Source organism: Camellia sinensis, chromosome 6 (assembly GCF_055761805.1).
Source record: "Camellia sinensis isolate YWXY chromosome 6, ASM5576180v1, whole genome shotgun sequence".
In the NCBI taxonomy this organism is placed as follows: Eukaryota; Viridiplantae; Streptophyta; class Magnoliopsida; order Ericales; family Theaceae; genus Camellia; species Camellia sinensis.
Genome location: NC_138966.1, coordinates 180,990,747 through 181,062,835, shown reverse-complemented (window position 1 = coordinate 181,062,835; position 72,089 = coordinate 180,990,747). Strand labels below are relative to the sequence as shown.

Genomic DNA, 72,089 nt, shown 5'->3' with positions numbered 1-72,089 from the left:
CTTTGTGGCCCTCTGTTGTCTTGAATCCATTGACTTCTGTTTTGTGCGGAGCAAAGTGCTGTGCGGAGCTAAGTGCTACACTATTGTGGAAGCCACCTCTAGAATCCATACGAGCCACCTCTTGAATCTGTACCTCTGTTCTGTGCGGAACTAAGTGCTACATTATTGTGGGAGCCACCTCTAGAATCCGTACGAGTCACCTCTTGAATCCGTACCTTTGTTCCGATTGTCACTTCTGTGACCTCTGTTTTGCTCTATTCTGTTCTGTACCGTGGTTATGATTATATATTTACATAATATCTGTATTTCAGTTTCTGCTACTTAAATGATTTGGTTACTAATGATTTATTTACCAAACTGAGTTATGTAAATGTTTTGGCCTAATTAACTATCCATGGTTATTTTGTGTCCCTTATACTCTTGATATAATATTTCTCACTCTGCCATGTGCTTATAGTTGTTTACCAATTTTCAAGAAACATGCAATTCAGAAATAGCTTTTGGAAAGTCTTAGATGAGGGATTGCGGAATAGACACATATGTAAATATCGGCCTTTTTGGTCAATGATTATTTTGGTACCGTCATTTAAATTTTATTTCCGCTCGCGTTTATTGATTTGTTTAAGAATTGGCCGGAGGTAACCTCAGTTACTAGCCATCACGATACTTAACCCTTGGGTACGGGGAGCGGGTCGTGACAGTTTTCTTTTTCAATGACTTACTGTTTGATTGATTTTGAAGGGTAGCCAAAAAAAAAAATTATGGTTTTTTTTTTTTTTTTGGAATGTTTGAAGTGTTAGTGCTATGAAATGTTCAATTTCATGATTCTCTCTCTGGTTTTTTTTGGCTGTGTCTGTTTTTGGCTAATGGATGTGTCTGTTATCCATTTTACCAAAGCACCGCTAATACCCTTTTAGTGTATGACAATATAATGTTTGTTTGCTTTTATTTTTTTTATGTAGTTATTTTTTGATTGGCAGCAATAACATTAATTGGTGTATATTTTAATTTCAATTTTTTTATATTGCAGAGTATTGGCTGGTGTGCATTATTTGATATTTAATTTTTTTTTATATTTGATTTGTTTGGAATTGTAGAGTACAGGTTGGTATAAATTGGTTGATGTTTAATTTTCAATTTAATTTGTTGAGATCGCAAAGCACTTACTGATGTGCTTTATGTGCTATTTAGTAATTTTTTTTCTTTTTATTATACAACGTTAACAAGTATATAATATTTTTGATTTCTGTATTTTGTTCAGTGTTTACAATATTTTTTACTTGCTCTTATATTTTGATTTGCAATATTGATGAACATTATAAATCTTATATGTTTGTTTCTTAATTTGCATTAAGGCTAGGGGGAGTTGTTATTTTTTTTGAGTTTTGTAGAACATGTAATAAAAGTAAAATTGTTACAAGTTCTCTAAGAATAAAAATATTTCAATATATATATTTTTTAGTATCTTTATCAAAAAATGACAAACTTTATAAATTTCAACATGATATGTATAAATTACAATTATATTTTGATCCTAACATTATTTATACCGTGCCTTCAGGCACTAGCATACGCTAGTTAATATATAGATAGATATTTATATTTTTTGTATGGTTGTTGTTCCAAAGTATTCATTCTTATCAAAGACATAAAGCTCAATTAGAAGCTAAATTCCTTGCATCGTCATTGAAAAGGGTTCTTATGCGCATGGCCAATGATGGACTCATGGGGCGGGTGGGATGACTGTTGCTGGAGGTGTTCTCGGTGCGCATCAACCACATCGACGGAGAGAACCTCTATGGCACAATCACAGTCACCGACGAATTGGGTTCTCAATCTATCTACAACCGATCAAGAGATCATTATGAATCCATCAGCCCGGGCCAAACCGCTTTGTTGACTGGCCCAACATCTCAATCCATCTCAGCCTACGATAACGTCACCATCGCCGTGGTTCTTGGCTACATATTTTGTATAAGCCAATCACAACTTAACACGTGGCACAAGGAGGGTAATTTCGGGAGCTAATATAAGTTTCTAATCAAAGTCAGACACGTGGCAGTTTGTATTAGTAATAATGGATTTGCATAGAACTAGAACAGTCGAGAGACATAAGATGACGTAGCCTAACGGTTACTCATAAATTTAAATTCAAAATTATGAGGGAAGCCTAACTACAAGAGTAGCGTAGTGGGACTGACTATGAGAGAGCATGTTAAGCAATCATGGGAAGACGCTTCGACGGTTGGAACTCCACTTCGATAGTTACCCCTGTGAAGTATAAATAGCAAGGAAGGTCTCAAAATGAACCCCCCAGACTCAGATCCAGAAACCAGTCGTTTATTTCATATTTTTCTTTCCAATTTTATATTTCTAGTTCTTCACATTTCCAGCACTTCAATTCCTGTAATGCACTTCATTTCCTAAGAGTAGTTTTTTAGTAGTTTGTTGTTGTTAACCTCGTTGAGGCTAGGTCATTGTAACGTCATTGTAAGTTTTCATTTTCTTAATGAAATTCGATTTCTGAATTATATTTACTTGTTACTATTCACAATTTTTTTCTAAACAAGCCACCAGTGAAAGTCCTCTTCATTGAGGCGGAAAGAACTTCAACACAATCGCTTAATAATTGGTTTGGCAATTATAAATTATGTAAGGACTAATTGATCCTTTCTGGTATGCTTAAATTTACATTATTAACCTTTGAAAGCCAAAAAAGCCAACATATATTTTTGGCATGCCTGGTGGGACTCTAAAATGGCTAGACGTAGGAGACAAGGAGAAAATGAGAGCCAGGAAAAAGGTATGGAATGAGAGGTAGAAATACCTAATCCAAAGGATAATGTAATAACATATCCTATGGAAGCACCTATCTCATTAGAATCTATGGTCGAATAGACCAGCACCTTAGAATATGCACCACATGTTTAGCATATTGGATGAGGCCATGGAATTGGACCATCCACTGTTTCGTCTACCCAACTAATGAATCCATGGGGAGGCTTAGTAGATGCCATGGGACAGCAGTTAATGTATACAACGAAAATATGGGCAATATCCTTCATGGATCAAATGAATTCCCATCAACCAGCTATCACAAGGCATATGGAAAAAAATTCAAATGTTCTTCAACAAAAATTGGCTAGAGATAAACAGCCAATGCAAATTAATGGGCATTCTAATGGTTAAAGTAGTAATCAAAATTATGAAAGACCATCACTTGTACCTTAGTCATGATATGAGCCTCCTTCGAGGCCTTTAGTAAATTAAAATATGCCATTACCTAACAGCGAAGCCATACAAATTGGTGGATCTGGGCCAACACAAGAAAATGGCATGAGAATATTTCCAAATCCTATGTTCGAAACCATGCCTGGCACAAGGGGGTTCACTAACCCTCTGTTCGAATTCACATTCGGGGGGTTCGAAGGGTTTCCTATGGCTGGGAGAGAAACAACACCCGTTCCTCCTCTTGTAGCACCTTTCGTAGGTCCTTTTGCAGGACAGGCTCAGAGAGGTTAGCCATACCCTCAACAACAACCAATACCACAGGCACAGCCAGTCCTAAATATACCTCTCTATGGACCAAGAGGACCTCAAGCACATGGAGTTCCGCCAAACCCTCTGTTTGCTCCTCTAGTAGTAGTCCAGCAAGCACAGAATATGGTTCCTAGGGATCAAATTACTGATATTGTTAGGGAGGTATATGGACCCATGGCTTGGGGGGTCCAGACTCCTGTATATAGAAAGTCATACCTAGAATAGGTGGATAGGATACATGAATACCCAATGGGATTTAGAATATCAGATTTTGCTCTCTTTTATGAAAATGGAAACCAGCCAACAGTAGAACACATTACCAGGTTTACAGGCCAATGTGGTGAATTCACCAATAATGATTATATGAAATTGAGACTCTTTCCAAAATTTTAAACTGGGGCAGCCTTTACATGGTATATTAACCTTACACCTGGCTTATCCAAACTTGGCAGCAAATGGAAGAAGCATTTCATGCTCAATTCTTCCAAATAGAGCCTAAGGTTTCCATGGCAAATTTGGCAAGGCTGAGCTAAAGGCCTGATAAGAAGGCTGTTCAATTCATTGCCAGATTCAAAAGAGCATGAAACAAGTGTAGGGTCATTCTACCAAAGCTTGAATTTGTGAAATTGGCTCAAAATGGTTTGGAGTTTAGGCTTCGAAAGAAGTTCAGTTCAACTGAGTTTCTAGACTTAGTGGAATTAACCTATAAGGTGTCTAGATATGAATCTTTACTTGAGGAAGAATAGAATTGAAGTAATGCATCATATAAGACCTATTACAGAGACCCTAATTATGAAATCGATGCAACAGAAATCGTAGGAAAAGAACCTATGACTTGTGAGGCATTAATTCAGAAGGACAGTTCAATAGACTAGTAGTTTAAAAAGAAAGACCTTCATAGGAAGTATTTAATTTAACAAAAGCAGATGACATTTTTTATCATTTGCTTGCAGCAAATTTCCTAAAGTTACCAAAGGGAGTTAAGACCCCTACCCCAGAAGAACTTAAAGGAAAAATGTACTATAAATGACACAATTCTTGGTCTCATTTAACTAAAATCTGTATTGTTTTTTGCGATAGAATCCAAGAACAGATTCGAAAAAAGAGGCTAAAGTTTCCAGCCAAGGCAGAGAAAGTTATGGGAATTGACACCAATATGTTTCTAGAGATTGGGGAGACTGCAGCCAATATTGGTATGCCAGATTTCCAAAACCTATCCTTGAAAAAATTGGAGGAGGTTAATGTGCAGATGCATGTTGCCAACCAAATTGCTTTCAAGAAGGATACTAGAAGTGCACCAACAAATGGAGCTTTGTAGACCAAAATGATGACTTTAGTGAGGAAACACTAGATGATGACTCTCTTGAGGCAGCTGTCATGCAAATGATGTGTCCCAGGTGCAGGTTAAGTTACAAATGGCTGAGAGGGCTCCAAATTGATGGGAAACAGCATTATAAGGGCGTACAGAGGCACCCTAAGCCAACCAACACCTACAACAGAAGGCCATACCTAGCTGGTCCTAGACAGCAGCCATTTTTGGCTGGACCATCAGCCACTAGAATGCAATCCAAGAGTAAGAGACCTCTACATGAGTTCAGACCACCCAATTACTACAGGATGGAAAGTAATTATCCTGAGAGAAGGTCTAAATTAGGCTCAAGTCAGGAAAGTAGAGCCAGCTATTGGCCTTCAAAGTTAACTACGAACAAGATGCAAGGCAATTACCCTGAAAGAAGGCCTGAATTAGGCTTGAGATAGGGTGCTAGAGCAAGTGATTGATCTCAACAGTTAGCTTCCAAGGTGGTTTCAAAGGCTGGAAAAGCAAGTTCAGCAATTGAACTAGTGAGTTCATGGATAACTAGGGTTCCAAACTGGTTTGTCATGCAAAACAAGCCTAAGGAAATACCTGCCCAGAGAAATGTTTTTGGAGATAAGGGCAGAATGATTAAACCTCCCTTGAAGGCTCCAAATAATTGGGTATTACTCAAACACCCAAAGACAAAGGAACCAGATATGGTTCCAGTAATTTCTAGGTCTTAAATGAGGAAGATCCAGCAAAGGTACACCCAGTACCAAAGGGATTTGAAAGAAAGTGTAGAGAGTTCTTCATTGGCCCAGTCAAAAGGCCAGACAAAGAGAAAAGAAAGTCCAAAGCTGGCTCCTTGAATCAAAAAAAGTGTTAGCAGAGAGTAGTTGGCTAAGGTTCACACTGAACTGAAAGCCAAGGAAAGGTCCAACTTAGTAGGTCTTAAAAAGGCCTTGATGGAAAGCGACAGTGAGACAGAATGAGAAGTTGAATTAAGCCAAGGGAAAGATTTGGCTGAAAATAAAATGTTGAAGCCTTCATAGCTGAACAGACCTTTTTGGTCAAAAAGCCAATAGGAGCAGATCACAAATGAGTCGCTTCGAAGGAGATCACCAGCACTGAGGTACCAGAGTGTAGCATGGAGGATGCCTCCCAAGCTTTAGAAGAGGCCCAAATGGGAGAAGAGCAATTGCAGCCAATAGTACAGTTTGGCTCATTCTCTCAAGTACCAGTGAACATGGTATATGTGTTGCTACAGGAATTCCAAGCTGAAGAGAGAGACCAGGAAGGTCAGGAAAATGACCCTATTCCAATTTCTAGTGAAAATTTGCAAGTCAACATGATTCAAGATGAGTCAGAAGTGGCCAAGCCAATGGAAACTGACGAACAAAGTGATGAGGTGACCATTAACCTCTCATATCCGTTCGAGTACCCCACAATATCTATGACCCAGTATGTTAAGCCCTTGTATATCAGAGCTTATTTCGATGGAATAGAGATGAACGGGGTGTTAGTGGACAATGGTGCAACAATAAACCTACTTTCGAAGTCCTCTTTGAAGAAGCTGGGAAATAGAAATCCTAGGTTGATCCCCACTAATACAACCATTGCTGGTTTTGCTGGGGATAAGCAAATGGCTCAGAGTATTTTTCCCATCAACTTGTGTGTGGGAACCAGAGATTGATTGACAACATTCTTTGTTATAAACAGTAATGCCAAGTATAATGCTTTGCTTGGCAGGGACTGGATCCACACCAACAAGTGTGTGCCTTCCTTTTCATATCAGAAGATGATGATAGCTCTGTGCAATGGGGAAACAAAAGAAATCAATGTGGATCCGCAGCCTTTTATTACTTGTGCTGATTTTGCTGAGGCCAAGCTATACACTGAAGGGGTTATACCACTCAGTGTGCGGAGGAAGCTTGATGAAGCAGTCGAAGTGACGACTGATGTGGAAGTAGCACACCTGAAGCACTTAGTGCAGGAGAGTGCTAATGAAGAGTTTGTCAACAAGGATGATGATGATACCCGGTTGTAGGCAGAAAGATCAAGACCAACAAGCCAACCCATTGGCTTTAATCGAATTTTTAGCATTGGACATAAAGGCAACAGTCTAGAAAATACAGGAGAAAAAGCAAGAAGCCATAATAGTTATCTATAGTTAGATGCACCAAGTGGCCAGACCTTTGGCTCTTGGTAAATACTATGCATTGGACATTGAAAATAAAGTCCAAGAAATACAAGAAGATGCTTTATGGACAGATTTTGTATATGAAGAAGAAAGCAAAGATGTTGAACCAAAAAAGGTGGAAGTAGAACAAAATAAGGTAAAAAGAGGGCATTAGTGAGTGCTCAAGTACAAGACCCTTTAGAAGAAGTCAACCTGGGTGAAGATTCAGTACAGCAGCCCACTTACATCAGTGCTTGGTTAAGTCTTTGTGACAAGAACCAGTTATTGGTTGTCTTAAAACAATATAAGGATTGTTTTGCTTGGTCGTACAATGAACTGCCTGGATTGGACAGGTCATTAATGAAACATAGGCTCCCTATGAAGCCTAATTTCAAGCCCATACAAGCAGAAACCAAGACCGATGAGTCCTGAAGTGGTTCCGAAGGTGAAAGAAAAAATTCTTAGGCTCCTTAATGCAGACTTCATTAGAGCAACCAGATATGTTGAATGGTTGTCCAACATTGTGCCTGTGGTAAAAAAGAATAGTAAAATGATGGTATTCATTGATTTCAAAAATTTGAATTTAGCAACCCCATAAAATGAGTACCCCATGCCCATAGTAGATTTACTGGTGGACAGTTCAATAGGATACAAGATTTTGTCTATGATGGATGGACATTTTGGTTACAACCAAATCTGCATTGCAGAGGAAGATGTCTATAAGACAGCATTTAGGTGTCTTGGAAATAGTGGCACCTTTGAATGGGTTAAAATTCCATTTGGCTTAAAGAATGCTAGGCAACATATCAGAGGGCAATGAATTCTATCTTCCATGATCTCATTGGAGGATACTTAGAGTGTTACATTGATAATATTGTTGTGAAGTACTAGTCTAAGGAGGAGCACCTAGCTCACTAGACAACAGCTTTCGAGAGAATGAGAAAGTTTAAGTTGAAGCTTAATCCTCTCAAATGTGCTTTTGGTGTATCAGCTGGAAACTTCTTGGGATATGTAGTGCACCAGAAGGGAATACAGATTGATCGGAATAAAGCCAAAGCCATCATTGAGGCCAAACCTCCATCATGTAAGAAAGAATTACAAAAGTTCCTTGGTCAGGTTAATTTCCTTCGAAGATTTATTTCTAATACTACAGGGAAAACTAAAGTATTTTCTTCTTTGTTAAAATTGAGAAATGATGAAGAATTTGTGTGGACATCTGAGCATCAAATTGCTTTCGAAAGACTTAAAGCCTACTTGGCCAAACCTCCAGTGTTGATGCCACTAAGGAGAGATAAACCCTTGAAGTTATACATTACTGTAGCAGAAGATTCATTGGAGTTTTTTAGCCCAGGACAACAAAGAAGACAAAGAGCAAGCAGTTTATTACCTTAATAGGTTTTTAAATTCATATGAATGTAAATACTCAGTTGTAGAAAAGATGTGCCTCGCATTGTACTTTGTAGTAATGAAATTAAGATATTATTTTTTGCCTACTATCATCTTGGTAATTGTAACCACAGACTTGGTTAAATACCTATTATCTAGACCTATGCTAAGAGGAAGAATTGGCAAATGGATGTTGGCTCTTTTAGAGTTTCATCTAGAATATGTCCTCCAAAAGGCAGTAAAATAGCAAGTCATGGCTAACTTTTTGGCAAATCATCCGTGACAAACAGAAAGAGACAATGGATGGTCAATGTTGAGCCCTGAAAAATGTGGTTCGATGGATCAAAAGCCAATGGTCTGATTGGAATTGGTGTTGTAATTAAGTCACCACAGGGGGTAGAAACCACACATGGTTTCAGAGTTGATGAAATCACTTGTTCCAATAACCAAGCTCAATATGAAGCTTTAATAATGGGACTGGATTACAAGCTCATGCAATTGACATATTTGGAGATTCTTAATTGGTAGTCAACCAAGTGAAAGGAATTTTCAAATGTTAAAGTGGAAGCATGTTTCCATATTATGTTGCTGCATTACATTTGATTTCTCAGTTTCAGATAGCAAATGTGACTTATATCCCAAGGTTCATGAATAACAAAGCCAATGATGTAGCTCAGAAGGCTTCGAATTTTAGAAGAAGGGATGACACTCAATTGAACATAAGTCAAGTAATGTGTCAAAAATCAGTATCACCTTTAGTTAAAAGGGGCTTTATGTTGGAAGTCAATCATAATGACTTACAAGATCAAGATTGGAGCTATCCAATCATGCAGTACTTAACTGGCCCATCTTCAAAGGCCAATAGAAAGATTAAATTGTAGTCCATGCAGTATATAGTGTATGGTAATGCTCTGTATAAAGGAGAGCAGATGGGTTATTATTGGAATGTCTAGGGCCAAAGGAGGCATTGACAGCTATGGTTGAAGTACATGAAGGTATTTGTGGTGCCCATCAACCTGGTGTGAAGATGAGATGGTTGCTTCGAAGGCATTCCTATTATTGGCCAACCATCCTTGAAGATTGTATAAAGTACGTTAGAGGTTATCAAGCATGCCAAAAGCATGGCATGATAAGACATGTGCCAATAATTGATTTGCATACAGTTGTGAAGCCTTGGTCATTTAGAGGTTAGGCTATAGATGTAATAGGGAAAATACATCCACCCTCTTCAAAGCGCCATTGTTTCATCCTAGTGGCCATAGATTACTTCACTAAAAAGTAGGTCAAAGCTAAACCATATAAGGTTGTGGATCAAGCTGAAGTTATTGGATTTATTAAAGATCTGATTCACATATTTGGCATCCTACAGACCATAACTATAGATAATGGGACTATATTTGATGAAAGATGGTAAAATCTTTCATAGCAGAATTTGGAATTAACCTTACTAATTGCACCCCTTATTATGCACAAGCAAATGGTCAGGCAGAATCATCCAATAAGTCCTTGAAAAAAGGAATACAAAGAGTTGTGGAAGGCAATCCTAGGGATTGGCATAACTTGTTGTTAGATGTATTATGGGCTTATAGGACTTCTCCAAGGTCAAGTACAGGAGTCACTCCTTATGCCTTAGTGTATAGGCACGATGCAGTTTTGCCTGTGGAATTTAATATTAAGTCCTTAAGGGTGAAAGGCCAAGACCAGTTAACTTCTAAGCAATATCATCAAAGCATGTTCTTGGAAACAGAACATGTGGATGAGGCTGGAATCTTGGCATTAAACAATATCCTTTTCCAAAAGAAAAAGGCAGCCATAAGTTATAACAAGAAAGTCAAGCACATCAGCTTTGATGAAGGTGACTTGATATGGAAGACAATACTTCCAATAGGCATTAAGAACCATAAACTTGGCAAATGGTCACCTAAGTGGGAAGGACCATATCAAATTCATAGAGTCTTGCCTAGAGGAGCCTACCATCTAAGGAACCTGAATGGTTATGTGCATCCCAAGAAAATTAATGGCAGGTACGTGAAGCTTTATTATCCAACTGTGTGGGAGACATAAGGAGTGTAGAGAGTGCTAAATAAATTAATGAGAGAGCATGAGACACTCAGATAGATAACAAAAGGTTTTCATTTTATAGAAAATTAAGTACATGTAGCCATAAATTGGCCCAGAAATCAGTACAATACTTCAGTTGTTCCCTTATAATTGATTCTCTACTCCTAAGGGATGGGAACAACTGAATGGCTGTAGCTATGTCCTCCCTACAGTTAGTTAGCCCTTGATTGGTAATTTGCAACTTTTTAGCAGTACGATCCAAGGCTAGGTTAACTGCTGCTAACTCTTCCTCTAATTGGGCCTTTTTCTCCAAGAGTTAAGTTCGAAACTGAGAAGCAGAGGAATGTTGTCCCTTTAATTCAGATATCTCAGCATGTATATGGGAAACAAATTCCTTGTCCTTCAGTAGCTTCTCTTCTGTAGCTTTAGCAATATGGTACATATTGACATAGAAATCCATGATAGCTGCTGCCGGGGATAAGTGGTTTGAAATAGCCATGTTAGATTGCTCAATAACTTTGCAGCATTGGAGGAAACCATTCTTAATGATAGGTCTTTGTAAGGCTTCGAATGGAATCCTTGAGAATAATGTCAACAATTCCAAACAGGTGCCCAAGTACACTAGAGGTGAAGGAACTCTGATGATAGTATAGGAACTTTAAAAAATTTCCAAGAGGGAGTTAGCAAGGACCAATGGTTCAGCTTCACTGTTGGTTGATTGAACTGAGGAAGGCATGTCAAATAGGCTAGCTAGCCAGGCTTCAAAAATATACATCTCCACTTCTGACATTGAAAGTACAGAGGAATCACTAGTGGAAAGAAGGGATGGTTGCAAGGGGGTTGAAGAAGGAGTGTGAGTTTCCCCAACAGTGTTTATAGTCCTAGCCACCAACAGGTCAAGGGAAGAGGGACTAGAGCTAGATGGTGGACAAGAAATTGGTGAGCTACCAGTATCTTCTCTGGGAGTACCAACTATCACTGAGGATGAGGTGACAACTGGGGCCCTCTCAGGTAATGAAGGAGTAGCCAGGACTATAGGAAAAGTAAATTGGGCTAAGGTAAAAGTTAGATAAGATAGATATGGAGTTACGCCCGGACATAAAGAAAGAGGGATGCTTGGCCTCAAAGACGGTATGAAAAGTGTAAGGCAAGGAAGTGGAAGTACTGTCTGGATGGGCTCTACACTTAAAGGCATTTCGGTGTTGTTCTCTTTCTCCTTTTTGAGGTTGCCTCTAATGGCCTTTCATCTTCAAGCAAAACAGAAGAAGCCAGTGTCAAAGGATAGGGAGGTGGAATAACTATTGCTGCGAATCAGAAAATAAGAAGCAATGGTGAGCTTTTATGCTAAAATCTTAGGAAAGGAAATTATGTAACAATCTGAAAATTTAAGTTGTCCCTTAAATTTTATATTAATATTATTTAATTATAAATAGTTTCAAAAAATAATTTTAACTTTATATTATTATTCAAAATTATTTTCTGAATATTATGGTATTTTTATTATATTTTTCTCTATATTTTTCCTAGACTAAAACACACTAAAATATAACATTTTCTATACAACAAAATACTTGTGCCCCAAGTAGTCTTGCTCCGCATGCCTTCTTCACTATATATATAGCTATCCATCAACAATATCCTCATCAACACTCTTAGTCTCTCTCTCTTTGCCTCTAATTCTTTGGATTATATATAAAACTTTGAGTTTAGTTTGGAGTGTTTAGTGAGTCGCAGTAAACGAAAAGTAAAAGTTTGAATTAACATTAAGGTGAGCTATATTATACATTGAGTTACCATAATATATTTTGCGTATGTTTTGAATTTCCATAATTCATTTTATGCAATTTGAGTTATTTTTGGTAAAGTTTTTTTGAGATAATATTTTATATCAGATTAATCGTCAAATATATATTTATCAGAGTACGTAGCGGATGGCTTACACATATAACAAATTTCGAGGACGAAATTTTTAAAAGGAGGAAAGATTATAACAATCTAAAAATTTAAGTTGTCCCTTAAATTAATTTTATATTAATAGTATTTAATTATAAATGATTTCAAAAGAATAATTTTAAATTTATATTATTATTCGAAATTATTTTCTGAATATTATGATATTTTTATTATACTTTTCTCTATATTTTTCCTAGAGTAAAATACACTGAAATATAACATTTTCTATACAACAAAATACTTGCGCCCCAAGCAGTCTTGATCCGCACGCCTTCTTCACTATATATATAGCTATCCATCAATAGCATCCTCATCAACTCTCTCTCTCTCTCTCTCTCTCTCTCTCTCTCTCTCTGCCTCTAATTGTTTGGATTATATATAAAACTTTGAGTTTAGTTTGGAGTGTTTAGTGAGTCGCAATGAACAAAAAGTAAAAGTTTGAATTAACATTAAGGTGAGCTATATTTTACCTTGAGTAACCATAATATATTTGTGTATATTTTGAGTTACCATAATTCATTTTACGCAATTTGTGTTTTTATAAATTATATTAATATTTTCAATTACGTGGATTATTTTCTAACCCTTATTTGCTTAAATTGAAACCCATGGATATTTTGTTTAAATTTTAGAAAGTATTTGACGATGATCTTGTCAACAATTATTTTTTGTAAGTATCACCATGGGAGTCCCATGCCTTGGGAGACTTAAATAACCATTGGCCTTTTGATTAGTCACTTTGTGACCCTATGTCTGTCATGGATCCACTGACACTCTCTGATTTCTGGTGTAGAGCAAAGTACTATACAAAGCTAAGTGCTACACTATTGTGGGAGCCACCTCTAGTGTCACGACCCCAAACCGCCCCTAGTAGTTTGGTGCCGTGATGGCCAGTAATCCGAGATTACCGAAGGCCAACTTTCAAAATTCACACGCAATCAGAGTATAAATATATGGGGCTCACGAATGCGGAAGCAATAATTTAAAATACAAGTGGTCTATAAGAGCAGTGCATAAGTCAAACGGAATGGCATACATCTTTACATAGCTTTACAACTTGAATAAAAATAAAACGAAGTACAAAAATACATGTTACATCTTGATAAAAGGCTTCTCAAGTCGACATAAACAAAACACTTAAGCTAAAAAACATGAAACATAATCTTCAGGATTGCCGACATCCCCACTGCCGACATAGCATGCATACAACACACACACATCTCGGCGTAGCCGACTTCTTGCTTGTTACCTACATATATACATAGGGAGGGTGAGCTTGGATACTCAGTGAATGGTATAAGTAATAAAGGGGTTAAATGAATGATACCCGAGATCTTTTCAAAATAGTACATAGTATATCCTTGTCAAAACCATACATAACATAGCTTAGCTTGGCTTAAAACAAAACATCATTCGAACTTGGTCTTTCGAAACTTACATACTTACTTAACATACGTCAACTTAAAACAAAAGCATGACATTTCGGGCAAAACAAAAGCATGACCTCGGCATCGAGCACACCCATTCATAGTCCGTCGGTGGCCGATATCTAACAAGGGTGCTACTTAGGCTTAACGTCCCCTAGCACGAAAGGACGGTGCGACATAGGCTTAAAGTCCCCTAGCACGGAAGGACTTGTGCCACCAACGCTTAAAGTCCCCTGGCACATACGGACTAATGCCACAAATGCTTAAAGTCCCCTGGCTCGTACGGACTATGTTACATAGGCTTAACATCCCCTAACATGAAAGGACGGTGTGACTTAGGCTTAACGTCCCCTAACACGGAAGGACGGTGTTACTTAGGCTTAACGTCCCTTAACACGAAAGGACGGCTCCAAGAATGTCATCTAAAACAAAGCTTATACTTGATACATAAAATAGGGATATCATTCATGCTTAACAAATACTTTTATCAAAACGAGGCAAAGCTTTATCAAAACCTTATAACATAACTTTATTAGAAATACCACTCACCTAGTTCTTGGGACGTCGGGGTCAAGGCAAAGGTCCAGGTCCTACAAACACATGACAAAGCATACTGAATGCACTTCCCAAAACAAGTCTTACATGCATGCAATTGATCTCGGAAAACATGCTGGGAGTCAAAACACTGTTTTACATGTCAGGAAGACATGCTGGGTACCAACTAGGTCTTTGCCGAGGTCCCACACCTCCTGGCCGAGGTGTGACTACCTAGGCTTCGGCGTGCAACTGCATGCCGAGGTGCACACAAGACAACTAAAGGTGCAAGTGATCATGCAAGGTAGGCCAAGGTGAGATACGATGCTTGGCCTAAGTGTGAGGTGCAGGTAAGTATGATCTCGGTGACTACACTTCGAGAAGTGCGGTCTGGAGATCTGGGTTTCTACCCGTGAAGAACAGGAAGAACATGAACATGAAGATCATGAAGAACATGAATGCCAAAATCATAACTTCTTTATTACAACAATCTAGGATTTCATGCTATGAGCTCGAAAACATGGACTCGGGTACCCATACTTGAAAATCATGTGAAAACAAACACAAAAACATGAATCTTGGCGTGAACTTTCGAATCAAAACATGACTTTTCTTGAAGAACACATGAATACCATTTTCTCTCTCTAAACCCGGACTTCAAAGCAATGCATGGCTTACAAATCATACTCAATCATGCAATGCAATAACATAAACATAAAGAACAGCAAGAGCAGATTAAGAATCTAACCTTAGAACACGGATCTAACGGTTCGATCTCAAGGAATCAAGCTTGGAAGTCTACTCACCCTCAAGAACTCCTCTCCTTCTTCTAGAGCTTCTCTTTCTTCTTCAAAAGTAAGGATATAACAAATGATGGGTTTCTCTCTCTATCGGCTGACTTAACCCTCAGCTCGAACACGTGGCAGCGGATGGTTGGTTCTCCTAAAAAAGGTGATAGATTGACAAGACAAGGCTATGACAAAGCGTATCTAACAAGCTACTCGGTAAGGCACTCCAGCAAGTGATGACATCGGCTAACAACAAGGCCTCGGTGACTAAGGTGACAATGACCTCGGCTAGGAAGGACAACACTTGACTAAGCTGTGCCACACCTTGGCCTAGATGTGCCACACCTCGGTCTAGGTCATACCACTCCAGGACAAGATCACTTGGGTGCAAAGGTAACATCTCGGCCTAGATAATACACATCTCGGCCTTGGTGATGAACACCTCGGCCTAGATAATGACATCTCGACCAATATGTCAAGGCGAAGGTGGAGGTCAAACAAAGTGGCTCCAAGGTACCTCTAGGTTGAAGATGACCTCGGCTTGGAATGATCTAGGCTTAACATGACCTAGGCTTAGGGTCAGCAAAGAAGGGACAAAGCATGCAACACACTTAAGCGAATCAAGGCAAGATTGACAATGCAACTTAACATGGCAAAACATATAAACGCATGCAAGCATGACTAGGACATGAATGTGGATTGTTACATCTAGAGTTCGTACGAGCCACCTCTTGAGTCCATACATCTGTTCTGTTCTGTATTGTGGTTATGATTTCTAGTGTGGAACAAAGTGTTGTACGGAGCTAGGTGCTACACTATGGTGGGAGCCATCTCTAGAGTTCGTACAAGCCACCTCTTAAGTCTATACATCTGTTTTGTTCCGTTCTGTTTCGTGGTATGATTATTTTGTTAATATGATTTCTGTATTATATGTCAAATGATCTCTGTATTATATACTCTGTATTTTAATATCAAGCTTTGTTTAGCCAATAATTATCTACGGTGAATTTTATGCCCTTATGCTCTTAGTATAATATTTTCACTCTGCCATGTGCTTATAGCTGTTTACCAATTCTTAGGAACGATGCAATTTAGAAATAACTTTTGGAAAGTCTTAGAAGCGGGGATGTGGAATAGACACATAGAGCACTTTTATAGTATTTATAATTCTATTCTTCATATGTAAATATCGGCCTTTTGGTCAATAAATTTTTGTTATAAAAGCAAAAGCTCCAATGATTATTTTAGTACCCTTACTTAAATATTTTTCCAGTCGTGTTTAGTAATTTGTTTAAGAATTGGTCAGAGGTAACTTCAGTTACTGGTTATCACGATGCTTAATCCTTAGGTACGAGGAGCGGGTCGTGACAAATTACCACATGAATTAAGAGAAATTACCAGCCTTAGAAGTGGTGGTGGTGATTAGAGAACTACGAAGAGTGTAGTGCTCGGCAGTTTGTTGCCTTCTTACAGTTTCCCTTTGGAGTGCATCAGCAGCAGCAGTTTCATCCCCTAGTATCTATTGCTGTCTCCTCTTCTCAGACCTCTGGAAGACAATTATTTCCTTGGATTGTTTTCTCTCCACTGCCTTAGCAGCCACCTTGTGAGTAGGGTCCTCTGTAAAATCAGAATGAGAGACTGTCTTTTTTTTTTTCTTTTTAATGGCACTTCTTTCTCCTTCTCTGCCTCTTCCTTGTTTGTATGAGCTGTACATATTTTTTCTTCTTTAGGGTCAAGTAGGAGTTTTTTCTTCTTTTGTTGTTGTTGCTTGCTTCTGAGAATGGTTAAGGGTTGAGCCCTCTAAGGAGAGTCTTCCTGAGAAGTTCCCGCATCAAATAAAAGCCATAAGAAAACAAACAGAATATCATAAAAGGAAAGGAAAAAGGAAAGAAGAAATGAGTACCTTTCTTCGAAGCAGCCCTGGTGACTCTAGGAAGAGGGGCTGACATAACAAGAGTAGGAGCTGGGATAGCAGGAGAAATGGAAGCAGTAGCAGAAATCCTAATCTCCTTGGGTTTAGCCTGAGAGGGCACGTCTAACCCTACTAACAAATCCTCGAAGGAAATGGCCAAGAGCACCTCCATGTTGGCCGTCCACCAATTTTGGTACCTTATCAGTGCAATGCCTTGTAGGATGAAGGGAGTGAATTAAAATTCAATCAAGTCTTGAATCAATTTGGAGGTTGCTTCCTCCAACCTGGTTCTTTGCACTTTCAACTCTCTAGTGGCAAGATTTTGGTTAGTTTGGCTGCATAGAGGGATGGGGATCCCCTGTGTCATAACCCAAACCCGCCCCTATAGGTTTAGTATCGTAATCGGCCAGTAATCCTGGATTACCGAAGGCCTCTGAGACAGATTAACATAATATTAGGGGCTAGCGGAAGCAAATAACAATATACAACGTCCGTTGAGTTGTGCAGACTTATATGAGACAGAAAAATTTTAAACTATTTATATACATATACACACATCATCTTTAAGTCATTATATATATACAGATTAGACAAAAAGGGACTTAGCCCTATTTACAAAATACGCAAGACTTGTTCAACCAAACACGAAAACAAAACTTAAACTTTAAATCATATGGCCATAATCACTTGACATATTCGGAACCTCCACGGGAGGCACATAGGCTGGCTGACAAAAACAGATTCTAGGCAGATGCCTCCAAGCCTGGTCGCGCGCCTGATCACCTACATACATAAATAATATAGTGAGCTAGAGCCCAGCGAATAATAATTGAGTAAAGGGTTTTAGTGAATAACGTCCATCACAGAGTTAGAAATCAGATTCTTATGCATATTCAGATTCAAAATCAGAAACAGATTCATATACATATTCATAATCATTTTCATATTCAGATTTTGCATATAATCATATGTGGTACATCCATTAGCGTTAACAAATCCGATGACCCATGAAGGGACGACCTTGAAGGCATTCCGATGACTCATGTGCACAGAGATGTTTCCAATGACCCATAAAGGGACCTAATTACCCAAAAAGGGACCTGATGACCCATAAAGGGACCTGATGACCCATAAAGGGACCTGATGATGCATAAAGGGACGCATATCATATGATGCTAAGGATGCCACGAATGCATTTTAGAATCTTGGACAATCATTCATTCATTTCAAACATAGTGTAGCATTTCAGAAACTAATAATTTCATATCATAATGTTCATAAAGTATTTAACATTGAACATAACTTTACAAAGTTATTACTCACAAATAGCCGCAGAAGCAAATCAGACGGACTGGACATATCAGATAAATCAGGCAGACAATGGCGCGTGACCCACACAAGTACATAACATATACACATTGAAATACAATATTACTCCTTCGATCAAACTTGATTTTTCTTGTCTTTTTCCGTCTAAATAGTCCGAAGTTCTACTACGCTTATTCTTTCTCATTCAAATAAACCGGGTTCTTATTTCACATATTCTTTCATTACTAAGCCCTTCTTTTCCAAATAGATTGATCTTTTACTTGGCTTTTTAACAATTACCATTAGATCAATGATTCATTCTTCAACTAACTAATCTATGTTGATTGGTAGCTTATTAATCTTTATTGAGTCATAAATCATGTCTAGATGCCTTGGAAAGAGATGAGAATAAAAATGTGAACTAAATGCAATTTTCCAAAACATGCTGAAAATGGGTCTCCGCTCAAGCGCCACTTTGGCCGCTTGAGCGGATTGCAAAATTTGAAAAATTATTGGGAGCTCGATTTTCACGTTCGAGCGAGACTTTCCTCGCTCGAGCGGACAACATAAATTTTGAAATTTCCAAAATTGTAATTGAAGTTCATATTTGATATTCAAAGCCTCAAAACATGTATTTTTGGTACAAAAAAATGGAGAACCATTGTATAATTTAGTAAACACTCTCAATTAGAAATCATTTATTCAAAATCATGCTCCAGTTGACCAAATTTAAATTTAACTCATCTTCTCTATATCAAACCCAATTTCAAGCCCACAAATTTTAAAACATGAATTAAACTTTCAAAACTCTTGAAAAATTCATAATGTACGTACAATTGGAACTCAATTTTATGTTAGGACAAATAAATTCCACCAAAGTAATTAATTTCTAAATTAATTTTCATACATTTAATCATAGCTTCAATTTCTCATTTTCTCTTTAATTACATAAAATTGGCCTCCCGTTCTTTCTATTTTCCTTGAAATCATGAAATTGGAGTCATGAAACTTCTTATAAATTTTCCCACTAATTTCCATAATCTTAAACTCAACTTAATTTGTAACCTCAACTTAATTCATAATCAAAATATGTTTAATTCAAATAAAATCTTAAATTACATTACATACATGGATTAAAAATCTAATTATAAAATCAAAGCTTTATCTAGCATTAGGATTAATTCTAATTTTCCATAACTTGATGTTCATAAAACATTCCCTTTTTCTCTTCAAAATATGAACTTAAATGGCTCAATTTCTTCAAAATCCATGATGCATGTAAATATAAATTCAAATACTCATATAATTCCCTCATACGTGTGACAATGAAACTTAATCTCATGCAAGATTACAAAAATTAAACTCAAAATAATTAATTTCTAATTTATTTTCCATAATAACCCACATGCATGTAACCCATTTCATGTTTAGAATCCAATTCCAAATTAACTTCCATAATCTTACACCTAAATCAATCTTCTTCATTTTCTTGCTAATTCCTTTCAATTACATGATTTGAGTCTAATTTCATCTTTAATTGTAAGTGTAATGTAAGGGTTCTACACAAATTAGGCATAAATTCCATACCTTAAGTTTTCTAATTCTTCTTCTCTTTCAAACCTTGAGCTCCTCTTTCCATTTCTCATCTTTTCTAGCTTTTCTTTCCTTAGTTTTCCTTCTTCTTGAGCTGAAATTGCTTCCTTCCCTCTCTTGGTTCTCTCTCTCACTCATGGGTTGCCCAAAGCAATGTGAAGTTCCTCTCTCTTTTTTTTGTTCTCAAATCCCTCTAGCATAAGAATGCACCCAGTAAGATAAAATAATAAAACCAAGAGTTACCTACTCTCTCTCTCCTCATATATACACACTCCCTTCTTTACAATACACACGTGCACACTCCTTTGATTTCCAACACATCACATACACACACATACAGATTTCTCAATACACCCACACCCATTTACACTCCCAATACTAGTTTTGTCCATAATTCAATTTATGTCTAGGAATAATTTAATTAAGCATCACTTAATCTTAATTAATTTTAATTAACACAAAATTAGTTAATTATAACTAATCTCAAATCTCACATAATTTAATTAGTCTAACTGACTTCCATTAGAGCCTAATTAAATATATTTAAATTTAACAATCCGAATCAGATTTTTAATCAAACTCCTAAAAGGCCCTAAATATTAAATTAAACTCATTTCCATCCTCAATTTTGGTTTCTTAGATCAGTTAATCCTTCAATTTCTAATCAGACTCAAAATTTTGTCAATAAATTACATATTCAAATTAGGCACCACATAATGAATTTAATTTATAATAATCTTAATTCCTAATCCTCTCAACTTAATTAACTCCAATTCAGACCTAATTAATCGGGTCTCAATTTTATAAACCTGAATCGAATATTCAATTAAACTCCCATATGGCCCGATACTCAAAATTTAAATAATTCAAATCACTATTTGCACTTTCTTGAGCCATTTAGGCTTTCGATTCTAATTCCAAAATAAATCCTTGATAAAATCATATATGAATCAATCTCCATAATTTTCGTGAATCCCAGATTAAATTATAATAATTGGCGATAAAATTTCAAATATCCTTAATTAATTAAGTGCTAATCATTATACGCGATGGGGTTGTTACACCCTGGGTCAGCCTAAATTGCCTAGCAAATTGAGCAAGGCAGTAGGCTTCTGCTATGCATTTGTAAGCTCGAGAGTGTAAAGTGCCAATAAAAAGCTCCCTTGAAGTTAAGATAGAAACCCACATGTCCCTGTGTTGAGGTTGTGACCAGTTTCTGTCAGCCAAGAAGGTCCTCAACCATGCTGGGCCAACATTAGCTTCGAAGGGACAGAAAAAGGTGTCAAAAGGAGAGGAAGTTGGGAGTTGGTGGCAAAAAGTGAAGTAGTAAGCAAAGTTGGAAGGGTAAAGTGAAACTCTGGCATATTTTACTCCATAAGTAGTAGTGTTTGGTACCAAAAATCTCAGACATCTAGAGTGTAAATCAGTGAAGTAGGTAAAGAGCCAAAGTGGCAATATCTAGAGTGGGCCTCCTTGGTTGGCATCCAAAGGTTTTTCATAAAGCTGGGAGCAGGCTCTATATACCTGGCCTAAAACATATGGAGCTAGGGCTATCTTCTTTCCCAAAGAAAGAGCCTTGGCAAGAGAGGCAAACTCAGGCATAACCCTCTGAGAAGAAGTGCAAAATAAAATTTTGCAAAGCCAGTATAGAAGAAAAGAGAAAAACTCTCGATCTGTTACAAGGCCCTCCTTTTGGTTTTCAAAATTTGCGAAATCACTAAAGGAGGAGCTAAGAGGGGGAATGGAAAAAGGCACATTAAGGTCAGGGTAATCAGGGCTAAAAGGAATGCCAATGGGGAATAACCCTAAGAGATGGCATATATCAAGAACAGTAAGGGCCATCATACCACATCGAAATTGGAAAAAAATTGAAAGATGGATTCCAAAAACAAAGTGCAACAGGTATGAGGGAAGGGTCTTCAGAAATAGAAAACCTAGCTAATCGAAGGGCGTCGAGGAGACAGAGTTCTTGAAGGTTTAACATCCTAGCAGGAACAACTCGATCGTACCATTCCTTTCATTCAAGCCTCAAGGTGAGCCAACAGCGATGGGGTCGGTTCAACCTCAAGCTCCTCTAATCAAGGCCACCCTCGTAAATGAGGCAATGATCTTTTAGACGCGGGTATAAGGTAGGGAGTTGAGCAAGGGCTTCCTTGAAAATGGGTCCAACTACGTATTTTTCTTGAGCATGGTAACAGGGAATGAGGATGCGGCTATTGACAGCACACCGTTCACCAACTTTGTATTTGTTAGATTCTTCATTAATAAGTCTCCTCAAAGCCATAGATGGGCTCACACGCTCAACGACTGGTACTTTTAGAGGAGAAGAAGTCATTATTGAGGAGTTGAAAAAAGAAGGTGGATGAGGAGTGACAAGTTGCAGATAAGAGTAGTAGAGGTGAGAAGGGAAATTTTGGGCAAGTGAATAGGTAAAGCGCGAAGAAAAAGGGTTTAAACCTTTCTGCCCAAAAAATTACCAAGTCAGCCCAATTGGTTAAGTAGACCTGAAATAAATTATTTGATGGTTTTGACTCATGTGGAATTAAAACTCTAGTTTTAAAACACAAGGGATCTCAAAACCACATTATAGAGAGTCTCTTTCAAGAGTAAGTTTTGGGAGGGAAGTATATTTTAAACGTTCAGCTTGGCTTCGAAAACCTGTAGTTGGCTTTGAAGCAAGTTTCCTTCCAAGATCTCTGAAGGTTATGTCTTAAAAAAACATCAGTTACGGCTTGTTTTCTTCAAAGGTTTTATAAGCATACTCGTAGGACATCTTTATAAGGTAATATCCTTCGAAGGAGTCTTTGGAATGCTTATCTTGTTTAAAGTTTTGGGTTCTGAAATAAGTAAGCACTACAAAACTAGTTCTTGGTCAAGTAGTGAAGAAACCCAAAAGACTTACCTTTTCATGAAATTTCATCCTTGAATTTTCTATCTGAGAGAGCTCTTTAAGAGTAAGCAGTGTAATTTCTAAGGAAAAATTCCATACTTCGAAGCACTTAAACTTGGTTTCGAAGCAAGATTGGTGACTTCAAAGCTGTTGTTCACACAAATTATGTTAACCATACAATTGGAACATAACACCAGACCATAACAAATGAAATTTGAGAAGCCTAGTTCTATTGATAAGTAATGTTTACATTGGGGAAACCTACTTGGCTACATTTTCAATTTTGTAAAAATAAGGAATGGACAAAGTCACAAGATCATGGAACTTTGTCTAGCAAAATTCAATGAATACATATTCTTTTTCTAACCTATCTAAGTTTGGTTTATCTAATTGATGAGCCCTTAGTTGGAAAAAGAGTTGTTGGGCCTTCATTTCAAATTCTGTTTGTTTAAGTGCCTTCTCCGTCTTGTTTATTTCTCATTCTTCAGGTGCATCACCCATAGTGGCATCTTCCTCATACTCTGAATCTTGGTTTTTAAAGTATTCATATTCTACGAGAAGATTATTTGCTTCATACTGAATTTGAATGCGTGTAGCAGAAGTATTCTCCAATAACTCACTGGTAATAGAAGGATTTGTGTGCCAGTTAAGTAGAAGGGAAAGTTGATCCGAGAAAGTATGAAGTTCAGCCTAGGCCATAGGATTGAGAATGCGGCTTCGAGAAACAATATCACAAGACCATAGTAAGTTCTTGTGAGTGATGTCATCTCGAAGGACTTCAAAGGATAAATGGGAAAAAGCGGCAAACAGAGTCTGAGCTCTGTACTGTTAGTAAGGAGTAGGAGGAATTGAAGCCTGGTAGGGAGCAAAATATTGGCTCAGTTCCTCAATCCAGTTAGAATTGGAGGGCAATGGAGGAGCAGTTGGGTTCCCTCCAAATAAAGGTGGGAATTCAGGCTTGTTCAAGCATTCTAGCCAATCAAAAGAGCAAAGTTTTGCTTTTTTGGCTAAGAGTGCATGATTGATTCCCAAGGCTTCAATAGGGTGTGGAGTTCTTCGCACCATTCTGGATGGCAAGGTAGAAGTATGCCATGCCAAAAATAGGTTGTCTTCAAGGCTGCGAAGACAGACGAAAAGAACGTATGGATATACTACAGAACTGCGCATGGAGGGGTGAATTGCAGTGGGATCATCAAACTCAGGAAATCGATGGTGTATTCGTTCTCTTGTTTGAGGTTGACTAGGGGTGGACCAAGCGTCCTAGCTAGTATTTTTAGAAGATAATGAAGCAGCTTCATCCCATGCAGAAAGTTTTGGGACGGAGGAGGAACTTCCAATATCGATTTTTGTAAGTTCTTGGTCCAGAGAATTGTAATTAGTAGATTTTTGGTCCAAAGGTTGATAATTTGCAACAGCTTCCATAACTTGTATAAATGAGGGCGGATAAATGTGGCCAATAAATGCATGAAGATTCTTTCGAGGGTGGTCATCATTGTCAAATGCCTTTTTGTATGTTCGATCAATGTAGAAAAAGGTTGGTTTGGCCATTAGGGATGTATCAGTCTCTTCGTATTCGCAAAATATGGAGGGAATATTTAAAGCGTGGGGAAGGATTTAATGAAGGTCAGTGCTTCATTTCTAAGAAGATGGTTATACTTCAGCCAAGTCCATGCACATCCTAAGATGTGGACAAAGTGCACTAGTCTACTAATATCACCAAGTATTGGGTATATTAGTGCTGGGGGTAATGTTGGCTACATATTTTGTATAAGCCAATCATAACTTAACACGTGGCACATGAGGGCAATTTGGGAAATTAATATAAGTTGTCAATCAAAGTCGGACACGTGGCAGTTCGTATTGGTAATAATGGATCTGCGTAGCACTGGAACAGTCAAGAGACACAAGATGACGTGGCCTAAAGGTTACTCATAAATTTAAATTCAAAATCAGGAGGGAAGCCTAACTGCAAGAGTGACTTAGTGGGATTGACTATGACATAGTATGTTTAGCAATCATGGGAGGACGCTTCAACAGTTAGAAGCCCGCTTCAACGGTTACCACTGGGAAGTATAAATAGCAAGGAAGGCCCCAAAATGAAACCCTCAGACTCAGATCCAGAAACCAATCATTTACTTCATATTTTTCTTTCCAGTTTTATATTTCCAGTTCTTTACATTTCCAGCAGTTCAATTCTTGTACTGCACTTCATTTCCTAGGAGTAGTTTTTTAGTAGGTTGTTGTTGTTAACCTCGTGAAGGCTGGGTCATTGTAACTTCATTGTAAGTTTTCATTTGCTTAATGAGATTCGATTTCTGAATTATATTTACTTGTTACTATTCACAATTTTCTCCTAAACAAGTCACCAGTAAAAGTCCTCTTCATTGAGGCTGAAAGAACTTCAAGACAATCGCTTGATAATTGGTTTGACAATTATAAATTCTGTAAGGACTAATTGATCCTTGCTGGCACGCATAAATTTACATTATTAGCCTTCGAAAGCCAAAAAAGCCAACAGCGGCTCTCAAGGATAAGGACAAATTGTCTTCGGAAGATGATGTTAGAAGCGAGCAGATATTGTGGAATGTTTACAACACCACCAATAAGTATGATAAGCCCTTATACGAAGACGTTCCTGCAAGAATGGTTCGGTGACAGTCAACTACATAGTGTTGAGTGATATGGTGGAGGCTAGTAAACTGAGGTGGAGGAAACTCGGCCCGTGTTTATGGACTGCTTACTGCTCACAATGGAAACTTCACGATTGAAAATGTGCTTTTCCGGAAGAAATCAAATGAGCATGTAGATGTAATGCCTGAGCAGCCCATCCCGTTGTCGAGATTTGTGGTGGCCATGCCATCGAACTCCTCCCTCATAGTTTGGGCGTGTCACACCCCAAAATTTAGACAATTAAATATTAAATTAGGACTAAATCCTAATCAATATTCCATCATCCAAATCCTAGGAGTGAAACAAAATCTAAACGTTCACATCTCCAAAGAGTTTAAGTAAATTTCCATCCTCAAAAGATTACAAGGAATAAAAAAAAAAAAAAAACTAACAAAACGCTAACCAAACCATCCACCATAATTTCATAACTAACCAATGTACCTCCAACATTAAAGTAATAATAAATAGTCAAAATAACTTAAATAATGTAAAGTTACAAACCATGCCAAATTATAAAAATATTAAGGTCATAAAAAAAATAATAAATACATAAACTAATATCAACTCTAAGCTCAAGAAAACAAAAAAAAAGTCCAAACGACATGTCTAACAACTATAGTTATTTCTCTTCACCATCGTAGTCCCAGCTAATCCTGCAAAGGAAGCTCGACTATGCTCAAATAGGACGCACCCGAGATGCCAAGAGACAAAACAGGTCAGTATACAAGTATACTGGCATGAGTACAAATATTTGACACCCACGTGTCCACCAAACACAAATAAAATTACATTTAATTCTTGTTACGGGATAAGAAAAGTAGTTTCACCCGCACCGTGACGAAGGCGTAGTTTTCCGAGATACAATGGCATTTAGTTTCTTGTCCGTACACAGCTAAATATAAATTGAGTATAAAATAACAAAATAAACATAAAAAAATATAGTGGGTCAGCCCTGCATAAAAAGTTAGTAAGACCCACCATTCTGCAAAAAAAAAAAAAAAAGTTAGTACCATTTAATCATAAGTAAATTGCTGAAGAAGTATAAAAATGCACCGTTTCATACTTAAATAATTCGAATTGACGAAACCTCAAAGAACAAAAGTTGTACAAAATTAATTTCCTAAAAGACCATGCGAACAAATTTAGTAGAAACTAAACAGGTTGAGAGAAAAACTGGATAGAAGAATCTAGATGGAATTCAACCAAAAAATCTGAAGTTGAAAATGAAAAGAAACTGTCCTAAGATGATTTTTTTTGAAAAAAATTCAAAACATGAAAAGTGTACAGAATAATGTTTTATTTCAGTTTACATAAAAACGAATAAAAATGAGCTCGTTTTATGGGTTAAAACAACATCTAAAATCTGCATTGGTAAAACGAATAAAAACTATTGTAACTAAGATCATCCGATTACAAGTTCCAATCGATCTTTTTAGCACAAAGTTAAAATACAAAAATTGTCAAGAATTACATATGCATGCCTCTGCCCAAATTTCATAACTTGTCAACGTCGTTTACTATTTTTCAAGATGTACAAATTAAAGAAATTCAACTTATACCAATAAGTTCATATTTAATTCTTTGTATCTTAACTCCACCACTTCGACCCTTCACTTCCGGCCTACACATATATCCTATGTGCCTCCCGTATACCTAACACTGTTTCGAAGCCAAACTTGCACGGGGATATCGTCCCGAGTTTGATCTACACTCCCCGGATGGTTAGCATAAACGTACGCGCGTGAATCAAAGCACTCGTCTACTCCTGAGAACGAGACAACAATATATATACACAGTCTCTCATCTATTCACGAGGACAAATATAACAATGCCAAGCCTAAGGCATTCAAATAATTCTCAAAGTCCTCACCTTTTTTTTATACACTCTTTCTCACCAACACTCAAATAAAATAACAATCCATAGAGTCATGGTGGAGTGTAAGGAATTTATCTATGGGTTATAAGTTTATTTTAATTTCATACACTGCAGGAAATTCAACTTTTAAACGCCGCTATAAGTGTCAAAAACGCCGCTAATTCTTTTTGCGACGCTTAGCACCAAACGCCGAGGACGCGGCCGTCGCTATAACTTTATGATGTTTTAAAAACGTCGTTATATTAGTATAGGCGGCGTTTTCTTACTTGACAATATCATGACGTCATTATGGTATTTAGCGACATTTTTTAAACGCTGTCATATCTTTTTTTAAAAAATCTAACCGTTAATATTTAGTGTTTAAGTGGCGTTTTTAAAAAACGCCGTGATATATCCTTTGTTTTTTTTTTGAAATTGTGCTAATTTATGTGATCAAACTAAAAAAATACATATAATAAAACTGAATATCACTAATATGAAAAAATAACTTACATTCAAATAGCAAATGCATCATTAATTCACTTTCCCATTCACCAATCACCATTACCCACAAAATAACATATCTGCAAATTATATTTTAATATTACTCCCAAAATAACATATCCAAAAATTGTATTCACAATTCTCAACCAAAAAATTAATTACTACTTTGTATTCAAAGCCACAAAATAACATTACCCTCTTCTCTCTCTCTCTCTCTCTCTCTCTCTCACCACTCCCTCCCCCATTTAACACAAAAAATAAGAAGAAAGTGAACCAAAACACCCAACTCCCCAATCAGATCAAAGGAAAAAAAAAGAAAAAGAAGAGAAATAAGAATCCAAAGGAAAGCCCCCATCCATCCTTCATTGTCATTTTGAATCGCTCTCCATGCTGCTTCCCATGGCCTTCAATCCTCTCGGTCTCTGCCAATCATAAAACATAATAATAAACCAAGAAGAAGATCCAAACCATAATTACCATGCACCCAGCTTTACTTTATAAGTTAACTTATTGGCTTCTAACTATAACTTCACCCATGGATGAAATTATTTTCTAGAGTCCAGTCAGCTATTTAGGATCTCACATCACTCAACTGTCTTCCCTACAGTACAACCAGCCAACCTACAATAAACCAAACTACAATAAACAATTAGTTATGAACTGGAAGCTCACCTCACTCAACCCACAATCTCACATCACTCACTCAAATGTAGCAACAAAGTTTTGTAATATATTATGGAGAGAGTCAAAATTCCATATAAGAAACTCTAATTCCTCAAAGAAAATGTCAAGAAATACAAGAAAGTAATGAATGCACATGGTGTGGATCCAGGGAAGCCAATTTTTAACCCATAAAACAAATGCAAACATTCCTTTGAAGACACCTCAATCCTGAAGGCAGAACACTGAAAGTAGAGGAAGAATGCATATTATTGTAATAGTTTCCTTTAGTTGTCGAACAATCATAAAAATTCTTAGTGTTTCTTTAGTTATCGGGCAATCAAATCAAATCCAATACACAAGACCATTATAAATAATGCAGAAGAGAAATAATGTACACTGAAACATAAAAGCATAATTATATACAGTAAATCCCATTCAACTGGATATCTAGACTACATATAAGATCAATGAAATATTCCATATCTTCAAAACTAGAAAGGTGCCATCATCATTATTTCACATATATTTATGAGCACATATCAGCATCATAAAAAGTTCAAAAAACTATTACATTCAGCAGCACTGTCACGTATGTTTGACTGCTCAAGCAAGTGCTGGTAACCAACTCATGTTGTTCAATGCTAAAACAATTTAACGGGAAAGAAACTAACTTTCATTTAGTGTTGTTTCACTAAATGTTCAGAATCGTATGTAATAAAAACAAAAGCATACAACAGAGAGAGAATCACCTGTTGTTTGAATTAGTGGTTTACCTGTATCTAGTAACAAAGTAATGTAGGAATGTAGAAATTTCAGCTATTCCCAGTTCCTTTCCCGGACACTGCCTAGTGCCTCCTCCAAACATGAAGAAGTAGTTCTGCGACTCTGAGCTTTTGTCCTGCATTTGGCAGTCAAGGTTAAATTAGTTATTTCCTTACTCATTTACGCTGTTATCAAGCCTACAATCAACTTACAACTGCTCACACATGAAATTTCAAATTTTAAGCTATATAAATCTAAATGGGTAACATAGGAATTTATGATTTTTACTTACCATCCATCTCCATGGATTAAAGGCTAATGGGTCGGGATATAAACACGGGTCATAATTGTTTTCTCTTGTATAAACATACATTCTCCATCCTTTGGGAATGACAAACCCTGTAGAAACACAGAGACAGTGCTTTGATTTATCTATTTGTTGATGAAATCTTATATTTTACATGGCCAATTGGCTCATCCAGACCATTGAAAATCATATCATGCTAATAACATAAATCTCATGCTGAAAGGGTATTACAATGGTGGTGCATTCCTCTTTTATGATTGACCTAGCTAATAGTAGGGACCATTATATTTATATCGGTGTTTAGAAGATAACATAAGAGACTCACCATTCAGTTCCATGTCTTGCGTAGTCTTCCTTAAAACCCCATTAACAATTGTATCTAATCTTGATGTCTCAAAGATCACCTGCACCCAATAAACACCAGATTAATCTAATAAATTTTCTTCAAGTTGAAACCTCTTTTTCAATTCCTCAGTTATACAAACACAGAAACGAGCATAGAACACCACATAAATTGACAAAATTTTACTAGATTCGTTTGATTGTCTATTTTAAAAACTATGTCTTTCCAAGTACATTGTGCCCGGTTCTGTGATCAGTTGCTAGCTAGGCTCAAAACTTCAAAAATACTCACAGAACGTGTAAAGTTCATCGACATGAAATCGTTCCAGTTGATTGGATCCTCTGCCCTTTTCCTTTCTCTTATCGCCAGATGCTCTTTCTGAAACACAAACATCCCAGTTAGATTTAAGAGCGCTCGAACACACAGATTACTATCTACGAGTGCAAAACATGTTGTCAAATCCACTTACCTTGAGTTCTTGAAAAACGTTAGGATGATCGTGGAGATACGTGACAGCCATCATAGAAGTAGTCGAAACAGTCTCGTATCCAGAATACAAAATTGCTATCATTTGATCAATTATCTCTTCATCTGTTAGATTATATCTGTTTTCTTCAACCCCCATTCATTACGAGACCAAGCATGTCATGTTTGGTTTCTTGACAAGCTCTTCTTTCCTCTACGAGTCGTCTCAGCATGCTAACAATGTTCTTTCTTGCTTGTGAGACATCTCAGTTAGACAAAACATACATACAGAAATATTTAAAACTGTAAAACATCGCTTCCAAATTTACGCCTTCATGTTAGTTGTTGGTTTGTTTTGAAATGAACCAACCGAGAGCCAAATATCCCTCATTCCGTTATTAATTTAGACTAAAGCACAAATTTTAAAAATTGATGATTAAACTGTAACATATCGGATACTTTAGATATCATTAGTTTAGTTGACTTAAAAGCAACATGTACTTAAGAAATAAGTTGTTGAGTTTACTTGGAAATCGCAGTGGTAATTTGTTCCGGGAAAGTTGATAGGCAGAGAAAGGGTTCCGAACACCAGCTTAAAGAATTCAGGCATGAATTCCCCAGACATTGACTTCCATTCAATACTTGCAATTTGGTTAAGTGACGACAAAAATGCCATCTGAACAACAAACAATGTGCAACACAAGTACCTTAAAAACAGTTCAACATTGTGAAAAAAGAAATAGAAAATGACTAAATCAAACACCTCTTTGGTTTTTTGTTGAATGTCAATGAGTGTGTTGTCCTAATTGCTGAGGCGGCACCTCATGAAGCCATCAAGTTTGGGCAAGAGTTGGGACCTGATGATGGAGGGGCACAAGAGAGAAAGCAAAGCAACTCTGATGTGCCTGTGGGTGGAGCCATGAACAGCAGCAATGTTAGATTTGCCTAAGATGTCAAGCCTGGACTGTGGGTAGCCAGGTACAAGGCCTTTTGACTAATTCATGAGTATGTATCTGTTTGTTTCTGGGTCCATTGATACTATGGTGGGGCATCCCAGTATGTGTGATTTGAAAAAACTCCCATACCTTTTACAGTGACAGTAAAAAATATATATATTAACCCACTATGTATAGTGGTCTTCCATACTTATCAACTCCATGAAATCCATGAGGATAGCATTTCTTAACCTCTTTGTACTCTTCGAACTTAAATTCCTGTAGTATATATTAAACAAAGAATTCCACAATCTTAAATTGAATATGCATAGTTTTGGTGCTTTGAACTTCTCATCCTAAATATAGTATGATTTTAAAAAACTAATCAATCTTCTTAATTACAGACATTCAAGCTGATGTGTTTACTTGTCAGCTAACTCCTCAAACAATCAAAATACATGTGAGCATATCAATGAATTAACCTATAATGAGACATCTATGCCATGGAGAGTTGTGTATGCCAGATGTGGAGACCTGTTTTTGTCTCAAACTAGAATAACCCCCAAATCCTAGGACGTAGTGTCAAATCCTAGAGCATAGTGACACATTAATAGCACGAATTTTAGCAGATTGTAAAACTTAAATTTTACTTTTCCTTTCTTAATATGCTCCGCTTTTTCTTTCCTGGCTTTTGGTGCTAAATTAGAGGCATACTGCAGGAACCATACAACTAAGCAGTTAGAATAATTTAATTTAACAATTTTGCAAGGTTTTACTATTATTTTTTTTATTAATTTTTTTTTTTTACTAATATGTTAAGTTCAATGAGGTAAGCATCATAATTTGTGTTTTTACAGTTAGGCATCATCAATATTCATAGAGAAACAGTCATTATCTTATCGTCATGATGCTTCCAAACGGGCATCAAAAGCATATATTATACACAGGTTTCAAAATTCACCAACTCAAAAAAAAGAGAGAGACACTTCCTGTCTAGACCTATCATAGTAATTTGAGTGAATGCATATTAGTACCTATTCTTCGTAAGCAACAGCCTTTTCAGGGGAAAAAATTGAAAATAAATCAATTATATTATCTAAGGACTGCAAATATGACCTAGACTTCCACTCATGGGCATCAAAATAGTTCCAACAACAAATTGCTACAGGTAGATAGTTTGAAATTCACCTTTACAATTGTATCAACTTCAAATTCTTCTCGCTATTTAAGATATTGTAAAAACATATCTTTTGCTTTCATCAGATCGAAATCCCTCATTCGCAAAAATCTAACATGACATCATGGAAGAAAACCATTGTAAATATATGTAATAGTAAAATTACTCCAAACAGAACATCATCTTTGCCCGATTCACACTTCACCACACAGTACTCAAACAATGCTACATAAAGAGCTTAACAAACTTCATTGAAACTATTTCATCCCAGAAGGAGGCTAATTATTTATGTATGTAAAAATGTCACAGCAGAAACATACCGTAAAAGTGTGTGGTAATCACACCGTGTTTCCCTGGCAGATGGCCCTCGAGCAAAAGCAATTCACGGAAAGATTGAACAATTTGATCATCTTTTGGATCACGAGCTTCTTTGGGAACTGCTAGCAAGCTTTGGCTCTTTCTAATTCTCTTTAGTGAATCCCGAATCTTGAGTGGCTAAGACAACATGGACTTGTAATTTAAGTTTAATGATGACAATTTCTTGTAGTCCTTTTGAGGAGGTAAATTCCAATGGCTTTCTATAGGTGGATAGATAGATTTAGCTTTCTCTTTAGCAGAATTAGTATCCTCAAAACTAGAGGACTGCTTGCTTCCCACAGAATCTTTTGATATAACTATTTCCTTATTTCTCTCCCTTGAATTATGCATATGTACTTATCAAAGTTATCGAGGAATGAAAAAGAATGAGAATTTCTTCTTTCACATCCAATCCTATTGTACCCAAATCATGTTCTTGCTTAGAAATTATCTATAACCAACATTTTAAAGTTATGTAACGGAAACATGCAAGAGCAGAATCTATAGCAGCAAGAACACAACAACTCCCTTCTAGAACTCTGTTGAATCCGAAGATTACCTGAATATAATAATAGAAGGTAAAGAAAACTGTCAAAAAAATTCTGATATGACTATTTCCCTAAATTTGTTCTTTGATTTATGCATATGCACATATAAAACGGACAATAACTTCTTCTAAATCCAATCCTTCCATACCCAGATCAAGTTTATTTATTTATTTATTTATTAAATGACCTAGATTACAAAAAAAAAAAGAATAACACTCTTGTTACATAGTACCTAATGTACGGAACAATATTACACAATAAAAGAGTTACAATTTTATATTAAAAAAATAATATTTAAAAGGGAAAAAACCACTTAATATTAATCCTTAATTCCTATTTAAAGGGAAAAAATAATATTTAAAAGGGAAAGAAATTGAAGGTACCTTTCCTACCAGTGAAGAGATTGAACTGTTCAATGGCTTGACGGAGGAACATTTCAACTCCACTGACAATGATGGCTCCAGCAGCCTCAGCTTCTTTTAACAGGGTGGTTTTTCTAGGCATGTAAACGGCATCAAAGACAACTTTGTAATCACCCAAAGTCCCCTAAAAAATGAAATACCAAGTGTTAATTACAATGCCCGAGTCAAAAATGTTGTTTGGTTGGAATGAAAATATGGGAAGGGACCTTGGCCACAGGAATTCGATCTGTATTTGGATGCATTCCCAATGGTGTTGCATTAGCAAGGATTGCACCTTTCTCTGGCTAGAAAGATACTAGATTTTCAAAAGGCTGAGCCTCACCCGACACAGCCAGAGCAAGAGTCTTTGCTCTGTCTTTTGAGATAGAACAATCAGGGTTAGAAACAAGGGCTCAAGTGCTCTTTCATAAGGCTGTCTCTACTTCATCAGGTTACCAATCATAGCACGACGCATCAATGCATAAGAAAGCAGTTTCAACGTAGTGATTGGCAACCCAATGAAATGGAGAGGGAGGACCTTGAGCCCCAGAACAAAATGTCAAAATATATGTATGATAAAAGAAAAGGTGACCACAAAGCTTTAAATTACATACCAAAATCAATGTCAAAAATGAGAACCCTCGCTCCTCTGTTTTTAGCACCAAATGCCAGTGCTCTTCCAGCCCCTCCAGCGCCAACAAGCACAAACATTTTCCCAGTGAGCGGAGATGGGAGCGATACTTCCCCATTAGTGCAATATAATCATAGAGCTCTGTTATTTTATCTTCATTATTAACTCTAATCCAAAGCATCATCTCATAGTAAGCTAATCTTAATAGTGAATTCAGATTTTACTCATAAATAGCTTCACAGAAATATACAAATTCTTGTACCATCTCCATGTTTGATTAAAAACATCTCAGAAATGGACCACAAGTTTCCTCCTCTAGTCACCAACTCACCATCAAGAATATACCTAGAGCACATTCATTTCATTTCACAAATCCTGATTAAACTTGTAAGTTTCTTGCTAAAAATTTCAATAACCAAATCGAAAGAGACGGGAAGGAAGAGAGAGAGAGAGAGAGAGAGAGAGAAATCAAAACCTCGCTGGTGCAAATGGTGGTGACAGTGCAGATGGTGGTTGGTTACGGTGGAGCTTCAAAATCGAGAGAGAGAACTTCAAAATCGAAATCGCTCTGAGATCTCTGAGACCGATCTGAATATCTGAATCTCAAAGATGAAACTCTAAGAAATCAAGCACAGCCAAAGATGAAATCAGAACTAGAGAGAGAGAGAGAGAGTCGGTGGAGCTTTGAAATCGAGAGAGAGATCTTCAAAATCAAAATCGCTCTGAGATGAAATCGAAATCACTCTGAATCTCAAAGACGAACCTGTATGAATCTGAATCTCAAATAAAATCGTTCTGAATCGAAATCGCTCTCAAGGGTTTAGAAACAATTGGGGGTGAGCAAGAGAGAGGTGCGATTTGAAGGCGTGAGGATTCAAAATAAGAGTTTACAAAAGGCTTTAACAATCATTCTCAGCTTCAAAATGGGTTCTGAGAGAGAGAGAGAGAGAGAGAGAGATCGCTCGAGATTTGCGCGTATAACATCTCAGATTCAAAATAAGGGTTTCAAAACAGAGAGAGAAAGGAGGCGCGTGAGGCTAACGGATTTGGAGGCGCTTTTAAACGCCTCCTATTATAAAACGGTGTCATTTTGTTTAACGGCATATGCGATGTTTAAAACACGTCGTTAAATGTTGATAAAAGTGACGTTCAAAAAAATGTCATTAAAAAAACGCCACTATAACTCCTTTTTCCTGTAGTGATATAACCATAAATGTGATTACAATAATAAAATAAATACATATAAAAATTCTAAACCTGACATACACAACTAATCAAAATAATTAAAATCAATCTATCGTTTTTATATATATACAAAATCAAACTAACATCAAATAAATAAATAAAAATAAATAAATAAAAACAACGAATTAAACATAAATCAAGAGAAGTGGATTTCGTACTTACAATTATTTTTCAATGATCAAAGAAATATTAAGAGGGTTAATAAAACCCCTAAAATAAACCCCTAACCTTTTCTTTTTCTTTTTTTTTTCTCTCCCCATTGTTTCTGTCTTTTTCGGGTCTCTTTCTTGATTAATCTCTCACTCTCTCTCTCATTCTCACGGCTGCCGCACCCACACAGCCCCCTCTGTTTTTGTTTCGTTTTATCTTTTTTTTTTTCTTTTTTCAACCCTTTCTAATGCTTATAACTTAATTGACTATTATACAATATTATATAAATACATATAAATATAACATATATAAATATAAATATAAGATCAATATATATATATATATATATAAAACACCTTGTATGTATATAAAAAAACAAAAAATCAATATATATATAAATATTTAAATTAATTATATATAATTAAATAGTATATTAAATTAATTAAATATCACATTAGAGTTTATGTATCCACACAATTAATAAAACTAAAAATAAAATAAAATAATAATAACAATAATAACTAATGACTTAAAAAAATTAAAGCCGCTGCAGGGTGGATCTGATGGATCATGCCAGTGAGTTTGCCAAGGGCACTGCAGAGTTTCCTGCTCAACTCTCCAGTACATCTCAGAAGAATATTTTCGAACAGCATGGCGAGATCCGAGTTAAGGTCACTTGGACTTGAGATCGACGCATACATAATATGTCACTAGTTTTGTATACTTTATAATCTTATTTTTAAATTATTCATTTTAAATCATATACACCTTGTATCGCATGGTTAATAGTAATAGGACAAATTACACTAACAGTCCCTATAGTTTGAGACTTGTCTCACTTTGGTTCATGACTTTTCAATTGTGACACGTTTGACCATGAATTTTGAATCTTATTCCAAATAAGGACAATTGAAGATACCATTGTTTAATTTCAAGGGCAAAATCGTCAATTTAATAATATATAAACTAATTTGACAAAAATAAATGCCAAAAAAATATTTTTAATTTTTTAAAAATTGTTTTTATTCACCAATGATAAAATTATGTAAAATTAATAAAAATTATATGATTAATTTTTAAAAATTAATTTTACATGATCATCATCTAAACACATAATAAAAATTAATTTAGTAAAATAAATAAATAAATGTCTAAGAGATTTATCAATTTTACATAATTTCATTTTTCGTGGGTAGAAATGATTTTTAAAAATTCAAAAATGTTTGTTTGATATTTATTTTTATCAAATTAGTTTATATTTTATCAAATTGACGATTTTACTCTTAAAAAATCTTATGATATTTTCAATTGTGCTTATTTGAAATAAGATTCAAAATTTATGATTAAATATATCACAATTAAAAAATAAAAAATTAAAGTAACACAAATTTCAAATTATAAGAAATATTAATGTAATTCACCCATAGTAATAAAAGCTGGCAACGGTCATGTTTTTTTCCTCTCCTAGTTGCTTCGGTCATTCATTTGTTATTAATTTGACCTTTCTTTTGGCTTTTTCTACTTTTCTATTACCTATAACAAAAAGGGCTAGAAAGGGCAAGGGCCATGTTTTTTTCCTCTCCTCTCTGCTCTCCATTCTAACCCGAAGGAAAGAAATGCCAAAGTTTATCACCTCCAAACGTTTGCACAACCGACTTAACACACCGTCTCATTCTCTTACAGCCTTTTTCACAACACACACTATATATAATTTCAAAAATAATAATGCTATAATAATTATATTTATTTATCATATTTTATTTATTATAATAGACTGATAATTGATATAAGTAATTTAATTTATTGAATCAACGAAATTTTATAAACACGAGGGTAAATAGAAGATATATAAACATGATCATGTAACTCATTCAACTAATGAAATTTTTTAATATGAGAGAAAAAATAAATATGATCTATAAATGTAGTTATTATATCATTATTTAAATATATCTTTATTTATCATGTTTTGTCTACCATCTTATGTGTTTTTTGTGGTTGATAGGTGATGGAACTCATTAAACCAATGAAAGTTTAACAAATGAAATAATAAACAAAACATGATATAAAAATATAGTCATCGTACTATTATTTTATCAAAATATGGAACATTGTGTATGATGAAGTTGATCACAGGGCCGGCCCTGGGCTAAGGCCAGTGAAGCCTGTGCCTAGGGCCCCAAAAATTAGGCCCAAAAAAGGGCCCCAAAATTCATTATCTTGTAATATATCAAAAATTCAAAATGACCCAATTTTGTTTAATTAATTTAGGTCATTTTAAAATGCCTCAAAAGTTTTATTCGGCCCAATTGATAAAAGGCCCAGTTAAAAAATATTTGTAAGTGTTAGTTGTTAGCCCAATTAAAAAAGTAAAATATAAAATATATGTATATGTCTATGGGGCCTATTTTTTTTTTCTTCTCTTTTTATGGCCCAATTATGTGTTTTTTAGTGGTTTTTTAAATATTTTGCGCAATGTTATTTATTTATTTTGTAGATACATCTATTTAGATACACTTAAAAACTATAATATTTTTGTTTTTTTTAAAAAAAACAAAAAAAAGTTGCCAAATACAAAAAATATAAAAAAATATGAATTGCAAACTCAAATATTTATTTTTGAAAATTCGGGTGATTTATATTTTTATTTTTATAAATATCTAAAAGGCCCCAAAAAATTGTTTCGCCTTGGGCCCCCGAAAACTCAGGGCCGGCCCTGGTTGATCAACAACAGCAATTGATAGTAATCATGAAAATGATCGAATGATGATGGAGATGATCGACATAAATAATTGATTTCACTGAATCTAAATGAAAAGAATTAATGATAAATTTGTTCTTTGATAGAAAATTTTCTTGTTACATGTTTGATAAATTTCATGATAATTTTTTTATTTAATTTTATTTCTTTTGATGAAAGTGGAGTGTTTGTGATGTGTTATGTCACTTTGTAATAAACAAATATAAGATGTGCACCTTTAAAATAATGTTAGGAGTTTAGTATAAATATTATGAATTATTTTAGTGAGTAGAGTTATGAATTAGGGTGATGTTTGTTACAAAATATCATAATTATAATATGTATATTATGGCACATTTTTTAAAATGCATACCATAACAACTTCCTTTAATTATAATGATTTTAGTGTTCTATAGTTCGCTATGAAGATGTTAAGTTGTGTCAGTCGGTATCCCCTCTCACATGAGATATGTATATATATATATATATAAATTAATCATATATATCCAACTTTTATCCATACTAGTTGGACCCCACGCACGCATTAAAGTTAGAGGGCTTATTTTCTGTATATGTATATCGTATCATATTATCTAGTGGGTCGCATTGAAATTAAGAGTGCTTATCTATTCTATTATTAACCACTACAACAAAAAGCAGTTTTGGCGACCAAAAATGTAAATTTCGTCACTGAAAGTACGACAATTGGCGACAAAAATTGAATTAGTAGCCAAAAGTGAAGACTTTTGGCGACTAAAACAGTTTAGTAGCCAAATGTATACTTATTGGTGACTAAAAATCAGATTAGTCGCTGATTACATGGGTTTTAGTGACTAAAACAATTTTAGTAGCCAAAAGTGAAGGTTTTTGGAGACTAAAAAAATTAGTAGCCAAAGGTATAGGTTTTGGCGACTAAAAAATGGTTTGGTCGCCGATTGTAGGTGTTTTGCCGACAAAAAAAAATGTTGTAGCAAAAGTAAAGGTTTTTGGCTACTAAAAAAAATTTAGTAGCTAAAAGTGGACAATTGACGACTAAAATTGAGTTTAGTCAGCAAAAGTGACGGTTTTGGCGATTAAAAATCGGCTTGGTTGCCGAAAGTGGTTATTTTTAGGCGGAAATTAAATTTTTTTGCGACTAAATTATTGGGTAGTAGCCAAAACTAAGGTTTTTGGCGACTAAAAAAAAATTTAGTCACCAAAAGTGGCTTCCTTTTTTTTTAATAAATAATTTATTTTTTACATAAAAATTATATTTGAATAAAAATAATTATGTTTATATATATAGTTTAATATTAATACAGGTCAATATAATATATAAATAATATATTTTGCATATACATTCATGTGATGTTATTGTGGCATAGTGGAGAGAGTGTGTTGCTAAAGGTTTAGAAAGTGGAAGGTTGGTGGTTCAAAACTTGGGAAGAGCGGAGGGTTAATTTTTTTTTTTTTTTTCTGAAATAACCTTTTGGTGACTAAAACGGGTGGTCGCCAAAAGCTTCAATATTGGTGACGAAAAAAATATTCGGCAAATGTATAAATTAAAAAAAAATAATTCACTATTGGCGACTAAAAATTTAGTCGCCAAATGTATAATTTAAAAAACATAAATGAGCTTTGGCGACGAAAAATTTAGTCACTACAGACTTGGTTTTTGGCGACTAAAAGTTTGTTTGTTGCCAATACCTTTCGTGACAGTTTTCTAGCGACCAAGCCGGCGACTAAAAAATTTAGTCGGGAAAACTCAAAACTCAACTTTTGGTGACTAAAAATTCACTTTTGGCGACTAAAAATTTAGTCGCCAAATGTGTTTTTTTTTTGTAGTGAATTTTGGTGTCATGAAGCCACTCTCCATAAACTTTTTCCAAATTTTCTTAAAATGACCCTAACTTTTTAAATAATTATATTATTTTTATATTTATCAGTTTGTAATTAAGGGTAAAATAATAAATTACAACCAATCCCACTTCTCATGATACCAACCTATCTCACCTCCCACGTTTTCAAACTGCTATGCAGTTTTAAACAGTTTCAACATCTTCACCTCCCTCTCTATTTACTATAAAATCTTCTCTTTCATTTGTTCAATGATTTTTTTCTTTTTTGTTAGGAGAAATACTATTCAAGAACATTGCAATCTTATGGTTCTCTTTATTTGAAATATATATCTACTGCTCATCCTACATTGTAAGTGTAGTATTGTTAATTATATTTTTATTTTCTTTAATAAAAAGTTTCATTATGTAATTAGGTTCTTTAGAGAAAAAAAAATATTGATTGAGAACACTATTATGTATTTTTTTTCTTCATTAAAAAGTTTCATTGTGTGTTTTTGGAAAAAAAAGAAAAAGAAATCAGTGCTCATAATTTTGTGTGTGTGTGTTTTTGAAAAAAAAAATCGGTATTTTCTGTATTTCATTAAATTAATTTTTAGGTTCTTAATATTTATAAGTGTTTTTAATTAAACACTTTGACACCTATGTGCAATTTTTTAGAGACTTAAATAGTTTTGGATTTTTTCCTATTCACTACAAGAAAAAGCACCTTTGGCGACTAAATTTTTAGTCGCCAAAAGTCCGTTTTTAGTCGCCAAAAACCTTAGTTTTGGCTACTACCAATAATTTAGTTGCTAAAAAAATTAATTTCCGTTTAAAAATAACCACTTTCGGCTACTAAACTGATTTTTAGTCGCCAAAACCGCCACTTTTGCCGACTAAACTCAATTTTAGTCGCCAATTGTCCACTTTTAGCTATTAAAAATTTTTTAGTAGCCAAAAACCTTTACATTTGGCTACAACATTTTTTTTGTCGGTAAAACACCTACAATCGGCGACCAAACCATTTTTTAGTTGCCAAAGCCTATATTTTTGGCTACTAATCTTTTTTAGTCACCAAAAACCTTCACCTTTGGCTACTAAAATTGTTTTAGTCGCTAAAACCTATGTAATCAGCGACTAATCTGATTTTTGGTCGCCAATAAGTACACATTTGACTACTAAACTGTTTTAGTCGCCTTTTGGCTACTAATTCAATTTTAGTCGCCAATTGTCCTACTTTCAGTGACGAAATTTACATTTTTGGTCGCCAAAACTGCTTTTTGTTGTAGTGATTTCACTTTTTAAGCTATTGTTTCTTTTTGTGTATAAATTCAGTTTTTTTTTCTTTTTTTTTTATTTATAATTTGATTTGTTTGTTTGTTTACTTTTGTGAGAACACTATTATGTATTTTTGTTCTTCATTAAAAAGTCTCACTGTCTGTGCATTTTGAAAAAAAAAAAAAAATCAGTGTTCTTAATTTTGTGTGTGTATTTTTGAAAAAAAAAAATCAGTGTTTTTTGTGTTTTCATTAAATTAATTTTTAAGCTCTTAATTCATATTTATGCAGGCTTCTTTGAATAATTTGGCACCATGTGTGTATGAATTTTTTTAGATTAGACTTAGACGTAAATACTTTGGGGTTTTTCTTTTTGGCTATTTTAGTTTTTCAAGCATTTGTTTATTTTTTGTGTATAAATTCAGTTTTTAAAAATTTGGTTTGTTTGTTACTTAATTGTTTGTGTTTTTAAAAAATATTCAGTGTTCTTAAAAAAAAAATTCAGTGCTCTAAGTGCCTTGGATTTGTATTTTTGTATTTGTCTTTTTATGTAATATTGTTAATTATACTTTCTATAAAATAAATGTTTCATTATGTTATCAAGTTATAAAAATAAATAAAAAAAATAAAAAATAAAAAAATTGACTATTATTTTTCTTCTTTTTATCAAAATTTGTGATTGTGGGTTTATTATGTTTTCAAAAAATTGATTTGTTTGTTTCCTTAATTTTGTGTGTGCCTTTCTTTATAAAGATTTGTACATATTTTACTATATATATATATATATATATATTTTATTTATCAAATATCAAATATATTAATATCAAATGTTATATTGCACATAATTATATATATGTACATTATTTAAAAAAATGTCAATTTCATATTATAACTTCAAATGAGTTTGCACACGCATCGCGTGTGCCTCGGCCGCTAGTTTTCTATATAGGTATATCGTATCAAATAAATATAACAAGTACATGACAAAAGAATTTATTAGCAATAGATTAAGTCATAAGCATTTCTATTTATGCACATTCTCCATATTATGCGCCTATTCCCTATTTCCTTTTTTCTTTTCAAATATTTATCCAAATTTATGATCCAAACAAAATATATAAAGAAATAATGAAAAATGTATTACAAATCATTCTATAGACAAACTAAAAATTAATTGTTCCATTACATTTTATTTCATTCTAAAAAACCAAATACTACACAAGTGATTATCATACAAATCTACCGAAGAATAAGATGTACTTTCAAATCATCATACAAAATAAATAGAAAATAGAAACATAAATCTTATATTAGGTTGTTCTTTGAATCAATCATTGTTATTCATACTGCAAAAAAAATCAATGTTATTCATATTCCTAGGGAGTCTATTGCAAACAAGCCTGTTTGGGCATTCACTGGACATAGGGATTATACGGTTAAATCAAGTTAATTAAGAGGTGTAGACTCGAACTCGAGGATAGATGAGTTTCAGGTAAAACTAGATAGTAGCATCTCTAATGGTGTTTATTAAAATAGCATTGTTATTGTTATAATTTGGTAATAAATAGTGTTATTTTGTCAAATTATAGTAATGGTGCTCCAATGATCAAATGCTATTTTAGCAAATCTCAACTAATTTTTCCTCCAAATTTGTATGTATTGTTTGGATATAGGTTTTTTAATGATTTTTTTTTTGGGTCTATTTTTTGTCTTTTATGACCTTTTTAAATTATTTCTAAAAAAAATTATATATTTACATTATTTCTGACTAGATAAATATAAAATATTTAAAAAATTGAAAAGTTAAAAAAATATATATATAATTTACCCCACATTATACATTGCAAAAAAAAAAATTATATTAGAACATAAAAAGAGCCGTTGCTCAATTTTTGTATTTCCAAGGACAAAGAGCATTGTTGGATTAAACAATCCAACGGTCCACATTAATCCTCATCTCGCTGTCACTTTATCTCTCGTTTATTCCAAAACCACCACCCCCTACTCTATCTCTCTCTCTCTCTCTCTCTCTCTCTCTCTCTCTCTCTCTCTCTCTTTACCATCTCCTAATTAATGCAGAGCCATGTCATATTCTAGTAACTATTATTCTAGCGGTGAGAGCTTCGACTTGAGGTATGAGGCTTTGAAATGTGATTGTAGGCTAAGAGCTACCATAAGGGTTACCAAGTCTGACAAGCCATCTAAAGGGAGATTGTATTTTATTTGTGAGAAGAGAAATTGTCAATTTTGGAGGTAGTGTACCCCAAAATCTATGACGATGGTAGAGAGGCTGAGGAACGAGAGAATGCTCGATCAAAATCAAAAAATGGAGACTGTAGGATTAAAAGTGAATAACCAAATGCTTGAGCAATCCAATGCTTTCATGAAGTAGCTTGTTGTGGGTCTGCTCACGATTTGTATTGTTATGTCAGTTGCATTACTCTTCAAATGATGACAGGTGCTATTTAGAGATACCTGGTGTTTTTGTGCTAATGTAGTTTACCATGAACTATTGTACTAAGCTTTGTACCCAATGAATGTTGACGTAGTTGCCATGTGTGGTTATTTTGTACTGATTTAGCTATTGTAATGCAAGCATTGATGAATGAGTTTGTTTTTTTTTTTTAATTTTTTTTTCATAGAATGAGTACCTAAGAGAAAACACAATCTGAAAATAGAAAGAACAAGGAAAAATAAAGTCAAGTACCAGCCATTAAAGCTCACTGGGATACAAAATCAAATGAAATTTTTATTAAGCTTTGTGTTGAGCAAGTGAAGGTTGGACACAAAACTGGTACACACTTAGATAGGGTCGGGTGGGAAAATGTGGTAATTAAGTTTAAAAGTATGACTGGAAAAGCATACCAATGAATACAAATGAAAAATCATTGGGATGTGTTGAAAAAATATTGGCTTCTATGGAATAATTTGTTAAGGGGTGAGACAAGCTTAGGCCGTGATACATTGACTGCAGCTATATCTGCATCTGATGACTGGTGGACCAAGAAATTGGAGGTAAGTGAATTGCTTAATGCACATATTCAGTTTTTTTTTTTTTTTTTTTTTAACAGACCAAATTTTGTTACTTGAAATTGTTAAATTTTCCTTTGTAATTGTTGTAGACGTATCCTGATGCTGCTAAATTTTGGCGTATGCCGTTGTAATTCACTGAAGAGTTAGACACACTATTCTCAGATGCAGCTGTTACAGGAGAATGGACATACACTCCTAGCTCAGGGGTTATGCCTCACACTGATGAGATTGTGGAGGAATTCCGTACCCCACATGATACTGAATTTCATGATGATGCTAATTTTGAGGTGGTTCATCCTTCCGAGTTAAACAAAAAACGTCCATCAAACACTGATAGTTCATCAACTAAGAGTAAGACAAAGAAGAAATTTACTGGTGCTGCTCTACTTAACATGACACTTGATCGTATAGTCAATGTGGTTGAGTCATCTTCAGCAACTTCAACACAGACCTCATCAAGATATTCTTTAATTGCAGAATGTTTGGCGAAGTTGGAAAGCATCCCTGGTGTGTCCCTGGATGATGAGCTGTATGTATGGGCTGCCAGATTGTTCTTACGATACAAGCGTCGTGAGTGCTTCATGACTCTTCCTACGGATGAAGTTCGACTGGGATTTCTAAAGTTGGAGATTGAGATAGAGAAGACCACCACAGGTTATCACGGCTAATTGTTTCTAAACTTGGATGTTTCTGAATTTCCTAATTATTTCATGTTTAAGAACTTTATTAAGACTTTTATTATTAATTGTAGACTGTTGTTTTGGAGTCATTATTTTTTTTTTCTTTTATTAATATTGACTATGTTGGACTTTTATGTTAGATTCATTATTTGGACTTTTATTGATATTTTGTTGGACTTTGTTAATTGAATGGTTGAATGGTTGGTGGGTAGGTGGCATTTTCTTAGTTGAATGGTAGGTGAATGGTTGACTTGTTGAATGTTAGTTGAATGGTTGAATGGTTGATTTTAATCTTGAATATGAATGGTTGGTGAATGGTGAAAACTTCTATATATATGTAGATGTTCTTTTTTGACTAAGCTACCACTACTAAATTTTTTAAAAGGTTTTGACTTGTCTTTGAATTTTCCAAGAGTTGAGAAATAACTCCATCTTACAAACTATATTAGAGTGAGCTGATATTAAATTCAAGAAGTTTAAATATTCATTGCTGAAAATCGATAATTCTTTCTCTATTTTTTCCATATTATTCTTATTTTAAATCTCTTGTCTTTCTTATATATTTGTAGCTGATGGAGTTCTCTATATCCTGATAATCACAAAAATAAATTCTCTTTCTGTGTCTTCACTTTTTTTTTTTTTTTCTTTTTCTTGAATACACTATATAACTTGTATAGCTGTGTGGGAATTCTCACCAGTTATCCTTTGGAAGTATGACAACTTATCTTCATCAAACTTCATTTTTTTATAACTGTCTTCCACAACCATTGTTCTTCCTTGCTTTCTTTCTTTGTTCACAGACCTGAAACAACACTAGAAATTCTAAGCTTTAATCCATTAAAAAATTGTTTGAAGACAGCATTATTGTGAAATCTAATGCTACTCCAACTTAAAATCTATATGGGAGGCAAAAACTAATGGCCAAAGGAAATGATTTTCTATATGGAACTTTGAGTACATGTACTTTTCATGGTATTTAAAATTTGGTTTTATATTTTGTCCTCATATGACATGATTCAAGTGTTATGTGTTTAGTGGCTACTATTGTTATGGTTTTGTTTATTATAGATTTACTTGATTCATGGTATTTACTCTAATTAAAATTGGACTAAAATTGTATGGACTAAATTATTAAAATTGAAAATGAAATTTGAGTTAAACTATGAAATTAATTTTGCTTGACGTCATGATGATTTATAATCCTTAATTTGGACTAAAATCTAATTAGAAGAAAGCAAGGTCATTCTTGTAATAGTAACTAAGCCTTTAAATAAGTAAGTATTTTGGAGATAAGTATCAGTGGTGACGATGAATGAAATGATGATCACCATGATGAAGATACTGAAGATGAAGGCAGCACATTGCAAACCCAACAACATAATAATATGCTCTTAGCTACAGCGACAACAGTTGCAATGGCATATGCGACAAATTATTTGATAAAAGAACCATGTAGGACACCTAGTTTAATAGGGGGAATTGCATGGTAGAATTACAAGAAGGGAATAGGACAAGAATATTTGAAAATTTTCGAACGGAAAGAGAGGTATTTTATCAATTGTGTGATTTGTTACAGACAAAGTATGGCCTTGAAACTGGACGAAAAGTCTCGATTCAGGAGTAAGTTGCAATATTTTTGTATATTGTTGGCAGTGACATTCAAAGTAGAAATGTCCAAGAAAGATTTCAACATTCCTGCGAGACTATTTCAAAATACTTCTCGAAGGTGTTAAAAGCTGTTACAATGATGTCTATTGATTGGGTAAGGCCTCAATCGAGAAATGGTGTGCATCTATATATTCGAAGCAAGCGCACATATTATCCTTATTTCAAGGTAAAACAATAATTACCTGTGGAACTTGGGTGTTACATATAATAATGTTCGTAGGATATTTCTAATAATCTGTGACTAAAAATATTTTTATTAACTATTTTGTAAGAGGATTGTATTGGAGCAATTGACGAAACACACATCAAAACATATATATCTCCAGATAAGCAACCTCGTTTAATAGGTAGAAAGGGGTATGCAACTCAAAACATAAAGGCCGCATGTGACTTTGATATGTGTTTTACATTTTGCTTACCAGGATGGGAAAGAAGTGCACACGATACTCGGATCTTCTTGGATACAATTAGGAATCCTAGTTATAATTTTCCAAAACCACAATGACGTAACTGTTTTATATTTGATTGCTACAGTAGATGCACCACACTCACATCTCCATATTTATTTTTACATTTATAATTGTTTACTTTAATTTCATCTTAGAATTTTAAAATAAATGAGTTTTACTTGGTGGATGTTGGGTATCCAAACATGAAAGGATATCTTGCACCTTACAAAGGAAAGAGATACCATCTAGCTCAATTTGAACATGGTCAACCCCTCAACATGTACAAGAAAAATTCAACTAGGCATATTCATCACTTAAAAGTGTAATAGAAAGAACGTTTGAGGTTTGGAAAGCAAAATGGCCAATGATAAATGATATCCTACCAAACTACAAGTGGCTAACCCAAGTCAAACTTGTTTGTGCAACAATGGCAATTCATAATTTCATTCGACGAAGTGATTTCTGCGATATTGCATTTGACTCTTATGATAGATTCACGGATTATGTGCCTAATGAAGAGGACGGATCTTCGTTTCAACAAGCACGCCATAGAAATGATGCTGCATGTGATGACAACGAGATGGAAGTGAGGAGACATAATATTTGTATGTCAATTTACATACGAAATTAGGAGTTCTTTAAATATCTTGGAAGTTTTATTTTTATTGCTTTAATAGTAATTTATTATATTTTTATTTCAATGACATTTTTTTGTTCCCTTGTGAACCCAATATTATTAAAAAAATAAAATAAAAAATAAAAAATTTGAGGTATAATGTAAAAATGTACCAAATTAGGTACTAATTAATCAACTTCCATTAATGAAATAACTTCTTCAAAATTTAAAGTGAAGAAAATGACAAAATTACAATTTTTATGTTCATAAGGGCAAAATGATGATTACACAGCAAAAAGTTATTTTACAGCTTATTTACCAAACACTACTCTGCTGCTTAAATCTATAATTCCCCAGTTACACCAAACAAGTTACCAGCTCATGCTCACAACTATAAGCTATAATCTCTTAAGTTATAATCTATAATTACTTTTTCACAGCTCTACCAAACGGGCCATACCCATGTTGGTCTCATTCTTCTTGTTTCTCTCGCTAGCCTCTGCAACTTCCTCAGTTCCCTCTGAATCAATTGATCTTCCAAACTGCTTCATCATCCATGTCTCCAAATCTCACAAACTCACCTCATTCATCTTCCATCAACACTGCAGTGAATGGCTTCTTCACCCATGACGTCAATGGCTTCTTCACTCGCCTCATTGCCTCCCAAGCCACCGACCTCTGTCGTGTCCCCAACATCCTCTCTGTCCTTCCTGGCCTTCACAACCTACTTCAAATCCTCATTTCTCCCTATGAAAATCTCAGGCAAGGTTTGTAATAAAAGCTCGTAGTGAAGAAACCTCTACCCATCTCTAGCTCTTTGCCCATCTTCATTTCTCTTCCTTGCCCTTATTAATTCGTCCTCAGTAAAGAAACCCCTTCGTCCTCAACAATTGAAACCCTAATGAAGAACACGAAGAAGATCAACCCTACAAAATACCATTTCTGTTAGGTATTTATTTTTATTTTTTTTTGACTTCACTGTGTGTATTTTTTAATTTTTTTACTAGAAATTGCTAAAATTGAAATTTTACTAGCTTGCTTCTGTTTGAAACTGTTCAATTTTGGGTGAAATTGGGTGAAAATTGCTTTTGTGTTTGAAATTTGGTGAAAATTGCTTCTGTGTTTGGAAAGGATGACGAGAAATGGAGGAAGAGAGGGAGGAAACGGTTGGTTGAAGCTAACTTAGAAGCTTTGGCAGCTGCCAAAGCTTGTGCCATATTTGACACAAGTTTTGACATTTGCCAAAGATAGCAGCTACTAAAACTTACCATTGGAGGTGGCTTTTTATAAATTGTTGCCTTAATTTGGCAATAGTAGCTCCAATGGCAAGCCATTGGAGATGCTTATATGGAACAAATTTTTTGCCTACTGAAAGTGAAAAATATTTTTTGCTTACATTATACAAAATAAACAGAAAATAGAAACATAAATCTTACATTAGGTTGTGCTTTGAATCAATCAATGTTATTCATATTCCTAGGGAGTCTATTGCAAACAAGCCTGTTTGGGCATTCACTAGGCATAGGGATTATATGGTGAAATCAAGTTATTTAAGAGGTGTAGGCTCAAACTCAAGGATAGATGAGTTTCAGGTAAAACTAGATGGTCTTATATGGAACAAATTTTTTGCCTACTAAAAGTGAAAAATATTTTTTGCTTAAATAGATTTATTATTCATTAATCATGAAAAAATATTTTCCATTAGACATTGATTTTTCATTGTAACAAATATCAAAAAAAATATAAAAATATTTTCTAAAAAATATTTTCCCCCCAATCAAATGGAGCATAAATGGGCTACCTTCATTATTCAATCGATTGCCACGTTGTGGGCTATTTGGATTCATCGAAATCATCTCAAGGGCCCTAGTCTTCCTATTTTGCATACAATTGATTGCGCAAATGGTTTCTTTCAAAAAGTCAGCAGTAGTAATTTGATAAAGTCATTTAATCATTCTCCTGCTTTGAATCACCTCCGCATGTATGTATTTTGATTATCAACTGTTTACTTGAGAGCTTTTTCAAGTTCCTCACTCCCTACCATTAAGCGGCTGCACATTTAAGATAAAATATGAGAATCTTCCAGATGGAGACTTATCAAGAAAACGTAATTCAATTTTGAAATCAGAAAAAGTAAGTTAGGAGAGAATTACACAAGAAAGTAACCACAATAACTAGTTTATATGTGCATAGTAGGTAACTTCAGATGTTGGTAACCTTCATAAGCAGCTAATTCCAAAACGTGTGGGCTCCTCTGAGGTGAACATGATCACTTCCAATGATCTTATACGCTTAAACACAAACCTGTGAAAAGCACAATCAGCATAATATAAGCAGTAATTGATCCAAAAGAAACATTTAGAAGAAATGCAAAAGCATATTCTTTTCTCACACAGAATTTGATTAAAAATTCTCAAGTAGAAAAGTATATTGTGGCCATTTGAAGAACCCTAGACTGAACAAATTCTAAAAGCCAGCCTACGTAGAATTGGCTACCACACCTTTCTAAATATCAACTATATCAAGGGCTATATCCACTTCCTAATCATGCAGAATATGTGCTTTCTCATTCACCTAAACCCATGTTATTTTCTTGGTGGCCTTTCTCCTGTTCTAATAACGACTTCCTTACAAATCAGATTGCTTCTTATTACTAGTTTAATCAATCGTCGCACGTATAAAGAAAAGAAAAAATAACATCTTGTTCCTAAACCCATTTTCGTAATAGTCCCTAAAGCTTTGTGGTCGCATTTGGAGCATGCGATTGAAGAAATGAAGAGCATCCTCGAGATGTGAATTACGTTGTTGATTGGTTATTACTATTACAGAAGAAGCAGGAAGAGGAAGAGGAGGAGAAGAAGGGCTTGTAAAAATGGTAGAGAGAGAACAAAGCAAAAAAAATGAGGACGGAGTGTAGACACCCCATTTTTGACCGACCTTAAGACTCAGACGTCACCGATTGAGCGCTTGGTGATGTTGCATAATGTGCTTGTTCAGAAGTTTCAAAGTCGCGGCCGTGAGCCCTGCCTCCGGACTTCCGAACCCTCTTCTGTGCCTTGTCTCGGTTTGCGAACCAGACTCGGTTTTCTCTGTTTCTTTTTCCGAGGGAAGGGAGAGGTCCCGTAGACCGTCTCTCAAATGTCCGTAGGCTACATTTGGTGGCCGTAGGCCATTTTGCCCATTTCGGAGTCCGGTTCCTGGTTTTCGGAGCCGTCAGGCCGTGTGCCTCGGTTCGGGACCGCTTAACCATCTCCTATTGCTCTGATTTTTGGCATACATCTTATTTCATCCCTTTTGAGGGACACTGGGGGCTAAGAAACCCACTTCGAGGTCGAATACCATTTTCGGTGTTTAATAGCCCATTTTCGGGACCCCGAACTGCGTGTTTTGGCCCCGGAACATTCGTTTTGCAACGGTTTTCGTTCATTTTTGGCAGGTACCTCTGTTTTATCACTAGGAAGGTCACTGAAGGGTGGGAGGCCAGCAATTGTTGCAACAACCAGTTATCTCTCTTCCGGAGCCTCCCGGCGCCCGTTTTTTCGCACTTCCGGGCTAATGTTGAATACCTTGGAGCTAGTGTTGCCAACTTTCAACCACATATTTGTGATCTACACATCTGAGAGGCCCCTAAAAGTTGGTGGCCGGCCATTAAGGTCACCTGACCCTTTTGACCCCTTTCTTCCGGGCTAATGTTGAACCCCTTGGACCTTTTTTCTCGAACTTTCAACCACATATCTGTGATCTACACATCTGAGAGGCCCCTAAAAGTTCATGGCCGGCTAGTAATTCAACTTGACCCTTTTGACCCCCTCTTTCCGAGCCAATGTTGAACCCCTTAGACCCACTTTCCTGGAATTTTAACCACATGGTTGTGTTGTACACATATAGGGGTACCTCTCCAATAGCTGGCCGGCCAGAAAATCACATTGACCCTTTTGACCCCTAGCCGGCCGGCTAGGGGGTGTGGCCGGCCGGCCACCTCCAGCAAAAGTGAGAGGCCGGCCGTGTTCCTCGCACTGTGCACTTTACAGCTGTGGGGCAATATCCCCCAGATATTTTCTGTATCCGGGGGATATTTTGTGGGGGAGTTTTACTCTCCTTTTCCCCCACCTTTACACCCCTTCTTTGGCCTATATAGCAAGCAAACCTTGTTCTTTGTTGGGGTTAGAAAATTTACTCTTCAAGCTTCCATAGCCAACTCCATCTTCTTCCTTCTCAATTCTTCAAAAAACCCTAACTCCCTAATCATCATTCCTTCTACACCACCAAGCTCTACCACCACCATCTCATTTCCAGCAACAAGGAAGGATTCTTGAAGGCTAGAGAAGCTGCAAATCCATCCAAAAAGCAACAAAAGTTTGAATCTTCAAGGGTAAGTAACACTTTTACCCTTTTGAACCTTTTTCTTGATCTATTTCTAAACCCCACTTCTTTTTGGTTTCAAGCTCCAGCCCTAACTTAAAAGGGCCATATTTTGAGCTCATCTTCACTTCTGATTAAGGGCTCAACCCTGTTTGAGCCCTCCATAATACACTTGCTTCATTGATCATCTTGTATGTCATAGTTTTGCATGCTGTTTTTGACCCATGAGCAATTTATTTTCGAGCATGTGGTAAACTGATATAAGGCTTATTTTGAGCCCCTCTTCAACATTGGAGAAGGGCTCAACATTTTTTGGTGTCTCCATGTGTCACTTGTAGTTATATCCCCTATTTGGCCCCATTTTTGCATAAATTGATAGCCCTCTTTGCTTCTGTTTTTGGCCCTTGGTCCGAACTAAAAGTGGCCTTATTTTGGCCTATACTTCATGTTTCATTCACACTTTTTTTCTGTTTGGTGATTATTTTATATACTTCATGTTTTAGCACCTTTTGAGCCTTGTCTTGCATCACATTTTTGGCATATTTGTATACTGATTTGAGGTCTTCCATATACTGTAAATGTTCATATTTTTGGTCCATCTTCAGTGTTGTAGAAGGAAATTTTTCAGTTTGAGTTTTTCTTATACCACTTGCTTCATTACCCCTCTTTTGGCCCCTATCCTTGCATGCTATTTTTCCCCTACTTATACTTGCTGTTTGGCCATGTTTATAACTGTGAAAGTACATATTTTGGGACTGTCTAGCTTCTGTCTTTGCATTGCATGTCCATATAGTGCATGTTTGGCATAGCTATAGGCCATTTCGGGTGCCTAATGTTGCATTTCGGGACATTTCCTTGCATTTCATGTCATTTCGCTTCATTTCGGGACTGTTTTCCCCCATATTTTAGTGCTGAAATTCCATTAGTATGCTTGCTTATCATTTTTGCCATATTTCATCATATTTTAGCATCACCTCGGTTTGCGTGCCCGTGTGCACGCATTTCGAGGCATTCCTTTTTTATCCGCTGGCATCCCATGTGAGTGTGGCTGAGGCTCACTCATGTTGGTATAAGCCCATTTGTCATATCATTTTTGTCATTTCATCGCATTCTGTCATCGCCTCGATTTGCGTGCCCGTGTGCACGCATTTCGAGGCATTCCTTTTTTTATCCGTCGGCATCCCATGTGAGTGTGGCTGAGGCTCACTCATGTTGATATAAGCCCATTTGTCATTTCCATGTCATTTCATCGCATTCTGTCATCACCTCGGTTTGCGTGCCCGTGTGCACGCATTTCGAGGCATTCCTGTTTTATCCGCCGGCATCCCATGTGAGTGTGGCTGAGGCTCACTCATGTTGGTATAAGTCCATTTGTCATTTCCATGTCATTTCATCGCATTCCGTCATTGCCTCGGTTTGCATGCCCGCGTGCACGTATTTCGAGACACATATCATCGCCTCGGTTTGCGTGCTTGCGTGCATGTATTTCGAGACACATATCATCGCCTCGGTTTACGTGCCTGCGTGCACGTATTTCGAGACACATATCATCGCCTCGATTTGCGTGCCCGCGTGCACGCATTTCGAGGCACATATCATCACCTCGGTTTGCGTGCCCGCGTGCACGCATTTCGAGGCATCTCATTTTCATAGCATTGCGTATGTTAGGATTGCATCTTAGTTGCATTTCATGCACATCATGCATATTGCATCGTGTTCGGAATAGGAGTTAGCCCGGGCACGGGAAACGAGGTACATTTCGTACTCCGAGTGACGGAATGTGTCTCAATTCCTCCAGTCACTGACACTCCGGATTATCCATGATGGAGTTAGGTTTTAGCTGTAGTTTCATGTGCATTCATCCTATATTGAGTTGTACATTTCGACTCCTCGGCCATCATGCCTCGGTATGCGTGATTGATGGCACGAGGATCGAGACATGCATATATTTGTGCAAATACATTGCTATGCCCCTTTCCTGCTCTCTGTTGCAGCAAAACGAAGAATCAGCAACCTTTCGGGGCTTGGCACGCATTTCAAGAACAGGTGTAAACAGAGGCTAATTGGGGCATTCCGGTGGATTTCCGCGCAAGACAATCCGGACATGCATCATCCACCAGAAGCAAGGCAGTCCCTGGCTTGCATGCCAATTTACTTGTTTTCTTAGTTAATTTGTTAATTAATTAGGATTTTGTAATATTTTGGACTGTAATATTCTTTTATTCGGGACTGTAATATTTGGACTGTATATTTATTCGGACCCTCTCTGCGAGGGCACAACTGTAATAAGTGTGCGTGTGTGTGATGTATGTCTTCCAACCCCACGTCTTTCTCCCTTTTATTTATCCGCTTTTGATGGTTAGATTAGGGCATATTTAAATTAGCATACAGCATGACAGCATATTTGCATTCATTCATCTGTATTGCATGCACCGGGCTCGGCGCATCATACTAACTGCATTGTACTTTCAAATTCAAAGTTGAATACATGATAGTTGTAACATTTCATATACCATCTTAGAATAGCCGAGCCTGCTATAGTCGCATTTTGCATGTGTTGCATTAGGCATTTCTGTATACTTAGGATCATGCATGATTTCTAATACAGCTTTTGTTTTGGCTTGGAGTACCCGGTAAGTTTTTATGCTTTAGCATCCTTGCATGCGTGTGAGTTTTGCCATGAATAGCATGCTTACCATGAGGCTATGTGCTTATATGATATAACTGCCTGAATGCCTGTGGGTGAAGGTTGGGTTATCTGAATTGGAATAAAACATCAAAATGTTTCAAACCTACCTGCGGGTAGCAAACCATTTTCAAAAACAAACATGAAATGTTTCGTTCCAAATCAGGCGACCCGGTCTATATTTGTATGCTGTGAGCACCACATAGTAACCTAGGCCAATAACCGGAATAAGAACTCACAATGTTTTCAAAAATTGATATCATGGTTAGTAGAGGCCGGTCTATGACCGGGCGAGCGGGGGTGCTCACGAAGTGACCTTCCCCAATCGTACCCAAGTTCCCGAACCGAGGCAACTTTGGTGATGACGGACACGTGGCCTTTCGGCACCGAGTCAGGGTTTCCTAAATTTCCCAAAATAAAATATTTAGGTGGCGACTCTGTATCTGGCAAAGCAGTCCATGTTTGGCACTACTTTTTCAAAAAATCTGTTTCTTAAAACAATTTGCCGGATTTGGACTCTTTGGTTCAGACTTAGAACCGTGACTACAAATCGAGTCCGAGCTGTAGCGAGGCCCCCGCGGGCTTGTTACAGTTTCTGGCGACTCTGCTGGGGATTTAGAGAGCTTGACTCGAGCTCACGATATCTGTTTTTGACTACACTTGTGTGTTTCTTTGCATTGCATTTGCATTGGTGCGCCTAGGACACCGTGTTTGCTATCTGCTATTCCTGAACGGTTTGCCGGAGGCTTGTCTTGTCAAGGCATGACCATAAGGCTGACCGATTGTGGGCTCTGCCAGTATGGGAACACAAACCCCGGTTTTACCGGGGCACCCTCTTTGACCATTCGACCTAGTGCATATTCGGATCCATAGTGACCATTCCAAATTAGGACAGGTTGCTTACCCGTTTATAGGTTGTTTTGAAACCGCTGCGTGCATAGTGAAACCCTAGCTCCTGATACAATAGGACAGGGAAACCTTACCCCAACATAGGGGTGTTTTGGCTCTCACTTATCTGTTATGTGCTTTAGAGTGCGTCTCTACAGGAATGCATGTATCAGTATATGAGTTTGGGCATCAAGCCTGCGGGCTTCAGTTCAGAATTGTCAGTATCAGGCTTGCGGGCATCAGATCAGTATATGAGTTTGAGTATCAAGCCTGCGGGCTACGATTCAGTATTGACAGTATCAGGCCTGCGGGCATCAGTTCAGTATTGTCGACATCAGGCCTGCGGGCATCAGTTTGGTATTACGGGTATCAAGCCTGCGGGCATCAGCCAGTATTTGGGGATTAGTTATCTGCGGATATCAGATTCTGTTTCAGGGAACAATGATACAGGGATAATAATCAGTGTTCGAGGCCAGTGTGTATTTCAGCTTATTGACTGCGTGTTGATTATGCCCGACTGTGTGTCTTACATTTTATTTTAAGCTGTTATGCTATCCGTCTATCTGTTTATTTATTTCCTTTTCGCTTTCTTTATCTTTTGCTAGGTCAGTTTTAGCACGATTGCTTCCAACCCAACAGGCATTCCCCAAGCACCTTGGACACGAGGTCGTCGACTCCATCGAACTGAGGATCTAATCGACGGACAGCCAGTGTTCCATTCTCTACCCCCTGTTACCAGAAGGAAGCCGAAAAGGCGCAGTACGTCAGAACAGAGGTTGTCAGAACAGTGGGTTACTTTATCAGAGGACTACAGGACTGAGGTCTCAAATACTGCTGTAGAAATAGACATACCGGTTAGACAGATGGATCAACCGAATACATCAGGGATGGAGGCTTTGATGCGCCAGATGCAGGAGAGTATGAAGCAAATGCACGATGATGCCGCCCGTCAAGCGGAATTCTCCAAACAGCAGGCCACAGTCATGGCCCAGCAGGCTGAGCTGATTACCAGACTGCAACAACAGAATACAGCGTCTCCTTCACAACAAATCCCTCCTCCGGCAGGAGCCCCAATACCTGAGCAGGCACCTGTTGTTCAGAATATTCCTCCGAATACCCAGAATACTGTACCAACTGTCCAAATTTTACAAGAGGACACGAGTCTTCCAACGGGGCCGGCTCCGCCCCCGCTTCCACCACAACTGTCCAAGGTCCATACATCCAATCACCCGGACTCTCCATTCGAGGTCGAGGTTGATCATACAGCTCTGAAATTGAGCAAACTGGAGAAGCTCTTTAAGAAGTCCCAAGGGGTCAAGGCTATGCCGGATATCGGAGATGGATATACCGATGAGGCTGTAACACTCCCCGATAGGTTCAAGATGCCACAAATAGACCGTTTTGATAGGATCGGCGACCCCATGGTCCACATCCGATTGTTTGCAGATGTCTTGCGGCCAATGGGCCTTACACGACCACAGAAGCTCTCACTATTCGGCCGAACCCTGTCGGGTGTGGCCTCCCATTGGTACGCAAGATTACAAGATGAAGTGAAGAAGAATTGGGATGAAATGGCTGAGGCCTTTGTCACGCAGTATTCATACAATACTCAGATCGAGGTCACAACCCGTGATCTTGAAACGACGAGGCAAGAGCCCAAGGAATCTTTCTCGGACTTTGTGATCCGATGGAGGGCAAAGGCGTCAACAATGACTTTAAGGCCCACGGACAAAGATCAAATCCGGATGATTGTGCGCAATCTCCACCCAAAACTGATGCTGAGAATGATTGTAGTCCCCTTCCCTACTTTCGCAGATTTACATGATATGGGGGTGCAAATCGAAGACGCAATGAAACAAGGTCTGTTTGACCAAGATAGAGAACAACCGAGGAGGACCTTTAACCGTAACAACAATGCGGGCCCGAGTGGCGCTGCAAATACGAGAGCCTCGGAAGTTGGTATGGTCACCACCACTCCCCCTCCCCCTCTAAGGCCTATAACCGCCACACCCTTTTCCGGCGCGTCCGGAAGCAACACACAAGCCAACAACCGATTCCAACCACGAGGCCAAAGAACCTTTACCCCACTATATATGCCTCTGACCAAAGTTCTGGGAATACTAATCAGAAAGAATCATTTAAAACCCCTGGAACCAAAGCCATTACCGAATCCACTCCCACCCTCTTACGACCCGTCAAAATACTATGCATACCACCAACAACACGGTCATGACACCGACCGTTGTTACAGATTGCGTCATGAGATCCAAGATCTTATTGACAAACAGGTGATCGCACCTCCTGATAGACCCAATGTCACAACCAACCCTCTCCCCTCACATAACCAAGCTCCTCCTCCCAAAAGAATTAACTTTATCCAGACTGGGGTCGCATTTTACGATCCTAGCATCTATATTACCCCTACCCACCTACCCAAGCCAGAGGTGCTCCTCCCCAATTGCACTGATTTCTTGTGCATGGTGGACATCTCCAAAACCCAATCAGAACCGGTGGTGGTGACCGTCGAAGACAGAGCAGGGCAGATTTTGGGAGAGACTGAGATTGCTGAATCAGGAACTGGGCAGAATTCTGCTGAGGGAGTTTATGATCCAAGCAAGTACATCCTATCAACGAGCCGAATTGGGCTAAGTATAGAATTGCCAGAGACAGGAGAACTATGCATGATCCGGGGGGATGAATCTGGGCTGTGGGCAGATGAGCTGACAGTCGCAGAAGAAGACTTTGCCAACCTGCAATTTCTCGACGACCAGGAACTGGGGGAGGCGTCAATCAATTGGTATGATTACGAAGGATCAGACGAGGCCACTGGATGGCTCGAAGATCAACCGGATGCAGTGGGGGAAGCCCAATCAGAACAGAGCCCGGCAGGGGCAGAAATATCAGTTGTGGCCGGAACGGCCGAAAATCAAGTTGTACCGCCAGAGAGCGCCGGTGTTAAGAATTCCGCTCGGGATGTGGGCATTATGGATGTGGAAACTGTTGAACAAACAGCTGTACTGACGCAGCTGGAACAAGAAAAGTTTGAGGCTACTGAGAGAGCCAGGAAGGCGAAAGGCCCTGAGGGAACTGCAAGTGCCGTGTGCACGAAGACAGACAATGCTGCGAGCATATGGACAGAGAGCACTGAGAGTGCGAGTGGACCGGAGCCAGACAGGTGTCTGTTGGCTGCTAGTGGAATGTGGTGGGAAGATGACGACTTGTGTCTTGCCCACACCGATGAAGACTGGGGAAATAACCAGCCGGATGATACTTGGTACCACGATGAGGTTGACCATATGACGAGAAGTGGGCGGTACTTTAAGCCCCCACACCTGGACCAACCTGAGGCATCCGGGAAGGAAAGAGAAGTGGAGAGACAGAAGGAGAAGCAGATTGAAGATGAGGCTGTGCTGAAACAGTTAAAGAAAATACAAGCAGACATCTCCATCTGGGGACTGCTAATGGCATCACGAGTACACAGAGAAGCTGTCCTATCTGCTATGGACAAGTCCAAACTCTCCATAGACACCACGCCTGAACAGCTGGTTGGGCTGGTTTTTCTGGGAGGAGGTTCCCCGGCATTAACCTTTTCGGACAAGGAGCTACCGCCTGAGGGCACAAACCATAACAAACCTCTCTATATTTCTGTGGAATGTAGAGATAAGTGGATACCGGTGGTGCTTGTTGATACCGGGTCTGCGATTAATGTCTGCCCGACCAGAACGTCATATGCAATCGGGTTGAAGCCCGTGGACTTCGTCCCAACCACCCAAGTGATCAGAGCATACGACAATACCAGCAGAGAAGTGATGGGGACTGTTAAAATTCAAACCAAGGTTGGTCCAGGACAACACAGTATCGAATTTCATATCTTGGACGTTCCTGCAACCTTTAACCTACTTTTGGGGAGACCGTGGTTGCACCAGGTCAAAGCAGTCTCTTCCACTCTACATCAGATGCTAAAGTACCCCCACGGGAAAGGGGTAGCAATAGTTTTCGGGAATTCATCCATCCATCCGCCGCCGGAGGTGTCTACACCCGTCTTGGAAATCGAGCACGGCACGGAGGATGTGTTTTTGTCGGGGTTCACTTTGGCCGAGGCTCAAGTGGTGCAGAATGTCATGGCTGCAAATGAGGGCATGTATGTTAGTGCACAATCCATATACCTCATGAACAAGCTAAAGCATACCCCTGGGATGGGATTAGGGAGAAGTGGCCGGAAAGGCGTCTCAGTGTTGGCCGAAGTGCCACACAACCCTCATGCCTTTGGACTGGGTTATCTGCCCACCAAGGAGGATTGGGTGAGGAAAGGAAAAGAAATGGCCGGAAGGGCCAGGGCAAAGAAGGCCGGGAAGCCATTTGATTTAATGCACAGGCCCATCTGGGGTACCCTAAACGGACGTTTCGTCCGGGAGGGGGAAGATTTTCCATTCTGCGGCTTCCGGGAGCCATGGCTAAACGCGGAGGGGAAGCGCGTGCCTGGTTTTGAAATCTTCTTCGACATACAATTATCTGGGGATGACGTTGCCGAAGCGCAGACAGACCCACCAACTGAGACTGAGCAGTGTGAAGCAGTGGATTCTGAGAGCACAGAGCTTGAAATGGGGGTAGCACTGGCGAGTCTACTATCAGATCCTCCGATCGGCCAAGAGTGCTTGGGGGATAACTCTTCGGTTTCTGTGATTGGAGATGAAATAGCTGCGGGCTTTCCAGCGCCGATCCTGGATGCATCTATCGCACCTTCTCTCATCTGGCAATATGAAGAAGGCTTTTTATCTAGCAGTTCCGGGTCAGGTAGTGAGCCGGAATCTGATTCTTCCGAATCTTGTGCGTCGGAATCAGATTCCAGCTCGACTGAGTCTAAGTCCGGTATTCCTGGGGGTGATAACCCGGATACCACAGTCCTGTCTAGGTCGTCTTTTTCATTTTCTTTTGAGTCTGTTGTAACAGAGGAATCTGACGGCTTGGAAGTATTTAATGAGAATGATGTGGATGTGGTTTCCGAGTATTTTTCTGTGCCTTTGATTTATTGCTTAAATCAGGATTTTCAAAATTTTGATGAAAACAGTGAGGAAGAAATTCCCCCAGTTTTGCAACGATTAATTGATCAAGAGCAGGAAAGATTTGTTAAACCTTTAATGGATGAAATCACTACTGTGAATGTTGGTACTGAGAAGGACCCGCGGCTGGTCCAGATCGGGTCCACGTTGTCTTCAGAGGAGCGCGAGCGCTTAGTCGCTTTATTAAAAGATTTCAAAGATGTTTTCGCGTGGTCCTATGAAGACATGCCTGGAATCGATCCTGAGATTGTACAGCACCGGATCCCTCTTGATCCAGAGGCCCGCCCTGTCAAACAGAAACTCAGAAGGATTCGCCCGGACTGGGCCCTCAAAATTAAGGAAGAGGTCACCAAGCAAATTGACGCAGGGTTCCTGCTGGTATCTGAATATCCAACTTGGTTGGCCAACATAGTTCCGGTGCCAAAGAAGGACGGCAGAATTCGGGTCTGTGTAGACTTCAGAGATTTGAACAGGGCCAGTCCGAAGGACGACTTTCCCTTGCCACACATCGACGAATTAGTGGATTTCACGGCAGGACACGCCTTGCTTTCGTTTATGGATGGTTTCTCAGGCTATAATCAGATAGTGATGGCACCCGAAGACCGGGAGAAGACTGCGTTCACTATCCCATGGGGTACATATTGTTATCGAGTGATGCCATTTGGGTTGAAAAATGTTGGAGCTACGTATCAACGGGCAGCGACTACAATATTGCATGATATGATCCATAAAGAGGTCGAGGTGTATGTGGACGACATGATTGTCAAGTCCAAAGATAGAGAGGGCCACTACACTGCCTTACAAAAATTCTTTCAAAGGATCAAAGAGTTTCGGCTGCAACTGAATCCCCAAAAATGCACGTTTGGTGTTACAGCGGGGAGGATGCTAGGGTTTCTGATTACACAAAGGGGCATCGAGGTCGACCCTTCCAAAATCAAGGCCATCTTAGAAATGCCACCACCAAGGACTGAAAAGGAGGTACGAGGCTTTCTGGGTAAAGTGCAATTCATAAGACGGTTTATTTCTAAATTAACCTTGACTTGTGAACCACTTTTTGGTCTCCTGAAGAAAGGAAAGAAATTCCAGTGGGACGGCCGATGTCAAACAGCTTTTGAGCAGATCAAAGAGTATCTACAGAACCCACCCGTGTTGTCACCGCCAGAGCCGGGGAGACCGTTGATACTGTATCTTTCAGTAACTGAAACTACCATGGGCTGCATGCTTGCGCAGGAGTCAGAAGACAAATTGGAAAGAGCCATCTACTATTTGAGCAAAAAGATGCTGGATTACGAGACCCGCTATACACCGCTGGAGAAGGCTTGTTTGGCCTTGGTATGGGCAACCAGGAAGCTGCGGCACTACCTGTTAGCCCACTCTGTAATGTTGGTTTCGCGTTTGGATCCCATTAAATATCTTTTCGAGAAACCAGCGCTTACGGGTAGGCTAGCTCGTTGGCTGCTGTTGCTCTCCGAATTTGATTTGAAATATGTAACGCGCAAGTCAGTAAAAGGTAGAGCGGTAGCGGAGTTCCTTGCCGACCACCCGGTTGAGGGGGATGAATCGGTTGAGTATCTGTTCCCAGATGAAGCTATTCTACACGTCGAAGATGAAACTTGGACGATGTACTTTGACGGAGCGTCAAACCAGTATGGGTATGGGATAGGGGTGTTGCTGATAGCGCCTGACGATTCCCGTATTCCTTTAGCATTCAAGCTCCGGTTCAAAGTTTCTAACAATGAAGCAGAGTATGAGGCATGTATTGCTGGCCTGGAAGCAGCCCTGGAACTAGGGGCAAGACGAGTGGACGTCATTGGGGACTCGAACCTCGTTGTGTCTCAAGCAAAAGGAGATTGGAAAGTCAAGGAGGAAAGGATGATAATATACCACCAAACCTTGGATTTGCTAATTCCTCGGTTTGAGAAACTAAATTTCACCCACCTCGTAAGAGAGAACAACAGGTTTGCAGATTCATTAGCAACTCTATCTTCTATGATAGACATCCCGTCCGGAGTCCGGATGCGTCCAGTCATTATTGATCAGAAGTTCACGCCAGCGTACGAGTCGATTTCCGCCATAGATGAGGTTCAAGATGGCAACCCCTGGTATTACGACATCTGGAACTTCTTGGAAAAGGAGACATATCCACTAGGGGCAAATGCCAAAGATAAGAGGGCTGTCAGAAGAATGGCTGCTCAATTCGTTATCTGTGGGGGAAATTTGTACAAAAGGGGTCATCTGGGAATGCATAAGCTCTGTGTAGAAGCTGAAGAGTCAAAACGCCTGATGGAAGCCATCCATGGGGGAGAGTGCGGTGCACACATGAATGGAGTAATGCTGGCCAGAAAGATCCTCAGACAGGGCTACTACTGGTCAACCATGGAGGAGGATTGTATTAGCTTTGTTCGACGATGCCACAAGTGTCAAATTCATGCAAACCGCATGAACATCCCGCCGTCAAAACTGTACAACATGACTTCACCATGGCCTTTTTCAGTCTGGGGAATTGATGTGATCGGAGCTGTTACCCCGAAGGGGTCAAACGGGCATGAGTTTATCCTGGTAGCGATAGATTATTTCACAAAGTGGGTCGAGGCCCAATCATACGCGGTGTTGAAGGCATCGCATGTCGCAAAATTCATCAGAAACAACATCATCTGTCGCTACGGGGTGCCAAACGAGATAATTTCAGATAATGGTTCCCACTTCAAGAAAGAAGTGATAGACTTGTTGGAGAAATACAATGTGGCTTTTCACAAGTCATCTACATATAGGCCGCAGACCAATGGAGCGGTTGAAGCCGCCAACAAGAATATCAAGCATATACTACAGAAGATGGTGGAAACCTATCGAGATTGGCCAGACAAGCTGCCGTTTGCTCTGTGGGGCTATAGGACTTCAATCAGAACTTCTACTGGAGCAACTCCATATTCGTTGGTCTATGGAATGGAGGCTGTTCTACCCATTGAGATTGAGGTTCCATCGTTACGAGTATTGGCTGAATGCCAGATAGCTGAAGCAGATTGGCAGCAAAGCAGATTCGAAGAACTCATGCTCTTTGATGAAAGAAGACTGAAAGCATTGTACCACATCCAAGGTTATCAACGCAGAATTGCCCGGGCTTTCAACAAGAAGGTTAAGTCCAGGAATCTGAAAGAAGGAGATTTGGTGCTCAAAGACAACCGAGCTCCCATCCACGACCCAAGGGGCAAGTTCAAACCCAATTGGACTGGTCCTTACATCATCAAAGCTATCTGGTCAGGTGGGGCTGTGGTTCTGATGGATCTAGATGGCTTGGAGTTCTCACAACCGATCAATATGGACAAGTTGAAGAAATACTATCCTTGAGAGGCTCGCTAGGCCGAAAACCCGAAAGGGCGACCTAGGCAAAATTCAGAGCACAAAAAATTAGAAAATATAAAAACTGAGCTCACAAGGTTGAAAACCCGCAAAGGGCGGCCTTGGCAAAAGTTAGAGCGCAAAAGGAGAGTGAAAATACTCGAGTGAACCTTAGCCTGAACTACGTAAGGCTTGATTCCCATCTTTGGGATACGTAGGCAACTTCATCTTGAAGTTCAGCCATAAACTTTTCCCCGATCAACTCTGTCCATGTTAATCATCTCAGTCATCTTTGTCCATCAGCATTTATCGTGATCTCCGGTACAGTGCTGTTCAAACTAGGGGCAACTTTCCGTTGCCGCGACGGTGCAAAGTTACTCAAACTAGGGGCAACTTTCCGTTGCTGTAGAGTGCCGCATTGTTCTTCAGACTAGGGGCAACTTTCCAGTTGCGGGGATCTGGGGTTGTGCATCTCAGTGACAGATTTTCGGCGTGTCCAATTCTGATCCACATCGAAGATAGTTTTGAAAAGTTTTAACAAAAGTCGACTTTGTTCAAATTAATCTTTTTACGACTTAGACCATTTTTGGACCAAAAGTGGAAAATTTTCAGTACCATAACTTTCAATTTCATTGATTTCAAAATAGAGTTCTCCTGCTCTTGCATTATAATCGAGGTTGCTTTTTTAGTACATTCATAAAGAAAACTTGGAAATGCTAAATAAGCAATAAATTTGGGGCATAGTTGAATCAAGTGTCTCTGCGAGAGCTGGACGGAGCATCTGATGCCAAGCTGGGCCCAACCTGCGCCTCTTCATTGAGCCAATCCAAACACTCATCAGATAAAGTGCAACTGAAAGAAGAAGCAGGGGCCAGGAGCTCTCTCGTCCTCCATGCCGTGGCATATCGGGCAAGCTGTGCACCCCGGACCGGGAAAGCAGCTGGGTACTCAATCCCCTCCGGTGGACAGGTCTGATCATGACCAAACTGACGCAGGAACCGGAACGGAAAATAGAATACGCAGTGGGTTAGACCAATCAATTGGATCCCAATCAGCCGAGACATACTATAGCTCATTGCCGGGAGGTTAAGCCAAGGACAACGCCAAGCAATGCCGTCTGCGGACAAATTACACATCCAATCGAACCACCACCTTTCGTCGAGAGCATTGACTAGGCGCTGCCGAAAGAAGTAGCCTCGAGCTGAATAGGCCGGGCAAGAGTCCACAACCCGCAACTTATCCATTAACCATACCTAGGGGAGGGATGGAAAATGAGAGAATAAAGAATAGAGAGATGTATGATGAGAGAAAAGTAAGACAAGGGTTTTGAGAGAAAAATCGAGCCTGAGGGTCGAGTGATGTGAGCAGATATATATGTAAGGTCGGGTGGGAAACACTACCTGCAGTAGCAGTGGACTCCCGGCAAACCTAGTCGCCTCCCGGCGATAGACAGAATCTAAGCCCATCAGTGTTTCGGCCAAGGTCATGGCAATACAACTCTTTCCTTCTCTCAAACCTTGGGCGACTTCAATCAGGCGAATGCTAGCCCCGCCAAAGCCCGAGGAAAGCAGAAAGTGAGACAACAAACATAAGCAGAGGGCGTGTTGCCGGAAACCCTGCCAATAATGGTTGCTGCGGTCACCAGCGTCGGAAAAATGATGGATCAAGCCGAGGATGTCCAGCTCTCCACTGCAGATCAGAGATCGAGCGTCATGCGCTGTGAGCCCACACATCCGCCCTAAAGCCTGAGCATGGCCAAAACGGAGCTGAGGCAAGATCACTTCAGAGCACTCAGACTCCATCAAAACTTGAAAATCTTCGAAAGTGGGGCACATCTCTTGACCACCAAAGCTAAAAACATGAGTCACTGGATTCCAGAACCTTGCCGCGGCATGTAGAAAAGGGAGATGTAACGGAGTGCGGCTCAGCGTGAATAGTGCATTCAAGCCGAAACCCCGGAAATTCAGCTTTTCCGAGCCATCTAGAGAAGAGATCCAAGATATGATATTTTCCGCGAGAAACGCCTCCATCTTTGCCTAAAACTAAGATGAAATGAATGTTCCCGAAGTTGAGGCTTTTATAGAAGGAAAAACACTATTCACGGGGACACGTGTCAAAAATCTGGTGGCTGCAGGACTGAATGGCCGGCCAGCTGTCTCTCTCCACCAAAAATGGCCGGCCAGCTCCCAAGGATGGCTGGCAATGCTGCAGTGTATCTCCTTGACCCTGTTTTACCCTTCGAGGGAGAGTTCCAAGCATTTCCAGGCAACGGGAGAATCAAAGGCCTTCATCTCCCTCCGTTTCGGATGCGTTCCAGGGCCCAAATCGTCAGAAGTACACATTTGTTGTTGTTAAGTTTTGTTTATCGAGTTGTCGTTTTGCTTATCGAGTTGTTTGTCGAGCGGACGTGTTTTGTGTTTTTGAGTCATTGCTCTCTGTTTAAGCAATTTTTGTTAAAGTCTGGTTTATTTGTGTTGTTGCATTTTGCTTATCGAGTTGTAAACTTTCTAAGGTCCTGTTATATCTTAGTAAGTTGAGTTGTTTAGTTTGTTGTGTCGGTTCACTACCTGACTTGGTGATTACACAATGCGCATTTCCATTCAATTTTATTTTTGTGCAAAATAAATTGATGCGATACGATGCTAAAAATACAAACATCTTTTCAAAAGCTATTTCATTTCATCATGCTTTACAACAAACAAAGGTACAAGTTTTACAAAAAATAAAACTGCCTAACAATGTGCAAAGTGCTACAAACTACTAGCAAAAAGAAAAATAAAGCAGGAAATAATAACATCAAAGTCCTCGGGAGCGGGAACGAGAAGCACGCCTCATCCTCTTCTGCGGGATAATCTCCGCACCGTCATCATCATCTGAGTCGGAGCCTCCCTCCTCAGCAAATGTCTCTGACTGACGGTCGGTAGCCTCCTCCTCCTCCTCCTCAGCCTCCTCCTCCTCCTCATCAGGCTCCACCTCCACAACGTGAGCCCTGCGTCTGCGGACGGGCCCTCCTCGAGCTCCTCGAAAAGGCCTAGATGGCCCAGCTCCTCGGGAAGGCCGAGATGACCCCGCCCCCTGAAAAGGCCCAGATGGCCCAGCTCCCCAATGAGGCCCGGATGGCCTAGCCTGCGGCTGACCCGACCATGAAGGCATCTGAAAACAAAGAGTTCAATTCAAATACATCAGTCCAAATATATACATCAGATGCAGATACAAGCAGAGGCTACATGAAGTGAGTGCATGTAAGTACAGTGTATAAGTGGGGTGTGTGTCAGATGTGCTCTACACAAAAGGTCTGTCGATGCAGTAGAAATCAGCATGTCATCAGAAGTATGATAAATGCCAGAAAACTGAAGGGTACCTGGATGCCCGCGACAGACAACTGTGCCTCCCTGCGTGGGACCATGCCCTCGAGTGTGGCCACCAGTCCAACCACCTCCTCCATGTATCCTCGCGATGGCTGCAAAAATGAGCTCATAATCATCAGTGAACAGAAGAGTGTCTAAACATCTGAGTGATGAATGAAAAGAAGTGGAACATACCGGCGGTGAGTCCGGATCAATGGCGTATCGATCACTGGGCATCGGAGGCTCTAGTGGAATCGGAGTCGGAGAGCTAACCCCATACTGCCACGCCATCAACTCAGTAGGCATATCTGGCCATCCGACATGAGGATGAACCGATGGAGCCGAAGGAACCGGTCTACTCCCACCCTTAGATGTACCGGCCCTGCTAGAAGAAGGGACGTCTGCAGCCCGAGCCCGAGCCTGGTCCGAGGATGACATACCGGCAGGCCTCATCATCGGGATACGAGCTTCCGTCAATGGAGGCATCAAGTATATGTGACGATAAGTGGCGTAGTCCCCCTCCTCAACATGCAGTAAAGCATCAGTGCCCAGCATGGCGCCGACTACCTCTGAGTAAGAGAGCCTGTCAGCAGTCCGTATACTAGCTGGGGGTATCGCGGGAATATCCTGAGAAAGATACCCCCATACCTGGCGCAGAAAGTGCTCCCCCAGGAACCATGCCCTGCCAACCGGCCCTTCGAGCAGGACCCTGTACTGGGAGATGTCCGATGCCCCGGTGTACTGAAGACGGAGGCCGTCACCTAGGGACACCCAGGGCTGCCATGTAATCTGCGGATGATGAATGCATAAACCAATCAGAAATCGAGAATATACAGAGCAAATCAAAGATGAGAATGAAAAGAACTGAAAGTTCTGAGGTACCTCTGAATGTCGCACAGTGTCGAAATACTGTCGCAGGCGAAGGAGAGTCTCCCGAGGCCTCGGTCGGTGTGGGCCCTCGAATATCAATGAATATGGGGTCACGGGAATCCCTACCACCTCCAGCTCTGGGGCTAATGATGGGAAGTATACATAAACCCATAGCTGAGAAAAGCAATGCAGAATGTAAGTACGAAATGCTGAGAGCAAAATACAGACTATAAAAGTGCGCTGTGTGTGCAATGTACAAGTAATGAGAAGCAGGAATGCAAATCAAGGGGACAGAAAGTACCTCCCAGGCTCTTCAGTAGCCGCCAAGTAAGTCGCCCCGCCCGCGGGAGGTCGCGCTCATGTAAAAGTAAAGGGTAGCCAGGCCAGCGCCACCCCAATCATATCTACTGACCTGTGATAGGTCGACTAGAGCGCTCAGCAGGTATAGCCCAATGGTGTTCCCTCTGTCGGCGAACAGGGTAGTCTCGAAGAGGAACATCAGAAAACCACGGGCATACTGCTCTGTCTCCTCGGGAGTCTCAGGCACCATCTCCGCCCGTCGGAAATGGGAGGAGAACCAAGTGTATCGGACTCTCCCAGAGACCCTATCAACAGGTGGGCGAGCCCCCAACAGATACGTCCAGGCGGCCTCCCACTCGCCCATGTCCTCGTCGTAGGGGATGGACCAACCTCCAACGTCAAGGCCGGTCAATACAGCGAAGTCAAAAGGGGTCATGGTCATGTCCCCGGTAGCAGAGAAATGAAAGGAATTAGTGGTGTCCCACCATCTCTCTACCAAGGCTGCCATCAGCGTCCTCCTGGCAGGACAACGTGACAACCCGACACAGAAGGGTCCAAATCCCGCCAAATCTACCAAGTCTCTGACGCCCTCCGGGAGCTCAGCGTACCAATCCCTCGCGGCAGTGGAACCATACCCCCGCACACTGCGGAAACCGCCCTGCATTCAGAATGAATACATGTGTCAATAATGAAATGAAATAGGCTGTGTGCCAATGAAATGAAAAAGGGCTGCGTGTTCATTTTTCTATGCGCCGATGAAGTGAAATAAGCTACTTACAAAATCTACCTGGGCTGCGTGTTCAGAAAATTTGAAATTTGGGCTGCGTGTTCAACTTTCAGTTAAATTGTGGGCTGCGTGTTCACTATCTACCTGGGCTGCGTGTTCAGAAAATTTGAAATTTGGGCTGCGTGTTCAACTTTCAGTAAAATTGTGGGCTGCGTGTTCACTATCTACCTGGGCTGCGTGTTCAGAAAATTTGAAATTTGGGCTGCGTGTTCAACTTTCAGTTAAATTGTGGGCTGCGTGTTCACTATCTACCTGGGCTGCGTGTTCAGAAAATTTGAAATTTGGGCTGCGTGTTCAACTTTCAGTTAAATTGTGGGCTGCGTGTTCACTATCTACCTGGGCTGCGTGTTCAGAAAATTTGAAATTTGGGCTGCGTGTTCAACTTTCAGTAAAATTGTGGGCTGCGTATTCACTATCTACCTGGGCTGCGTGTTCAGAAAATTTGAAATTTAGGCTGCGTGTTCAACTTTCAGTTAAATTGTGGGCTGCGTGTTCACTATCTACCTGGGCTGCGTGTTCAGAAAATTTGAAATTTGCGCTGCGTGTTCAACTTTCAGTTAAAATTGTGGGCTGCGTGTTCACTATCTACCTGGGCAGCGTGTTCAGAAAATTTGAAATTTGGGCTGCGTGTTCAGAAAATTCGAAATTTAGGCTGCGTGTTCAACTTTCAGTAAAATTGTGGGCTGCGTGTTCACTATCTACCTGGGCTGCGTGTTCAGAAAATTTGAAATTTGGGCTGCGTGTTCAACTTTCAGTAAAATTGTGGGCTGCGTGTTCACTATCTACCTAGGCTGCGTGTTCAGAAAATTTGAAATTTGGGCTGCGTGTTTAACTTTCAGTAAAATTGTGGGCTGCGTGTTCACTATCTACCTGGGCTGCGTGTTCAGAAAATTTGAAATTTGGGCTGCGTGTTCAACTTTCAGTTAAATTGTGGGCTGCGTGTTCACTATCTACCTGGGCTGCGTGTTCAGAAAATTTGAAGTTTGGGCTGCGTGTTCAAATTTCAACTAGTGTGGGCTGCGTGTTCACTATCTACCTGGGCTGCGTGTTCAGAAAATTTAAAGTGTGGGCCGTGTGTTCACTTTCGAATTCGGGTTGTGTATTCGACAAATCAGTGTTTGAGCCGTGTGTTCTAATGTGGGCTGTGTGTTCGCAATTAATTAATGAGCCGAGTGTTCAGAAATTCAAGTGTTGAAACTACATGTTCAAGATGCAAGCAAAGTACTATGTCATAAGCTAAACTACATGTTCAAGCATGGCAAAGGTACGAAATGTAAAATACAGAAGATGAGGTAAATACCTCTCGGGCCTCGTGAGAGAGATGCTGCTCCGGCTCTCTGAGAAGCAGATCCACGGGTGCTCGCTCGCCAAAGCTGGTAAAATGACGGAAGACGGCACGCGGGAGGACGTGAGCTGGCGGACGGTACCTCCCGGGAATGAAAGGTCGGGTCCTCGGAGGTAGAGTCATGGGATCGAAATCATCTCCGGCACCTGGAAAACCTCCGCCATGGGAAGAAGTACCCGCCATTTTCAAGAATCTGCAAAAGGGGGGGGGCAAAAATGAGCAAAATGGGCCAAAATTGGAAAAAGTCAACAAAAAGTCAACTCTCGGGAAATGAAAAGTCAACAAAAGTCAACCCCCGAGAAAATATTCCAAATATTGAGACGAATTTACCTCAAGTGGTGAAAATGCAAAAAGAAGCTTCGAAGTCGGAATTTAATCGCTCCAAAATGCTTAAAACTGAGTGTTTTTACGGAAACAATTTGCGCGGGGCGTTGGAAAACGCGCGTGAAACTCAGATCTGGAGAGAAAAGTGTTGAAAGAGGCAAGAAATGAAGTGAGGTTTGGCTGCCTTTTATAAGCCTCAAACCTTGGTTGAAGAGGCATGCAAGAAGGAGGGAAAAAAGACCGAAATGCCCCCAGAAAAAGGCCATGGCCGGCCGGCCTCTTTTTCTAGCTGGCCAGCCATCTGCTTTTTGCAGAAATGGCCGGCCAGCCATTAGCTTTTGTGGAAACCGGTTGGCCACCTCCCCTTGGGAAGATAAACGGCCGGCCATCATCCCCACATGCTCACCTAGCTCTCTGCAAATTTCGAGGAAGATCAGAGTTCCCGGGACCTGAAAAAGTTCAAGAAAAGTACACTTCCGGTCGCGAAATAGCTCCGTAGGGACTTCGGCTTCAAGTTTTGACATGTGGCTCATCATCATTCATAGAAATCAAAGTATATCCTTTTTGAATGAGTTGTAACCTTTCAAAGAAGCAGATCGAACGTCGCGATTGAATTACTTTCG

The 72,089-nt window shown here is 38.6% G+C and overlaps 1 protein-coding gene, 2 long non-coding RNA genes and 1 pseudogene across 3 annotated transcripts; 1 reads left to right on the top strand and 3 right to left on the bottom strand.

The window, feature by feature from the left end:
- Window positions 1-17,637: 17,637 nt before the first annotated feature.
- LOC114286035 (uncharacterized) lies at window positions 17,638-20,165 on the bottom strand. The gene is made up of 2 exons (XR_003637387.2): window positions 19,973-20,165; window positions 17,638-17,860 (listed from the first exon to the last, which is right to left on the bottom strand). It is a non-coding gene; the product is annotated as an uncharacterized LOC114286035 (long non-coding RNA).
- Window positions 20,166-29,067: 8,902 nt separating this feature from the next.
- Window positions 29,068-31,485, bottom strand: LOC114321779 (cytochrome P450 85A1-like; annotated as a pseudogene).
- A 2,472-nt stretch (window positions 31,486-33,957) lies between these two features.
- Window positions 33,958-34,611, bottom strand: LOC114286037 (uncharacterized). The gene is made up of 3 exons (XR_014331877.1): window positions 34,470-34,611; window positions 34,083-34,231; window positions 33,958-34,000 (listed from the first exon to the last, which is right to left on the bottom strand). It is a non-coding gene; the product is annotated as an uncharacterized LOC114286037 (long non-coding RNA).
- A 9,981-nt stretch (window positions 34,612-44,592) lies between these two features.
- Window positions 44,593-45,416, top strand: LOC114286050 (L10-interacting MYB domain-containing protein-like). The gene is made up of 3 exons (XM_028229129.2): window positions 44,593-44,730; window positions 44,838-44,865; window positions 44,911-45,416. Exons 1-3 carry the CDS (start codon window positions 44,593-44,595, stop codon window positions 45,414-45,416), a joined length of 672 nt encoding a protein of 223 aa, XP_028084930.2.
- The last annotated feature ends 26,673 nt before the right edge of the window (window positions 45,417-72,089 follow it).

Excerpts from the sequence above, each read along its gene's own strand:
- LOC114286050 (XM_028229129.2), top strand. The coding sequence starts at position 44,593 with ATGAAAAATCATTGGGATGTGTTGAAAAAATATTGGCTTCTATGGAAT. Across the intron at positions 44,731-44,837 it reads GGTGGACCAAGAAATTGGAG|ACGTATCCTGATGCTGCTAA; the intron begins GTAAGTGAATTG and ends TAATTGTTGTAG. Across the intron at positions 44,866-44,910 it reads TGATGCTGCTAAATTTTGGC|ATGCAGCTGTTACAGGAGAA; the intron begins GTATGCCGTTGT and ends CACTATTCTCAG.